This window comes from Lolium perenne, chromosome 4 (assembly GCF_019359855.2).
Source record: "Lolium perenne isolate Kyuss_39 chromosome 4, Kyuss_2.0, whole genome shotgun sequence".
Taxonomy (NCBI): Eukaryota; Viridiplantae; Streptophyta; class Magnoliopsida; order Poales; family Poaceae; genus Lolium; species Lolium perenne.
This window is the reverse complement of record NC_067247.2, coordinates 92,906,098-92,978,186: the sequence shown is the minus strand read 5'-3', so window position 1 is coordinate 92,978,186 and position 72,089 is coordinate 92,906,098. Positions and strand designations below refer to the sequence as shown.

The window sequence follows — 72,089 nt, the reverse complement described above, 5'->3', positions numbered from 1 at the left end:
TAATGCAATTGTCTGGGGCTTTGCAACTTAATATTGGAGGGGTTCGGATGATAACTTTGAAGGTGGACTTTTTAGGCATAGATGCGGTTGGATGGCGGTCTATGTACTTTGTCGTAATGCCCAATTAAATCTCACTATACTCATCATGATATGTATGTGCATGGTCATGCTCTCTTTATTTGTCAATTGCCCAAGCTGTAATTTGTTCACCCAACATCTTTGTTCGTCTTATGGGAGAGACACCTCTAGTGAACTGTGGACCCCGGTCCAATTCTCTTTCTTGAAATACAATCTCTGCAATACTTGTTCTACTGTTTTCGCAAACAATCATCTTCCACACAATACGGTTAATCCTTTGTTACAGCAAGCCGGTGAGATTGACAACCTCAGCTTGTTTCGTTGGGGCAAAGTACTTTGGTTGTGTTGTGCGGGTTCCACGTTGGCGCCAGGAATCCCTGGTGTTGCGCCACTTTTTCATACATCCCACGCCATCAACCTTCAACGTGCTTCTTGGCTCCTCCTGGTTCGATAAACCTTGGTTTCTTTCTGAGGGAAAACTTCTTGCTGTGCGCATCATACCTTCCTCTTGGGGTTCCCAACGAACGTGTGAGTTACACGCCATCAAGCATATTTTTCGGCGCCGTTGCCGGGAGATCAAGACACGCCTGCAAGGGGAGTCTCCACTTCTCAATCTCTTTACTTTGTTTTTGTCTTGCTTAGTTTTATTTACTACTTTGTTTGCTGCACTAAATCAAAATACAAAAAATTAGTTGCTAGTTTTACTTTATTTGCTATCTTGTTTGCTATATCAAAAACACAAAAAAATTAGTTTACTTGCATTTACTTTATCTAGTTTGCTTTATTTACTGTTGCTAAAATGGCCAACGCTGAAAATACTAAGTTGTGTGACTTCACAACCACAAATAATAATGATTTCTTATGCACACCTATTGCTCCACCTGCTACTACAGCAGAATTCTTTGAAATTAAACACCTTTCTTGAATCTTGTTATGCGAGAGCAATTTTCTAGTGTTAGTTACGATGATGCTGCTGCCCATCTTAATAATTTTGTTGAACTATGTGAAATGCAAAAATATAAAGATGTAGATGGTGATATTATTAAACTAAAATTGTTCCCTTTCTCATTAAGAGGAAGAGCTAAAGATTGGTTGCTATCTCGCCTAAGAATAGTATTGATTCATGGACTAAATGCAAGGATGCTTTTATTGGTAGATATTATCCCCTGCTAAAATTATATCTTTGAGGAGTAGCATAATGAATTTTAAACAATTAGATACTGAACATGTTGCTCAAGCTTGGGAAAGAATGAAATCTCTGGTTAAAAATTGCCCAACCCATGGGTGACTACTTGGATGATCATCCAAACCTTCTATGCGAGGACTAAATTTTTCTTCGCGGAATTTATTGGATTCAGCTGCTGGAGGTACCTTTATGTCCATCACTCTTGGTGAAGCAACAAAGCTTCTTGATAATATGATGATCAATTACTCTGAATGGCACACGGAAAGAGCTCCACAAGGTAAGAAGGTAAATTACGTCAAGAAACCTCTTCCTTGAGTGATAAGATTGATGCTATTATGTCTATGCTTGTGAATGATAGGACTAATATTGATCCTAATAATGTTCCATTAGCTTCATTGGTTGCACAAGAAGAACATGTTGATGTGAACTTCATTAAAAATAATAATTTCAACAACAATGCTTAGGAACAATTCTAGTAACAACTATAGGCCATATCCTTATAATAATGGCAACGGCTATGGTAATTCTTATGGGAATTCTTACAACAATAATAGGAATTCACCCCTGGACTTGAAGCCATGCTTAAAGAATTTATTAGTACACAAACTGCTTTTAACAAATCTGTTGAAGAAAAGCTTGGGAAAATTGATATACTTGCTTCTAAAGTCGATAGTCTTGCTGCTGATGTTGATCTTTTGAAATCGAAAGTTATGCCTAATGAGAATCATCATAATAAAATTGTTACTACAGCAAATGCCATCCAAGTTAGAATTAATGAGAATATAAGATTAATGGCTGAACTGCGTGCTAGGTGGGATAGAGAAGAAAATGAAAAACTAGCTAAAGAGAAGAATATAGCTAAAGTTTGGACTATTACCACCACTAGTAATGCTAATGCTACACATGTTGCTGCACCTCCTACTAATACTAATAAAAGAATTGGTGTTAGCAATGTTTCCACTTCTAATGCAAAGCGCGAGAAAGCTTGCTAAAGCTGCTAAAGCTGCGTGATAAAGGCTGTGAAATTTTTTCCAACATTGGGGATGATGATCTCATTGCTTTAGATTATAATGGTTTGAATTTTGATGATTGCCACATCTCTGAAGTTATAAAGTTCTTGCAAAAACTTGCTAAAAGTCCTAATGCTAGTGCTATAAATTTGGCTTTCACGCATCATATTACAAATGCTCTCATAAAAGCTAGAGAAGAGAAACTAGAGCGTGAAGCCTCTATTCCTAAAAAACTAGAGGATGGTTGGCAGCCCATCATTAAGATTAAGATTAAAGATTTTGATTGTAATGCTTTATGTGATCTTGGTGCAAGTATTTCTGTTATGCCTAAGAAAATTTATGATATGCTTGACTTGCCACCGCTGAAAAATTGTTATTTGGATGTTAATCTTGCTGATCATTCTACAAAGAAACCTTTGGGTAAAGTTGATAATGTTCGCATTACCGTTAACAATAACCTTGTTCCCGTTGATTTTGTTGTCTTGGATATTGAATGCAATGCATCTTGTCCCATTATATTGGGAAGACCTTTTCTTGAATCGTTGGTGCTATTATTGATATGAAGGAAGGTAATATAAAATATCAATTTCCTCTCAAGAAAGGTATGGAACACTTCCCTAGAAAGAGAATGAAGTTACCTTTTGATTCTATTATGAGAACAAATTATGATGTTGACACTTCGTCTCTTGATAATACTTGATACACACTTTCTGCGCCTAGCTGAAAGGCGTTAAAGAAAAGCGCTTATGGGAGACAACCCATGTTTTTACCTACAGTACTTTGTTTTTATTTTGTGTCTTGGAAGTTGTTTACTACTGTAGCAACCTCTCCTTATCTTAGTTTTGTGTTTTGTTGTGCCAAGTTAAGCCGTTGATAGAAAAGTAAGTACTAGATTTGGATTACTGCGCAGTTCCAGATTTCTTTGCTGTCACGAATCTGGGTCTACCTCCCTGTAGGTAGGTCAGAAAATTAAGCCAATTTACGTGCATGATCCTCAGATATGTACACAACTTTCATTCAATTTTAGCATTTTCATTTGAGCAAGTATGGTGCCATTTTAAAATTCGTCAATACGAACTGTTCTGTTTTGACAGATTCTGCCTTTTATTTCGCATTGCCTCTTTTGCTGTGTTGGATGAATTTCTTTGATCCACTAATGTCCAGTAGCATTATGCAATGTCCAGAAGTGTTAAGAATGATTGTGTCACCTCTGAATATGTCAATTTATATTGTGCACTAACCCTCTAATGAGTTGTTTCGAGTTTGGTGTGGAGGAAGTTTTCAAGGATCAAGAGAGGAGTATGATGCAACATGATCAAGGAGAGTGAAAGCTCTAAGCTTGGGGATGCCCCGGTGGTTCACCCCTGCATATTCTAAGAAGACTCAAGCGTCTAAGCTTGGGGATGCCCAAGGCATCCCCTTCTTCATCGACAATATTATCAGGTTCCTCCCCTGAAACTATATTTTTATTCCATCACATCTTATGTGCTTTTCTTGGAGCGTCGGTTTGTTTTTGTTTTTGTTTTGTTTGAATAAAATGGATCCTAGCATTCACTTTATGGGAGAGAGACACGCTCCGCTGTAGCATATGGACAAGTATGTCCTTGGTTTCTACTCATAGTATTCATGGCGAAGTTTCTCCTTCGTTAAATTGTTATATGGTTGGAATTGGAAAATGATACATGTAGTAATTGCTATTAATGTCTTGGGTAATGTGATACTTGGCAATTGTTGTGCTCATGTTTAAGCTCTTGCGTCATATGCTTTGCACCCATTAATGAAGAAATACATAGAGCATGCTAAAATTTGGTTTGCATATTTGGTTTCTCTAAGGTCTAGATAATTTCTAGTATTGAGTTTGAACAACAAGGAAGACGGTGTAGAGTCTTATAATGTTTTCAATATGTCTTTTATGTGAGTTTTGCTGCACCGGTTCATCCTTGTGTTTGTTTCAAATAACCTTGCTAGCTTAAACCTTGTATCGAGAGGGAATACTTCTCATGCATCCAAAATACTTGAGCCAACCACTATGCCATTTGTGTCCACCATACCTACCTACTACATGGTATTTCCCGCCATTCCAAAGTAAATTGTTTGAGTGCTACCTTTAAAATTCCATCATTCACCTTTGCAATATATAGCTCATGGGACAAATAGCTTAAAAACTATTGTGGTATTGAATATGTAATTATGCACTTTATCTCTTATTAAGTTGCTTGTTGTGCGATAACCATGTTCACCAGGATGCCATCAACTATTCATTGTTGAATTTCATGTGAGTTGCTATGCATGTCCGTCTTGTCTGAAGTAAGAGAGATCTACCACCTTATGGTTAAGCATGCATATGTTAGAGAAGAACATTGGGCCGCTAACTAAAGCCATGATCCATGGTGGAAGTTTCAGTTTTGGACATATATCCTCAAATCTCAAATGAGAAAATTATTAATTGTTGCTACATGCTTATGCATAAAAGAGGAGTCCATTATCTGTTGTCTATGTTGTCCCGGTATGGATGTCTAAGTTGAAGAATAATCAATAGCGAGAAATCCAATGCGAGCTTTCTCCTTAGACCTTTGTACAGGCGGCATAGAGGTACCCCTTTGTGACACTTGGTTAAAACAGTGCATTGTGATGATCCGGTAGTCCAAGCTAATTAGGACAAGGTGCGGGCACTATTAGTACACTATGCATGAGGCTTGCAACTTATAAGATATAATTTACATGATGCATATGTTTTATTACTACCGTTGACAATATTGTTTCATGTTTTCAAAATCAAAGCTCTAGCACAAATATAGCAATCGATGCTTTTCCTCTATGGAGGACCATTCTTTTACTTTCAATGTTGAGTCAGTTCACCTATTTCTCTCCACCTCAAGAAGCAAACACTTGTGTGAACTATGCATTGATTCCTACATACTTGCTTATTGCACTTATTATACTACTCTATGTTGACAATATCCATGAGATATACATGTTATAAGTTGAAAGCAACCGCTGAAACTTAATCTTCTTTTGTGTTGCTTCAATGCCTTTACTTTGAATTATTGCTTTATGAGTTAACTCTTATGCAAGACTTAATTGATGCTTGTCTTGAAGTGCTATTCATGAAAAGTCTTTGCTTTATGATTCATTTGTTTACTCATGTCATATACATTGTTTTGATCGCTGCATTCACTACATATGCTTTACAAATAGTATGATCAAGATTATGATGGCATGTCACTCCGAGAAATTATACGTGTTATCGTTTTACACCTTCGGGACGAGCAGAACTAAGCTTGGGGATGCTGATACGTCTCCGACGTATCGATAATTTCTTATGTTCCATGCCACATTATTGATGTTATCTACATGTTTTATGCACACTTTATGTCATATTCGTGCATTTTCTGGAACTAACCTATTAACAAGATGCCGAAGTGCCGATTCTTTGTTTTCTGCTGTTTTTGGTTTCAGAAATCCTAGTAAGGAAATATTCTCGGAATTGGACGAAATCAAAGCCCGAGGGGCCTATTTTTCCACGAAGCTTCCGGAAGTCCGAAGACGAAACGAAGAGGGGCCACGAGGCAGCCGAGCATAGGGCGGCGCGGCCCTGCCCTGGCCGCGCGGCCCTATGGTCTGGGCACCTCGCGCCGCCTCTTGACCTACCCTTCCGCCTACTTAAAGCCTCCGTGATTGAAACCCCGGTCACAGAGAGCCACGATACGGAAAACCTTCCGAGAGACGCCGCCAACGCCGATCCCATCTCGGGGGATCCAGAGATCGCCTCCGGCACCTTGCCGGAGAGGGGAATCATCTCCCGGGAGGACTCTACACCGCCATGGTCGCCTCCGGTATGATGTGTGAGTAGTCTACCCCTGGACTATGGGTCCATAGCAGTAGCTAGATGGTTGTCTTCTCCCCGTTGTGCTATCATTGTCGGATCTTGTGAGCTGCCTAACATGATCAAGATCATCTATCTGTAATTCTATATGTTGCGTTTGTTGGGATCCGATGAATAGAGAATACTTGTTATGTTGATTATCAAAGTTATATCTACGTGTTGTTTATGATCTTGCTTGCTTTCCGTTACTAGTAGATGCTCTGGCCAATAGATGCTTGTAACTCCAAGAGGGAGTACTTATGCTCGATAGTGGGTTCATGCCTGCATTGACACACAGGACGGTGTGACAGAAAGTTCTAAGGTTGTGTTGTCTTGTTGCCACTAGGGATAAAACATTGATGCTATGTCTAAGGATGTAGTTGTTGATTACATTACGCACCATACTTAATGCAATTGTCTGTTGCTTTGCAACTTAATCTGGAGGGGTTGGATGATAACCTGAAGGTGGACTTTTTAGGCATAGATGCAGTTGGATGGCGGTCTATGTACTTTGTCGTAATGCCCAATTAAATCTCACTATACTCATCATGATATGTATGTGCATGGTCATGCTCTCTTTATTTGTCAATTGCCCAACTGTAATTTGTTCACCCAACATGCTGTTCGTCTTATGGGAGAGACACCTCTAGTGAACTGTGGACCCCGGTCCAATTCTCTTTACTGAAATACAATCTACTGCAATACTTGTTCTACTGTTTTCTGCAAACAATCATCTTCCACACAATACGGTTAATCCTTTGTTACACAAAGCCGGTGAGATTGACAACCTCACTGTTTCGTTGGGGCAAAGTACTTTGGTTGTGTTGTGCAGGTTCCACGTTGGCGCCGGAATCCCTGGTGTTGCGCCGCACTACATCCCGCCGCCATCAACCTTCAACGTGCTTCTTGGCTCCTCCTGGTTCGATAAACCTTGGTTTCTTTCTGAGGGAAAACTTGCTGCTGTGCGCATCATACCTTCCTCTTGGGGTTCCCAACGAACGTGTGAGTTACACGCCATCAGTACGCTCGTACTCATACCACTCTTAAATCCCCTGCTTAGATTGTCTGAATCAACTTGAGGAGGACAACGACAACCCTGAAGGAGCAGAAGACATCTGCTATGAAGAACCAGACCTCTCCGGAGGTATAGAAGGAGTTGACTACCTCATCGTCTACGGAATCGGGGAAGGTTCCGAAGGAGAACAAGCGTAGACCTATCTAATAGTAGTAGTATCCGAGCAGTACAAACACTTAGTACTTAACTGCTCGTTGAGAATAATGTATAACTTAGTAAAACTTCTATATTGTAAGTTGAGTCGGGTTCACCTCGAACCCAGGAGTAGTCCTCTTAGGAACCAAGAGGAACTCTGAGATGACATGTACATATGGTTTGTAATAATAAATGAATGAGTTATGGACATGCTATGTTTTGTTGTACTACTATGAGGGATGTAATATTTGCGGATTGGTACTCCGTGAATGTTATATCAACGACTGGCATACTACAACATGCAGTGGTATGCAAGGTCACCACAGTATTGCAGCCATGAAGTCATCCAACATGTTAATACCCACAAGAAATAAACCTTTAGAGTCCACTAAAGGTTTTCTTATCGCTGCAGGTTCTCTCTAATAATATCATTCCGTGAACAATAGAAGTACCATACTCCATAGGGCCATTTAAATCAGCCTTGCCGTCGGTACAATTAGGGAAACGAATTTTGGAAGGAGGATCGATTTCTTAGCTGGAGTGGCGCTGGTACAACTCCGCGGACAGGCTTGGGGACATTTGGCAGATTAGAGCATGACCCAGAGATCTGCGTCTTGAGTCAAATTGTCTGGATTTCCTACCCGCGGCGCTTGTAGCAAAGCATGATTTCGGAATCAGGAGCACTGAAGCAAGAATAAAATCTTTGCATATGCCATTGAAGGCGGAAACACATCGGGAGGGATCAACATGGAAGGTCAGGTGGGCCAGGGCATGAGAGGCACCTGGGCGAGACGGGGCGATGCAGGAGAGGTGTCGGGGAGGGAGGTGGTGCCGGATGCCATCCACGAGTTGGGCAGGGCGAGTGCGCCGGGATTGGCCAGGGTGTCTCGCTCGCTCGAGGCATCGTCCTCGAGTTGGACATGGCGGAGGCGTTGGCATCCAGGGCGACGGGTGCTGGGTGGGGTAGCGGCGTGAAAGGTGACACTGCAACAACGTAATCGCCTCGGGTAGGGCGACAGTATAATCGTGTGCAGGATTGTTGGGCTTTGGTCCATTTGGGTGCTAGCGACGAAGGACGGAAGAGGAAGTGCGACGAAACGAACAACGTACCACAAGTATGGTTGACGACGGAACGGGTTCCCCTTTTTAAGTAGTAGAGAAATCTTTATAGCATGCTAATTATGTCTTATTGTACTTTCTCTACTGGTCTTATTGTACTTGCTCTAATGTGGTACCTGCTCTTGAGAATGGCGTTAGTCACCACAACGAAGATACCAGTCCCTCGGGTAAGTTGGACAATAGGTTTTAAATTGTGTCGGTGTAGTAAAATACTACCTTCTTTTTAGTTATTGTCCGCTTTGAGTTTAGTCAAAGTTAAACTTTACAAAAATTTAGCAAAATATATAAGAAAGAATATCAATATCCATAATATAAATACAATTAAAAGTATTACAAAAATATGTGCTTTCTCCGTTTGTCTAGATTTTCATGTATCTACCCTAAACCTATTATTGTTAGATGTTGATGTTTTCTCCTAAATATGAGCTAGAAATAACAATAAATAAAAAAAGATACAAATATATCCATTTCAGGGTAAAATATACCCTTTACTTTAATTATTTAAAATTATTTTATTTGGAATTTGATGATTTACAAAGGTACTATATGTACCTGAACTTTATACTTTCTAAATAAAGAATAAAAAAGTACCTACAATACCTTTTTGAAAGCGTTTTATGTAGTCATGTTGATTAACTTTGTAGAAGTTTGTCCACCCCTACGAACCAGTCTATATTTTGTACAAATTTTACGAATGAAAGCTCTTAGTTTCATATTTCTGTATCCTTTCTTGAACTATGAAACTAATATATTTGAAAAAAATAAGTCTCTTCCCTTTAATTTTGAACTTCAATTTGTTACCCTAGAAAAAAAACCCTAATCCTTTGAATACGTGATATCCCACCTTTTTCATTTCTACAATGTTTATTAGAGCTCGTTTGGTATCCAGGAATTCGGCCCGTAATTGTGGAATTCATTTGGCAATTCCAAGAATAGGTTGTTTGGCTGTCATAGAATCATAGCGTCATTTCATTTGGAAATTCCGACGGGGAATTTTATTTTTTGCCCCACTTTACTTCGCTACTCTATAATTTGCCCTCTTTTATTTTGACCTCACTTTTTTGCCACTTTTTTACTTTGGTAACTTTACTATTTGCCCTTTTGGACTATTTTCGCTTTCTTCTAAGGGATTTAGGAAAAGTTGTAGACCGAAATGTCCCTAGCTGCACATCGGAGTAGAACTAGATCGGACCTGAAACAATTCCATCCCGAGCTTCGCCGCCGCCCTTCCCTCAGCAATCCGAGCTCTGACCACCTCCCTTCCTTAACCTCTCATCTAATCCCCTCTCTCCAACGAACCAGTTCCCTATCCCCAATCCCTTCTCTTGGTGCTCGGCCACGACATGCTGGGGAGGGTGGACTATGGAGTCATACTGGATTCCCTGCTAGTTCGTCGGAGGAGCATCCACTGCTGCCTCGGCGCTTGCGTTGCAGGGGAGTAGAGGGAGTGGCGACCGGCGCTTGGGAGGTGGAGCTTGGCGGCCATGGCGCTGTCGAGGACGGCTGAAGGGACAGTGGGGCGAAGGGGGCGGTGCGCGGCCTCGTCGGCTCCACCGGGCCCTTGCAGCACGACCCGCACGGCGACTCCATTGCGCGCGCGACCGGCAGTGGCGGCCAGTGCAGCGGGGAGGGCAGATGCTGAGGGCGGTTGTTTGAGGTGGAAGAATCGTGTGGGGATTCAGTCCGACGGCCATGTGAAGCTAGAACATGGCCAAAGATGATTTCCTGGGAGAAGCACCCGGTCTCCTCTGAACTGGGGGAGAGACGAACCAGAAGACACGACACGAGCATCCGATTCCATGGCAGGGTGGCCGCGGGGGTAAAGTTGTAATTGCATGCGGGCTCTACCTGTCAGAGGGCAAATAATACACTGCCAAAGTAAAGAGTGGCAAAAAAAATGAGGTAAAAGTAAAAGAGGGCAAATCCTAGAGTAAAATTCCCCCGTCTCCTCCTCATCCGCCTCCCTCGCCGCCGCCTCCTCGATCCCATCTGCCTCGCCGGCCTCGCTACCTCCACCTCGCTCCCTCCGTCTCCCTCCCTCCCTCCACCTCGCTGCATCCATCCCTCCCTCCATTTCTCCTCTTCTCCGGATCAAGATCCAGGCGGCCGCCATCTCGCCATGGAATCTCGTGCGACCGCGTTTTCTCTCCGCCTCCCTGTCGACCTCCAGGTAACCTTCTCTCCCGTCTGATCCCTTCTTCTCGCAATCTCTCCTTTTTTCTCTGATTTTAATATTTTCTTTTAACCTAGCAGCCATGATAACCGGTTCCCAATCGTTGTGCCCCTCAGCTTCTACCGAACTCCAGATCCCCATCTCTGTCAATCAGTGCGAAGCCTTCCCCTGTCCATCTCCAAGGTAGCCTCTCCTCTCAATATTTATTCATGCCACAGTTATATGAGCAGCAGAACTACATGTGACGCTCTTTCTTGGTTCTTGTTCCTTTTTCCTGGAAAAAGCATATTTGGATGCCCATGTGATAGAGAGTCGAGTGTGAACATTGCCCACAAAGTCAAGTATCTACCGCTGCTCCTAAGTCAAGCAACACGGCAGAACGTCAGGATAGGCTACCAGTAGCAAGTAGCAACTGAATAAACATGGTAGAATGTCAGGATAGGATAGGCTAGCAGCAGGAGGTTGATCAGCTCACGAGTAGTGCAAATATGGTCCTTTTGTATCAATTTCAGCACATATGTTCCCACGTGTGTGTATGTACTGGTGTTTAACTTGTTAATCGGTTATTTTTTACTGCTTGTTAATATATTGTTGCTTGTTGTTAAACATGGCCTGAAGTTTGTAGTTTGCTGCAGCACTATATTTCCTAAATGATGGTGCGGCTTAACTTGGTTTATTTTTGCACTCAACTAGTTCCATACTATACTTATTGTAGATGGCTGATCTACCACTAGAGTTATATCATGAGAAGAGGAAGAAAAGGAAGCGGGCAGCAGCTGGGTTCTTTATTACCGTAGTTGCAGTAGCTCAACATATGTATTGTAGGAGAAAGATAGTTGAGCTTGGTGATTTCAGTGAGGAAGAGGCCGAGACTAGAATTAGGAGGCAGATGCTTAGGAATATTTACCTGGGTCCAAATCTATATTGCTATGATACTCCTAAGGTTTACCAAAAGGTCCTTCTTTGACCTATGTGCCATGTTACGTGAAAGGGCTGGACTGAAAGACACCTTTCATGTGACCGTTGAAGAGGCTGTGACCATTGTATTGCTTGTACTTAGCCATGGAATGAAGTTTAGGTTGATTTCGTAGCAGTCTACCTGGAACTTATTTAAACTCTGGAACTTGTTTAAACTCTGGAACTTGTGATGTGGCAGCCTTTGTGATATGCAACTTATTTAAACTCTGAAAATTTTATTTATTAAGTTGATGCATTTATTTTTTATGGACTAGAACTTTGGAACTTGGATGATATGTAGATTATGATCTATGTTTCGGTAAAAAATTATGAGAAATACTTGTTGCAATCACGTGATGCATGTGTTTTTATTTTAGTACATGGAAACTATTTACAAATTCAATATTGAATTCTACTGTCATTTGCAATTCCTGTGGCAACCAAACAAGTGTTTATTTCTGGAATTACAATGTAAATGAAATGAATACATGTATTCATTTCAAAATGCTACAAATGAGTATACAGTTATATTTTCTAAACAAGATGTACATGCTCAAACAAATCAAAACGAGTATACAGTTGCCCAGCAAAGAAAAATGACTGATTCACGCCTCATATGGCATGGATTGGCCACCGAATCAAACATTAAGCAAAAAAAATTATTCTGCAATGGCCGAGTGAGAGAGGGCGAGGCAGGGCATCACCTTTCGCCAGGAGGGGTGTTCTCGGCTACAGCTGGTCGCCTAAAGGAGATCCGGGCAGTGCAGAACCCTAGCAGACGGCGGTGGCCTGGGACGACAGGGAGCGGTGGCTTTGATGGGAGCAGGGGCCCGCGGCCTGCAGGGGAGAGGTCGAGGGCGACCTTCACCCGAACGGATGACAGAAGTGTTCAGTCGCGGGGGAGGTCGACAACGCCGGCGGAGGTCAGGGCCGGAACGGGCGGCGCATGCCTCAACCCTAGTCGCCACTCCGCCTGTAGGCTGCAGCGTGGTCGGAGGCGTGAGACGGCGCAGGAGGTGAATCTGTGCGGAACCGATAAGCGATTTCCAAAAAAATTTCTCCAATCCTCGTATCGGTTCCGCACATATTCACCTCCTGCGCCGTCTCACGCCTCCGACCACGCTGCAGCCTACAGGCGGAGTGGCGACTAGGGTTGAGGCATGCGCCGCTCGTTCCGGCCCTGACCTCCGCCGGCGTTGTCGACCTCCCCCGCGACTGAACACTTCCGTCATCCGTTCGGGTGAAGGTCGCCCTCGACCTCTCCCCTGCAGGCCGCGGGCCCCTGCTCCCATCAAAGCCACCGCTCCCTGTCGTCCCAGGCCACCGCCGTCTGCTAGGGGTCTGCACTGCCCGGATCTCCTTTAGGCGACCAGCTGTAGCCGAGAGCACCCCTCCTGGCGAAAGGTGATGCCCTGCCTCGCCCTCTCTCACTCGGCCATTGCAGAATAATTTTTTTGCTTAATGTTTGATTCGGTGGCCAATCCATGCCATATGAGGCGTGAATCAGTCATTTTTCTTTGCTGCCTTGTTACACGTAGGGCAACTATATACTCGTTTTGATTTGTTTGAGCATGTTCATCTTGTTTAGAAAATATAACTGTATACTCCATGAATCGGTCCATATACTGATGCTATGCAGAAAACAAATCTTGCTTGATTTATGTGATTGAAAATTTCAACCTCATATCATGCAATTATTTAATCGCTCATACTTGACAGCACCATGAAAGATGATAGTGCGGATAAGAACAAAGGGATATGCTAAAGAAACAGTGGTTATTTTGTTATATTTTGTAATATATTGGACCCATTGGATTGGGCCTAAAATTTGTAATTCTACCGTACAATATGATGCTAACTACTTACTAATTAATTTATGTACTTCATGTATTTTCTGGTGAATTTATATAGTAGAAAAATACATTTACACACAAAATTTCATAACCGTATCAAACAAATGGTTCCCTGAAATTCCAGCGCAGTCTTCTCATTCAGGACTCACTTCAGGGCCAGCTTGCAAAACGATTTTATCATCCAGAATCACTTCCACCAGAGAATCAGGAGCTGGAAACAGAAAATCCAGGAGTGGAGCTCTGCCAAACAGGTCCTAAGATTCCTAAATTTTCTACATCCGGATCTATTCCTGCTCTCACCCCCGTCCAGCTCCGAACCCCTCGCACGCGGCACGACCAAATCCTAACCGCCTGATCCCAATGCGCAGGTGAGCTGCCTGCTCCCAATTCCTTTCCCTTGTTTTTTTTCCATTGTGGTCTACTTTGTGCTGCTGATTTGATTGGTTGGGTGAACCATGATCTCAGGGGCCTCAGAAGCAAGGCGTTACTGTGCCGGCTGTGGGTCGCCGTAGCCGTGCTGGTTACCGGCACCATCTGGCTCTGGTCCTCCTCCTCCATTGTCCTCCTCGGTACCTACAGGGTCCAGGTGTGCTCGCCTCTCCCACGCCTGTTTCTATAGTGATTTCGTTTTGCTATATGTTCTGCTTGGCGTTGTAGGGAAGGCCGATAGGAATGTCATCAGAGTTGAAGAGAAATGCCCTAATTTTCTTAGATAAACTTTTGGTGCATCACTTATATTTTCAATTTAAATTCATTTCACCAATAGATTGAGTAATGCTAAATGTATGGAACTGAATTGTATATACACCGCTTGAATTTTCACCAAATTATATCTTATACTGACATCAGTGCTATTACTCAAGGATTTTTTTGTAAATGATTTGTGGAGAACCGCAGATTCAAATGGGTGGAGAGCATCTTCTGCACCACGCACCTATTGGCTTCGTAAGTTTCTCTCTGTATCCTCCCAGAACCACACGTTACTGCTCCAGTCTTATGCCATTCTATGTGATGGCAAAATAAAATCCTGAAATGTGATCTCTCTACCTGCAGCCCCACCAACTGAATCTGAGAGCAATGGGTACGTGCGTGTCCGGTGCAATGGTGGCTTGACCCAACAACGCAGTGCGGTATGATTAATATAAGAAACTTTGTCTCTAAAGTAGCGTATCATGCAAGTTGTTTTACGTATTCATGGCAACATAGCTGACAGATGTATGATTATTGCTGCTTTGATTTTGTAGATATGTAATGCTGTTGTTGTAGCACGAATCATGAATGCTACACTAGTGCTGCCAGAGTTAGACACAAATTCATATTGGCATGATGAGAGGTACATAAGTCTGGATTATTGCATGCAAAGTTACCACAAACTCTGTGTTCTTTATGGTTCCTTCTGTTTGAGCAGTATTTTTCTTCCTACAAAGTAAAAGCAGTGTCCTCCCAAAGTTCACTGCAGAACTTTTCTTGTCAAATATTCTGCAGTTTGCAATGATGGATTTATATAGCTTTGTAATGCTTTTTATGCCTAATGTACATGGTATTACCATAAGATATTGGCATAAGTGTTTTATGTAGTCATGTTGATTAACTTTGTAGAAGTATTTGAGTCCAGGTGATAGTAGATAATTATCACTTCGTAACCATTAACCAGGTTATTGGAAAATACTATACTTCTAGAATGCTGAAAAGGTGTCTATATAAATTAATTTATGAAAATTTGCAGTGTTGGAATTTATTTGGTAAAATTAGTTTGTTGCAGTAGGACTCTAGGAGGAACTTTTACAGTTACAAGAATCTTAAGATGAGTTCATCGTAATAGGATTCTAGCAGGAACCTTTAGAGTTAAATTATAGTGTATGAATCCTTATGTTGGACATTACAGTTTGTCACCTTTTCAGCATCCGGCCTGAAAGTTTGTTCATAGTATACTGGATAATGAATTGTGAGCTAAGTTGTTCTATGTATGGGACCAGTGGTTTTGTAGGTATATATGATGTTCCCCACTTCATCAAGACATTGAAATATGATGTTCGAATTGTTATGAGCCTTCCAAAAATCACTGCAGAGGGAAAGACCAAGAAGCTCAGAGCACATAAGGTGAATATATATTTAGAGCTCAGTAGCACTCTAAATTTAGCTAACTAAAGTCGCCTTTTCTATCTTTGCAAAGTCATTGTTTTTTGTAGAGATTTTATACTTATGGAACACTTTGGTCCTCACAGATGGAACCACCTAGAGATGCACCAGTTACTTGGTACAGAACAACTGCTCTAGAGAAGATAAGGGAGTATGGTGCGATATATTTAACTCCATTTTCACACCGATTGGCTGAAGAAATTGATGAACCAGAGCTCCAGAGATTGAGATGCAGGGTGAATTATCACGCACTACAATTTAAGCCAAATATCAGGAAAACAAGCAGTGATATAGTGAATAAGCTCCGTTCAGAAGGCCATTTCATGTCAATTCATCTTCGGTTTGAGCTGGATATGCTTGCATATGCTGGGTAGGACTTTGATAACCACAGTGTGTGATTGTTTAATTATAAAGTGTATCCGTTGATGGAGAAGCCTATCCCTGGATTTTTTTTTTCTGTAGTAGGTCTAGGAAAGTGCATCCTTGAACTCGTTTGGGACGGGCCAAACATGGCCCTTACGTGGAACTCGTACCATTTGTTCATTCATTTATATCAAATTATTTTCAGTCATTGATGCTGAAATTTTAGAAAACCATTATCTTATTTAACTCATTAATTTTGACTATTGTTGATAACCTATACATTAAAATCTGTTATATGCAGTGGTTATTACTTGCATGTCTTGTCATGTAATTTCGTATTTGTGTTGCTAGACATGAAACCTTACATCCAAAATGAAAACTGCAGGTGCATCGACATATTCACACCTAAAGAACAGGAAATCCTGTTGAAGTATCGGGAAGAACATTTTGCAACAAAGAAACTTGTCCACAGGGAAAGACGGCTCATTGGAAAGTGCCCTTTAACTCCAGAAGAGGTACTGATTCTTCTTAGACATTGTTCCTGATGTTTGTTGAGTGCTAATATATAATCTAATTGTGTGCCATCAGTAAAAGTAAATTACGCTGGATTGGGGTACAAATTTAGGCTCAGTACATAGTTAGGTAATTTGTCATTTTTGTATACATTAATCCAGATTGTGTTTGAACTTACTTGGAATCTTGGATATATATCATCACAGTCTAAGTATGGATGTGCCAAAGTTCATTTTTTTAAGCTTCCAAGTATGCTTTTCTAATGGAGCTTCTGAACTTCCAAAATACGAAACTTAAATAAAAATATTGAATATGGGAGTCGGTGAATGCCTACCTTTTTTGGTCCTCTTGAGCCACAAAACCAAGGCATCAGAGTACTTTGGCCCTCAGATTAAGCCGTACGTTTTTGGCTCACACATGGCAATGGTTAGTTTGAGGTCCACAATAGAACTTGTTTCTTGAAATATTATTTATTTAAAGCACAAAATAAATATATTTATATTGTCTTGCAGGTAGGTCTTGTTATACGTGCTATGGGATTTGATAACACAACACGGATTTACCTTGCTTCTGGAGAACTCTTTGGTGGGGAACGTTTCATGAAGCCATTCAAGGCTATGTTTCCACGTCTAGAAAACCATAGCATGGTTGGAAGTGGAAAGCTGGACAAAGGGCTAGCGGGGTCGGCAGTTGATTACATGGTCTGTCTCCTGTCGGACATTTTTATGCCCACATATGATGGCCCGAGCAACTTTGCAAACAATCTCATGGGTCATCGCCTATACTCTGGTTTCCGAGCCACAATCACACCAAACAGGAAGGCCCTTGCTCCAATATTCATGGACATGGATGAAGGGCATGCATCTGGATATGAGGAGAGGATCAGGCAGGTCATGTTCAGCACCCATTTTGGCGCCCCCCACAGGCGCATCCATCCAGAGTCTTTCTACACAAACTCATGGCCAGAGTGCTTCTGCCAGATGAATGCCAGGAATCAAGCTGACCAGTGCCCACCCAACAATGTACATGATGTCCTTGAAAGTCAGTTCCACTCAACTGGTGAGGTGTCGGTGGCGGCAAGCGCCAAGAGATGATGTGTAGTTAAAAGGCGTCTTCGCTGTAACGTGCATTTTTCCCCCTACTCGGCAACCGTAAGCCGGGCAAAGGATTCTCGTTTTGCCCCTGTCAAACTGGAGACTCGAGCAAGGCGAAAGGCTGAAGAGTGATGTGTGTTTTGGGTGTGTTGAAAGGGACTCAACGAATCTGTACAGTTGAGTTGTGAGGGGTGTTGAATGCTAATTTGACTTGAATACTTGGCAACTTGGTTCGTTTTGCGCAGATTAGCTTTGATCTTAGTTCTTTTGTTGTGTATGATTGTCAACGCCATCTGCAATGATTAGGTGGATGGCAGAGGGATAGCTGCAGTTTTGAGTACATGTAGCTAGTTGTGAGATTTTAGTTTTATTAATAAAACTCTTGTTCGCCTGCGCAAAAAAAAAATAAAAATCTGCACCTACATATTTTGTCTTTTGACGATTTTGTTAAATTGGCAACTTTGTGGGAGGGCGTGTTAACTAGAATCAGAATACTGGAGGTCGTGTTAACTAGTGAGTTCAGAGTGTGAGTTGGTTGGTGGTAAAATATCTTCTAAATTCTGATGAAGCATGATTTCTTCTTATAAATCATCTTCTTTTCATCTTCTGTTTCTGAGTCCAGATGTTTGTTACATTCTCAGATGTGTTAGAAAAACTGTTAGAGCTCGTTTGGTACCCAGATATTCATTTCATTTTGTACCAAATGAAATGAATACAGGAATTCATTTCATTTGTATTTGGATTCCAAAAACGCACACACGTTTGGCTGCCACATGAATTTGCAAATGACTCTAGAATTCAAAATAGAATTGCTACATTATCACATCCACGTGAGCATCAGATGAACTGCAACAAGTTAGATGAACTGCAACAAGTATTTCTCATAACTTTTCGAACTCAAAACATACATTCAGATACTAAATGACTCTGGATTTAAAGATGATCAGATTAAGGCTGCTTTTCTTTTGTTTTCTGTATCTGCACTCACCAGCATGACTTATGATGAAACTGGGAGCAAGGGACAATACCAGACACAATAGAGACGTCTGAGGCAGTGGCGGAGTACAGCTGCTCCCGGAGAGCCCACCGGTGGACAGACCCGCCTTCACGTTTTTTTTTTGCACACAAGGCGGGATCTACGACCCCAGTGGAGCATTTTCATTTAAGCACACGTGGCAGGTACAATTTGCAGGAAGGCCCTTTGTCATCCCTTGCCCTAACAAACCAACTATTTAAAGTAAGGGCCTCACACTTTACACAAAGCACCCTAAAATTACAGAGGAAAACACGATCAAGGACAGTGCCTCTGCCACCGGTCGCCGGCGAGCTCCAGGCGTATCCGCCGAGCTCAGAGAGCTGCAAGCTCGAATACTCTTCACCGGTGAGAAGATCCAGCCGCTGGCAACCACCAGTAGACCGGGGACGCACCACTTGGCCCTCTGGAAGCGTCGAGCACCAGCTGCAGAATCGGAGGGCCTCCGAACGGAGGTTGAGGATGGGCCACCTTGCTGGCCGAGAATCACGGCGACGAGCTTGGTCGCCGTGTGTTGCGCTCGGGGAAGAAACCATGCTCCAGGACTCCAATCCGTCGATCTGCCAAACACAACGCCGACGAGGATATCTTCAACTTCTCGACCACCACGGTGACCAAGAAGAAGAAAATCCGCCCAGATCGAGAGAGATGAAGAAGAGCTTTATTAGAGGGGTCGTGGAAGCGCCGCCGCCATTCGCCTCTGGCTCCCACCATCGGAGCACCGCGCCCAGCCACCACACCACCACACCACCACAGGCCACCGGGAGCAGCTCGAGCTCCATCATGGCCAAGCCCCCAATGGCATAGCGCCAAACTCCACAAGGGTAAAACCTAATACAAGACTAGGTCTGAGGCTAAACCTAACCCTATCTACTCCGGCACCCATCTTTGACCACCTCCGGCTGGCTATTCCAACGGAGAGGCCGCAGATCGGCCCGGCGACGGAGGTCGACCCTCAAGTTCCTGTAGCAGAGGGAGAGAGGAGAAGGGGCCGCCTTCACGTTTGTGTACCACCGTCGCTTGCTTGCCGCCTCGCCGCTGTGGACAAATGATGCAGCAGCAGCCCGGCGATTGAGAGGCTTTAGAGTGGGGGTAGTGGCGTCTTCCTTGCACTCTTCGTTCGGTCGTAATTTTGTAGCATAATTTTCGCAGCATAAATGTGATCGATCCCAACATAATCCAGCAGCATGCCATTTCTAGTTTTCTACAGCGCTACCTTGATATAACGTCAAATTTTTTCTCTGGCATGCTTCCACCTTCTCTCGAAACTTTTCCTTGCATGTTAGCTCCGAGGTAGAGGTTCAGGGAACTACGCCGTAGCCTGCAAGGAAGCATTCCGACTGTACTGTGACCTGTAATGCCCAAAATTAAACGCTGTAGCAAAAAACATTGAGATAAATGAAGCGCAGAAATAGCGGAATGCTCTTTTGCTAAAATTCAGTGTTGCACACATACGTATATATGGGTCAGAGAAAGAATATCAGCCGTTAACATGCTGAATTCTCTACAGTTATTTCAACGGCTTGAATTCTCCAAACCACATGGCAGCAATCAACTGAAGTTCAGAAATAGCATATTAATCTTCTAAAAAATGATCACAAGGTGTCCCTTTAGCACCCTCACTTCAGGAAATTATTTTCCGATGAACTGTCCCATGAATAAAATACATTGCACCTGTATTGAATAAACTACTCCTTACATTCTAAACGCCAATTAGCACTTGAGACTTTAGGAGAAGAGCATGGATTTAAATTAATATACACATGCTAGTTACAATTATGTGCCTGGGATTTTCACATGATAAGACTCTGAAGTAGAAGGACATTATTATAACCATATGTTGCTGAATCTGGGGTTCTGCGTTCTCCACATGATAAGAGCCTGGCATAGCCAAGAATTTGGTATTTCCACAAATGTTCCTGTTTCTGATAAAATGCAGATGTCTACTACCCCGCTATCCTACTTATGGTATTTGGGTTTACCATAATTCTATCTGAATCCTTTGCATCAAAAGTTGGTGCCACCGCTACACTTAAAGAGGCAGGTGTCTAGCACAATACCCAAGAGCATATGAATTACATGTTCTACAAAAGGATATTACTGGATGAGAAGTCGTTTGAAGGAAGAATGCCTCGATGAGGCATTTCAGGAAATACAGGCAAGAGGATGCAGCAACAATAAGCCTGAATCCAATACATTTAGAACAACGGTGGAGAAGCAAGCTGGCACAAGAGGTGATACTAAAATCAATTAGCTGTATATGGTCGGCATGCCTCGCCGTGGTCACCTTGGGGCTTGATCTGCAGCCCCGCCTTACCTCGGCTGCGGGGGCCGAGCTTCTCTTGGTGCGCTGGATCATCGACGGCACACACCTCGGGTTTGACCCCGACAGACGCTTCATTGACTCCCCTTCGATGCCTCGCTTCTGCTCGCGTGAGGCTTACCGTATGCTCTCTCCGGTCCACCCCCGGGACGCATTCGCTTCCGTGTCCTGATCCTTGTGCCTCCCATCAAAGTTGAAGATCTTCGCCTACCTCGTCGACATCGACCGCTTGAGTACCCGCGCCAACCTCTTCTACAAAAGCTGCGCCCCCTCCGATATTTGCACCGCGTGCCCCGCTGTTGAGTCGGGTAGACCATAGACACCTGTTCTTCGCACCTGGCGGCGGATGTTTGGTCCTGTCTGCATGTCCCAATCCCAGTCGGGCGCTTCTCCATTTGGGACCTCCGGCCACCTCTCCCTGTGCCCGACGCTACTTGGCACATGGGGGTCGCGACGATCCTCTGGTCCATATGGAAGAGCCGCAACGGTCTCTTCTTGAATGGAAGGTCCTCCACCTCGAGGTCCACGCTGCAGAAGGCCCTCCACCTTGCACTCTGGCGGTGGCACCTCCCGACCGCCACCCGGGCGGCGTTGGATGTGTTACGGTCTTACATTCTGGCTAGAGCCTTGTGATGCCTGTATTTCTCTCTCTCCCCGCCCCCATGTACCTCTTCTACCTTATACATATAGACCGGCTGCTTAGCTCTATATGATGTTTCAGTTAGTAGCATTGCGATTTTTTTTTCGATACGGGGTAGTAGCATTGCGATAGCATCATTTAAATCTCATATGTAAATCAAATTCAACTTCAGCTATCAGTTGAACTTTGAAAGCACCAAGTGGTTCCCAGTGGTGCGATAGTTTTTGTAGTAGTTACTACCATATGCATATGCCCAAAAGGATTCTGAAAACCCAAATGGTGCCCAATTTCTCTCTTTCCAGAACCAGCACATCTCTATGTTCCATTTAATCATCACTTTTGTATCAAGTCATAGACAAAGATTTATACTTACATGTAACTCTCCAGTTATAATCACTATAGTGGTGTACAGCAGGAGATAGTGTGAAAGTAGTAGAAACCTCTGAAGTTTTAAATTGTTTTCTTAGATGAAGTTTATAATTCAGGTAACTACAAACGGATGAAATTTTCAATGCAGTACAAACACCTAACTAATCATTAAATTATCATCCACCAATCTCCATCGGCTTCTAATACCGCAAAATAGAGATAATATAGGTATGCGGCTGTTGACTGCCAAAACCCACCGGCGGGCAGCGACGGTCAACACAGGTAGAGCCGGGAAGAGCCTAGAGCTGCGGCTGGCTGAGACCCCTCCGAGCGACGGCCCGCAATGCTCTTCTGGTCACACGTCCGATGCGAAGTGCAAGGGCGTGCCACCTGACCTATACCTAGTCAGGAAGGTGATGGGGATGCCTCGCTTAATTTCCTGCATGGCATACACGTAAACATTAAATACGAGCCTCGATCGGCTCTCAGGTTATCCTGTGAATCGGCTCAAAGAGCCGATCCACCCATGATTCGTACGGGGTGCACGAATATATGGTGATCCTGCTTGATCAAGATAAAGCTAATGAGATCTACGACGATTTAGGGTTTTCACCGCATAATCGGATCATCCTACTCCAGGTTGGGCCTCGCGGCCACGCACGGTGATCGTAAGCCGATCCTAAACAAGGCCTAAAAACCAACATGAAGTTGATCCTCGGAACATCCTGTTTAGGACTTGCGAACGACACCCTACGCGCCGCTGGATCCTCCCCCCCTTTGTAAGACCTAACTATTGCAGATATTAAACTAATCCTTGTAGAACAAGGAGCAATCGTAACGGATCAGATCTACCAAATAATGATCAAGCGGGGTGCCGCCCCCACACCTAAGATAGGTGTGAGGGCGGCTAGATATGCAAGGGTTGCACTACGTAAGCATGTTATACGAAGAACTATGCTAACCCTAACACATCTATGATAACTACGTTGCTCGCCATCAAAGACGCTTCAGTACGAGCAACGCATGAACAACGTGGAGCTTGTGCTTTGCCTAGATCGCAAGATGCGATCTAGGCAGCATGTCGCTACGATAGAAACCCTCGAGACGAAGGAGTTGGCGATGCGCCGAGATTGGTTTGTTTTGGTTGAACGTGAGTTGTTGTTTATTCCATAAACCCTAGATACATATTTATAGTCCAGGGGACTTTCTAACGTGGGAATATCCCCACCGTGTACGAGACAAACTCTAACTTTTAATCTACGATACAATCTACTATAATTAAAGATACACGGGCAAACTAGCCCAAATTCTCCGTGCAAGGCCGCTTCAGAGATCTTCCACGTGTAATCTTCCAAGCCCATCTCTCTAACGGCCCACCTCCTGATTTGACCAAAATCTGGTGATAACACATGCCCCCCTGGTTTTGGAAATAACTTTTCCAAAATCATTATGCTTTCCTTCGTCGGGTCATGTCATGGCAGAGCAGCTGTTGCGATATCCGTTATCATTATGCCCCGTCTTCTCAGCTTCTCTGCAAAATTCGATAGCTCTGGCGTCATCTCCTGGGAAACTATAATGACATTAAATTTCCACCAGGCTCCTCATTATTTAACTGTGCCGATCGATTAGCTTTCTTCATCCCCTTCCTCTGTTCCAGCCATCGGCACCCAAAAAAAACCCCCTTCTCCTTCAGCCATGTCTTCCTCTTCCTCCTCCTTCTCAAACCTCTTCCCCCAATCCTCGCCGAAGAAGAAGAACGAGGACAACCTTCACTCCAAGGTGAACCCCCTCCCCGACACTGAGAAGACAGAAGGAGAAGTAGCGAAGGCCAAGGCCTTCCCCTCCGCCAAGCTCCCGCCGAAGAAGCGCTCCCGCATGTGGGCGGATAGCGAGGATGAAGACGACGATGAAGAAGGAGAAGAGGAGGAGGAAGATGAATCTTCCTCTTCCGCCGGGTACCCGCCAACCAAGCGCTTCCGCTCCTGGGCGGACAGCGAGGATGATGATGATGACGAGGAGGAAGAGGCTCCGGCCACGGGCTGGGGTAGCAGCGACGAGGAGCTCCCTGGGAGCAGCGCCGACGACATCGACGGCGGTGACGACGAGGACAGCGACGACTAGTAGAATAAGACTAGTAGTAGCAGTGCACTAGGCACTAGATCCCTCTTTTGAGAGCCATCGGCTCTTTCTTGTAAAGCCGCTCCTCTGAATTAATGAAATTGTTTTTTTGATTCATCCTTCAATTACTCCAATTTCATTCCTTCCGCCTGTCATGCCAAGACCGATAGCAACGCATCGGATTTCTTTTCTTTTGGACGCCCATGAAGCCGGATTCTCATGTCGATTAGCTCGTAGGCCAAGAACTTCTCAATTTCAGGCTGCGATTTGGTATCTGACCACAATTTTTCGCAATCCCTTAGCCGATGACTACTCATCGGCTATTTTGAGAATCTAGTCCCTTTCCTCCTCTTGCAGCGACAGGACGACGGCCCCCTATCCCGATTCAGAGGAGGTCACAATGCAGGGCCAGTCGATGCGACTCCACTCGGCTTTCCAAAACAGAGCAGCCACCAGGCCAGCTGCCCCCCGAGTCTCAGTCGAGGCGAGAATCGGTAATGGATCAGCCGAATGTGCCGCCTATGCAGAGTTAGCCGATTTCAACAAAATCGGCTCCCCAAAGCAGAGAACCTTCAGGGTGAGCTGCCCCCCGAGCTTCTTCAGTCTACTTTTCGCGCCTTGCGGAGTCGGATCGGCTCCTTTCCTGCACTGACCGTCGATGCCGATGTGAACTTTGAGCATATAACCAGCCGGTCTTGGTCTTGTGTGACTGTACTAGAGTCGATGGCTGAGCATCGGCTAAATTTTTTTTTTATTTGACCGATTTTTCTTAATCGGCCCCCAATGTTCCACTGCACGCATGTCTGCACGTGTTTATCTGCACATGTTTATCTGACTATATGCCCCCCGAGCCGAATCTGCGGATGACCGCGGATATCGGCTTTTATGGTTAGCCAGGGCACTGTACTTGCACGTCGGCTCCGCAAGGATTCGTGCTGACTTTCATTCGCCGACGTGGCCGTTGCCCAGTAGATCGATGCTGAACACAAGCAGAACATGTGGTGAAGATAATTTTGGCCGATTGCTGGAATCGGCCTCCATATCCATTGGAGCGCTAACTGAAGGTTCTGTAATGCTCCTTCATAATTTTTGGGGCCGATCACAAGGACCAGCCTCGCCCCGTTTGCTCATCGGTTTGTTCTTGCTACTCGGCCAGGCTGGTGGATAAAACCAGCCCAACCTCTGACTTGATGCGCCTGCTGTCGTCCACCTTGAGTGCATCGTAGAATCGTGGAGCACTAAGCTCCGTCGGAAGGACGAGCACCATGTTTGCACCAGCCGATGTTTCATCATCGGCTTTCTTTTGCTTGGGACGCCACTCCATTCTCCGTGGACGACCCTCTTCATCCAGGGTTCGCTGAACCTTTGCAGCCAGATCAGGCCGTGCCTTCCTTAGCGTATGCAGGTATAACCTTTCGGCTTCCTCCAGGCCGCGCAACCGCTGAACCCTGCGTTTTTGTGAACGGCTGAGTCCGTCAGGGCACCACCTTGGACGGTGGTACCTGTCTTCTTCTTCTGGTCCCTCGTCTTCGGAATCCTCAAGATCTGCCCACCGAGGGGACTCAGCACGTTTGCTCTGTGGCGGGAGAGGCCCTAAGCGCTCGAACACAGACACGTTGGCTGCCTCCTTCTTCTTCTTGTTGCATTCTGGGCAATTGCCGATTGTGGGCAATCGGCTCATTCCTGAATCCCAGCAGTGTCTGAAGAAAGGGCAGTCCCAGTGTCTGGCGTTGTCATCTTGCTCCCTTGACCTGCCCATGGCACGGCGCTCGTGCTCCTCCTCATCGCGATCATGCCGACGATGTCTTCTGGCTTCTCTAGCCAGACGATCTCCTTCATCATCATAGTTGGACCGTCGGCGTTGGTCATACTGATTCACATATTTGTTGAGGAGGTGATCAGAGAGAGGTCGTTGATATCTTATGTTCTTCACTTCTCCCTCTGTGACGTAGCGCTTGCCATCATGATGGAGCCGATCGCGTGGAGCGGCCTCCTCTGTGTCCTTGCTATGAGAGCAGCTGCCCTCATCTCCATCTTTGCCAGAGTGGTTCCCAGGTCCTACCATGTTGATGCTGAACATGGGACCTGGTGGCAACCCTCAGGGTAGGTGACTTCTACCATGTTAACGGCGGGGAAGGGCTGGGTGTCGACCTTCATGGCGTCTTGGTTGAAAATTAGACGCCCCTTCTCTATCGCCGCTTGGATGTGCCGACGCCACACCTGCGGTCGTTGGTGGCATGGGAGAGCGAGTTGTGCCATTTGCGGTGCGGCTTTCCGTTCAGCTCTTGCGCCGTGGGGAACTTGAGACCTTCGGGAATCGTCAACTGTTTCTCCTTGAGCAGGAGGTCGAAGATTTGTTCGATCTTGGTCACGTCAAAATCAAATCCACAGGCGGCCTTGGTGGCTTTACCCATTTGCGGGACACGGGGTTCCTCCCCGAGTCCACTCAGCCATCGCTACTTCTTGGTCTCCCGCAGAACTTCGTCTTCTTCTCGCATCGACCGGGACTACTGCACGCTTGAACTTGTCTTGGTACGAGGTCCGGGTGGCGCTGTTCATATGCGATAGTTTCGAACCATGTGCGCCGACGAGGATAATCTGCTTGGGAGGCCATGTCCTTGAGCTGTGTTGCAAGGCCAGCTACGCCAACTCGATTGCTTCCTTTTTCGGTTATACGAACCGAATAACATCGGTTCCTAAGATTCCTGAAGCGCTTGATTTACTGTGTCCCCGTTTCTCCGCGCTTCGACGTAGTTGTGCTAGATCGGCAATGCTAGACTCGGAAGCTTCGAATGGTATTGCATATGGAACTGTTCTTCCAATTGCTTCCAAGACCGGATGGAGTTTCTTGGCAAAGAGGTGTACCATCCGAAAGCCGATCCCGTGAGGAATTTGTGAAAAGAGCCTCACGCGTAGCTGATCCGACGACTCTTTGAAGCCGGTCCTAGTTGCGCCAAATATCGGCCGACGTGCTCGATGGAGCTGGAGCCATCTGATCCACTGAATTTGGAGAAGTCAGGGAGCCGATATTTAGGTGGCAGCGGGATCATCTCGTACTCGTCGGGGTACGGCTTGGAATAGCCGATTGCCCTTCTCTTCGGCACCATGCCGAACTGGTCTCTCGGTATGGTGCGATCTGATCCGTCATTGTCTTTGTTGCGGGAGTTGCACTACGAAGATTCGCCGGGGTGGCGTACTTAGCCAGCCATGTTTGCTTTTCCAGCTACGAGCCAAGCTGCAGGAGCTGGGCTCTGGAGTTTCGTCGGGGTGGCGTACTTAGTTAGCCACGTACGCTTCTCAAGCTCTGTCGCTGACGTTCCTCCTGTTTTCGCCGGAGTCCCTGATGTTGTGGCCTGGTTTGAGAGTGCCCAGTTGCCACCATCTGGCACATACGTGCACGCGTATCCTTGAGGGATCTCCTTAGGCGCCTCAGCCAAGAACTGGTAGTCACTAGGGTCACCACCGATCTTGTAGACGACGAATGCCGGTGTAGCCGGCACTTCAGCTGGTGCTGCCAACGCATATGGCAGCGGTGGACGGGACTGGAGTGGCAACTCTCCTTGATGCGTCCCGAGAGCTGGTCCTGACGGCGAGTACTGGTGGCTCATGATCTCCTGGATCACGCGCAGAGCGACACGCTCCAACACGTTGACCAGGTTTTCAGAGTGGCGGTGTAGCGAGTGAGCCACCAAGTAGTTGATGTAGGATAACGTTGCATAGAAAACAAAAATTTTCCTACCGCGAACACGCAATCCAAGCCAAGATGCAATCTAGAAGACGGTAGCAACGAGGGGGTATCGAGTCTCACCCTTGAAGAGATTCCAAAGCCTACAAGAGGAGGCTCTTGTTGCTGCGGTAGACGATCACTTGCCGCTTGCAAAAGCGCGTAGAAGATCTTGATCACGATCGGTTCCGGCGCCACGAACGGGCAGCACCTCCGTACTCGGTCACACGTTCGGTTGTTGATGAAGACGACGTCCACCTCCCCGTTCCAGCGGGCAGCGGAAGTAGTAGCTCCTCTTGAATCCGACAGCACGACGGCGTGGTGTCGGTGGCGGTGTAGAAGTCCGGCGGAGCTTCGCTAAGCTATGCGGGCAATATGGAGTGGAGGAGCAAAGCTAGGGTTTGGGAGGGGGTGGCCGGCCACTCAAGGGGGGCGGCCAAGCTATGGTCTTGGGGTTGCCGGCCCCCTCCCTTGGCCCCTCATTATATAGGTGGATCCCAAGTGTTGGTGTCCAAGTCTTCGAATAAGACCCGAAACCAAAACCTTCCATAGGAGGGGGAAACCTAGCCCAACTAGGACTCCCACCCAAAGGTGGGATTCCCACCTCCCATGTGGGGGGTGGCCGGCCCCCTATGGTGGAGTCCACTTGGGACTCCACCCCCACTAGGGCTGGCCGGCCATGGAGGTGGAGTCCCTTGTGGACTCCACCTTCCTTGGTGGTTTCTTCCGGACTTTTCTAGAACCTTCTAGAACCTTCCATAGAACCTTCCGCGACATTTTATTTCACATAAAATGACATCCTATATATGAATCTTATTCTCCGGACCATTCCGGAACTCCTCGTGATGTCCGGGATCTCATCCGGGACTCCGAACAAATATTCGAACTCCATTCCATAATTCAAGTGCTACCATTTCAACATCCAACTTTAAGTGTGTCACCCTACGGTTCGAGAACTATGCGGACATGGTTGAGTACTCACTCCGACCAATAACCAATAGCGGGATACGGAGATCCATAATGGCTCCCACATATTCAACGATGACTTTAGTGATCGAATGAACCATACACATATATTACCAATTCCCTTTGTCTCGCGATATTTTACTTGTCCGAGGTTTGATCTTCGGTATCACTCTATACCTTGTTCAACCTCGTCTCCTGACAAGTACTCTTTACTCGTACCGTGGTATGTGGTCTCTTATGAACTCATTCATATGCTTGCAAGACATTAGATGACATTCCACCGAGAGGGCCCAGAGTATATCTATCCGTCATCGGGATGGACAAATCCCACTGTTGATCCATATGCCTCAACTCATACTTTCCGGATACTTAATCCCACCTTTATAGCCACCCATTTACGCAGTGGTGTTTGGTGTAATCAAAGTACCTTTCCGGTATAAGTGATTTACATGATCTCATGGTCATAAGGACTAGGTAACTATGTATCGAAAGCTTATAGCAAATAACTTAATGACGAGATCTTATGCTACGCTTAATTGGGTGTGTCCATTATATCATTCACACAATGACATAACCTTGTTATTAATAACATCCAATGTTCATGATTATGAAACTAATCATCTATTAATCAACAAGCTAGTTTAAGAGGCATACTAGGGACTTCTTGTTTGTCTACATATCACACATGTACTAATGTTTCGGTTAATACAATTCTAGCATGATATATAAACATTTATCATAAACATAAAGATATAAATAATAACCACTTTATTATTGCCTCTAGGGCATATCTCCTTCAGTCTCCCACTTGCACTAGAGTCAATAATCTAGATTACATTGTAAAATACCTAACACCCATGGCATTCTGGTGTTGGTCATGCTTTGCCCTAGGGAGAGCTTTAGTCAACGGATCTGCTACATTCAGATCAGTGTGTACTTTGCAAATCTTTACTTCTCCATCTTCGATGTACTCGCGAATCGAGTGGTAACGCAGCTTGATATGCTTCAGCCTCTTGTGTGACCTTGGCTCTTGTGCATTGGCGATGGCACCCATGTTATCACAAGTAAATGATTAATGGGTCCAATGCACTAGGAACCACACCGAGCTCTACAATGAACCTCTTCATCCATACCGCTTCGATGAAGCCTCTGAAGCCGCTATGTACTCGATTCTGTTGAAGACTTCGCCACCGTGCAATTGCTTCGAGCTTGCCCAGCTTACTGCAGCACCATTCAATATAAACACGTACCCAGATTGTGACTTAGAGTCATCAGGATCAGTGTTCCAACTTGCATCGGTGTAACCGTTTACAACGAGCTCTTGGTCACCTCCGTAACAAAGAAACATATCCTTAGTTCTTTTCAAGTACTTCAGGATATTCTTGACCGCTGTCCAGTGTTCCATTCCTGGATCACTTTGATATCTGCTAGTCAAACTAACAGCATGTGCTATATCCGGTCTAGTACATAGCATGGCATACATGATAGATCCTATCGCCGAGGCATAGGGGATGTTACACATCCTTTCTCTTTCTTCTGCCGTAGCCGGTCCTTGAGTTTTACTCAATACCTTGCCTGGTAACATAGGTAAGAACCCTTTCTTACTTTCGTCCATTCTAAACTTCTTTAGAATCTTGTCCAGATATGTACTCTGTGATAGCCCTATTAGGCGTCTTGATCTATCTCTATAAATCTTGATGCCTAATATATACGATGCTTCACCAAGGTCTTTCATTGAAAAACTATTATTCAAATAACCCTTAACATCGCTTAATAGTTCTATATCATTCCCGATCAATAATATGTCATCTACATATAATATCGGGAATGCTACGAGCTCCCACTCACTTTCTTGTAAATACGAGGCCTCTCCATGACCTTTGTATAAACCCGAAGTCTTTGATCACCTTATCAAAGCGTCGGTTCCAACTTCTTGATGCTTGCTTCAGTCCATAGATTGAACGCTGAAGTTTGCATACTTTGTCAGCATTTTTAGGATCGACAAAACCTTTGGGTTGTACCATATACAACTCTTCCTCAATGTCTCCATTAAGGAACGCCGTTTTGACATCCATCTGCCAAATCTCATAATCGAAAAATGCAGCTATTGCTAACAAAATCCTCACAGATTTTAGCTTCGCTACAGGTGAGAATGTCTCATCGTAGTCAACTCCTTGAATTTGTCGGAAACCCTTTGCGACAAGTCGAGCTTTATAGACAGTAATATTACCATCAGCATCTGTTTTTCTCTTGAAGATCCATTTATTCTCGACAGCCTTACGGCTATCAGGTAAGTCTACCAAAGTCCATACTTTGTTATCATACATGGATCCCATTTCGGATTTCATGGCTTCTTGCCATTTGTTGGAATCTGGGCTCATCATCGTCTCTTCATACGTCGCAGGGTCCTCATCATTATTATCCACAATCATGACATTTAGACAAGGATCATACCAATCAGGAGTGGCACGTTCCCTTGTCGATCTGCGAGGTTCAGTAGTTTCCTCGTTCGAAGTTTCATGATCATTATCATTAGCTTCCTCTGTTGCCGGTGTAGGCGATGCAGTACAACTTCCGATCGCGCTACTCTGATCAACGAGTATAGATTCATCAATCTCATCGAGTTCTACTTTTCTTCCAGTCACTTCTTTAGTGAGAAATTCTTTCTCAAGAAAGGTTCCGTTCTTAGCAACAAAGATTTTGCCTTCGGATCTGTGATAGAAAGTGTACCCTATAGTTTCCTTAGGGTATCCTATGAAGACGCATTTCTCCGCTTTGGGTTCTAGCTTATCCGGTTGTAACTTCTTTACATAGGCTTCGCAACCCCAAACTTTCAGGAACGACAGCTTAGGTTTCTTATTAAACCATAATTCATACGGTGTCGTTTCTACGGATTTTGATGGTGCTCTATTTAAAGTGAATGCGGCTATCTCTAATGCATAACTCCAAAATGATAACGGCAAATCAGTAAGAGACATCATACTACGAACCATATCTAAGAGAGTTCGATTACGACGTTCGGACACACCATTTCGTTGAGGTGTTCCCGGCGGTGTCAATTGTGAAAGTATTCCGCATTTCTTTAAATGCATGCCAAACTCATAACTCAGATATTCACCTCCACGATCAGATCGTAGAAATTTGATCTTCTTGTTTCGTTGATTTTCTACTTCACTTTGAAATTCCTTAAACTTCTCGAAAGTTTCGGATTTATGTTTCATGAAATAGATATACCCATATCTACTCAGATCATCTGTGAAGGTTAGAACATAACGATAACCACCGCGCGATGCTACGCTCATTGGTCCACATACATCTGTATGTATGATTTCCAATAAGTCAGTAGCTCGCTCCATCATACCAAAAAATGGAGTCTTTGTCATTTTACCCATTAGACATGCTTCGCATCTATCAAGTGACTCAAAGTCAAGTGATTCAAGTAATCCATCAAGATGGAGTTTCTTCATGCGTTTCACTCCAATATGACCAAGGCAGCGGTGCCACATATAAGTAGAATTATCATTAAGTTTAATTCGCTTAGCATCAATGTTATGTATATGCGTATCACTACTATCGAGATCTAATAGAAATAAGCCATTCTTTTGTGGTGCTCGACCATAAAAGATATTATTCATAAAAATAGAACAACCATTATTCTCAGACTTGAATGAATAACCGTCTTGCATTAAACAAGATCCAGATATAATGTTCATGCTCAACGCAGGTACATAATAGCAATTATTTAGGCTTAAAACTAATCCCGAAGGTAGATGTAGAGGAAGTGTGCCGACTGCGATCACATTGACCTTGGATCCGTTTCCAACGCGCATCGTCACTTCATCTTTCAGCAGTTGTCGTTTATTCTTTAGTTCCTGTTTCGAGTTACAAATATGAGCAACCGAACCAGTATCAAATACCCAGGTACTAGAACGAGAACCAGTGAAATGAACATCTATAACATGTATATCAAATATACCTTCTTTCTTCTTCTTGACAAGGCCGCTCTTCAGATCAGCCAGATACTTGGGGCAATTACGCTTCCAGTGTCCCTTCTCCTTGCAGTAATAGCACTCAGCATCAGGCTTAGGGCCGTTCTTAGGTTTCATAGGAGGCGTGGCAGCTTTCTTGCCACCCTTCTTGAATTTTCCCTTAGACTTGCCCTGTTTCTTGAAACCGGTGGTCTTGTTGACCATCAACACTTGGTGCTCTTTCTTGATCTCAATCTCAGCAGCTTTTAGCATGCCAAAAAGTTCAGGTAACTCCTTGTTCATGTTACGCATATTGTAGTTCATCACAAAGTTCTTGTAACTTGGTGGCGGTGATTGAAGGACACGATTAATCCCGATCTGTTAGGAATCACTATTCCCAAGTCCACGAGTTTCTTCGCATGCCCGGTCATGGCGAGCATGTGCTCACTAACGGAGCTGCCTTCTTCCATCATACAGTGAAGAAATGTTTCGATGCTTCATAGCATTCCACGGCCGCATGAGTCTCGAATATAGCTTTCAGCTCATTCATCAACTCATGAGGATCATGGTGCTCAAAACGTTTTTGAAGATCGGATTCCAGATCGCACAGATGGCACATCGAACTTGAGAGTACCGAGTTTTCCGAGTCGCGTAAACAGCTTTTACTTCATCGGATTCATCTTCTGCAGGAGGGTCACCTAGCGGTGCATCAAGCACAAATTGCAGATTTCCGCCAGAGAGGAAGATCCTCACATGACGGAACCAGTCGGTGAAGTTGCTACCGTTGCTCTTAAGTTTCTCTTTTTCTAGGAACTGATTAAAATTGATTGGGGACGCCATCTCTACAACATATATTTGCAATAGTTTAGACTAAGTTTATGACAAATTGAGTTCAAATTTTAATTCAACATAATTAAAAACCTAAGTGAACTCCCACTCAAAACAATATCCCTCGCATTGTCTTAGTGATCACACGAACCAAATCCACCGCACCTAAACCCGATCATCACGAGAAAAGGTGTGATTTCAATGGCGAACACTCAAAGTGTTCATCATATCAACCATATGATTCATGCTCTACCTTTCGGTATCACGTGTTCCGAGACCATGTCTGTACATGCTAGGCTCGTCAAGGCCACCTTAGTATCCGCATGTGCAAAACTGTCTTGCACCCGTCATATGTACTTATTGAATCTATCACACCCGATCATCACGAGGTGCTTCGAAACGACAAGACTTGGCAACGGTGCTACTAAGGATGAACACTTTATTATCTTGAGATTTTAGTGAGGGATCATCTTATAATGCTACCGTCGCGATCTAAGCAAAATAAGATGCATAAAAAGGATTAACATCACATGCAGTTCATATGTGATATGATATGGCCCTTTTGTTCTTGCGCCTTTGATCTTCATCTCCAAAGCACGGATATGATCTCCATCATCTTCGGGCATGATCTCCATCATCGTCGGCGTAGCGTCAAGGTCAATGGCGCCGTCTTCATGATTGTCCTCCATGTAGCAACTATTACAACTACTTTGAAATACTACTCAACATGAAATTTAAAGACAACCATAAGGCTCTGCCGGTTGCCACAATACAATAATGATCATCTCATACATATTCATCATCACATTATGGCCATATCACATCACCAAACCCTGCAAAAACAAGTTAGACGTCTCTAATTTGGTTTGCATATTTTACGTGGTTTAGGGTTTTCGAGAGAGATCTAATCTACCTACGAACATGAACCACAACGTTGATACTAATGTTTTCAATAGAAGAGTAAATTGAATCTTTACTATAGTAGGAGAGACAGGACACCCGCAAAGCCTCTTATGCAATACAAGTTGCATGTCGAACGAGGAACAAGTCTCATGAACGCGGTCATGTAAAGTTAGTCCGAGCCGCTTCATCCCACTATGCCATAAAGATGCAAAGTACTCAAACTAAAGATAACAAGAGCATCAACGCCCACAAACCATTGTGTTCTACTCGTGCAACCATCTATGCATAGACACGGCTCTGATACCACTGTAGGATAACGTTGCATAGAAAACAAAAATTTTCGTACCGCGAACACGCAATCCAAGCCAAGATGCAATCTAGAAGACGGTAGCAACGAGGGGGTATCGAGTCTCACCCTTGAAGAGATTCCAAAGCCTACAAGAGGAGGCTCTTGTTGCTGCGGTAGACGATCACTTGCCGCTTGCAAAGCGCGTAGAAGATCTTGATCACGATCGGTTCGGCGCCACGAACGGGCAGCACCTCCGTACTCGGTCACACGTTCGGTTGTTGATGAAGACGACGTCCACCTCCCCGTTCCAGCGGGCAGCGGAAGTAGTAGCTCCTCTTGAATCCGACAGCACGACGGCGTGGTGTCGGTGGCGGTGTAGAAGTCCGGCGGAGCTTCGCTAAGCTATGCGGGCAATATGGAGTGGAGGAGCAAAGCTAGGGTTTGGGAGGGGGTGGCCGGCCACTCAAGGGGGGCGGCCAAGCTATGGTCTTGGGGTTGCCGGCCCCCTCCCTTGGCCCCTCATTATATAGGTGGATCCCAAGTGTTGGTGTCCAAGTCTTCGAATAAGACCCGAAACCAAAACCTTCCATAGGAGGGGGAAACCTAGCCCAACTAGGACTCCCACCCAAAGGTGGGATTCCCACCTCCCATGTGGGGGGTGGCCGGCCCCCTATGGTGGAGTCCACTTGGGACTCCACCCCCACTAGGGCTGGCCGGCCATGGAGGTAGAGTCCCTTGTGGACTCCACCTTCCTTGGTGGTTTCTTCCGGACTTTTCTAGAACCTTCTAGAACCTTCCATAGAACCTTCCGCGACATTTTATTTCACATAAAATGACATCCTATATATGAATCTTATTCTCCGGACCATTCCGGAACTCCTCGTGATGTCCGGGATCTCATCCGGGACTCCGAACAAATATTCGAACTCCATTCCATAATTCAAGTGCTACCATTTCAACATCCAACTTTAAGTGTGTCACCCTACGGTTCGAGAACTATGCGGACATGGTTGAGTACTCACTCCGACCAATAACCAATAGCGGGATCTGGAGATCCATAATGGCTCCCACATATTCAACGATGACTTTAGTGATCGAATGAACCATACACATATATTACCAATTCCCTTTGTCTCGCGATATTTTACTTGTCCGAGGTTTGATCTTCGGTATCACTCTATACCTTGTTCAACCTCGTCTCCTGACAAGTACTCTTTACTCGTACCGTGGTATGTGGTCTCTTATGAACTCATTCATATGCTTGCAAGACATTAGACGACATTCCACCGAGAGGGCCCAGAGTATATCTATCCGTCATCGGGATGGACAAATCCCACTGTTGATCCATATGCCTCAACTCATACTTTCCGGATACTTAATCCCACCTTTATAGCCACCCATTTACGCAGTGGTGTTTGGTGTAATCAAAGTACCTTTCCGGTATAAGTGATTTACATGATCTCATGGTCATAAGGACTAGGTAACTATGTATCGAAAGCTTATAGCAAATAACTTAATGACGAGATCTTATGCTACGCTTAATTGGGTGTGTCCATTATATCATTCACACAATGACATAACCTTGTTATTAATAACATCCAATGTTCATGATTATGAAACTAATCATCTATTAATCAACAAGCTAGTTTAAGAGGCATACTAGGGACTTCTTGTTTGTCTACATATCACACATGTACTAATGTTTCGGTTAATACAATTCTAGCATGATATATAAACATTTATCATAAACATAAAGATATAAATAATAACCACTTTATTATTGCCTCTAGGGCATATCTCCTTCAGTTGATCTCCTGCCGCAGGCCCCTGGTGCGTTCCTCCGACGGGGCAGAGAGGTCTATCCCATCGAGTGCACCTTGCGGTGAGAATCCCTTCCATCTGATGCCATGGGAACGGGTTCTCTGAAAAGAGCCGATGAGGTCGGCTTCGAGGGTGACCTTGATCTCGTCATATCTCTTCTTGAGCTCGTCAGGCAGCTCCTCGTAGGTGACTGGCGTGCCGTCCGCCATCTCAGATGTAGATGGCGATGTGGTTGATGTAGACGATTGTCCCACCGGGCGTGCCAGAATGTGTTGACTGCCAAAACCCACCGGCGGGCAGCGACGGTCAACACAGGTAGAGCCGGGAAGAGCCTAGAGCTGCGGCTGGCTGAGACCCCTCCGAGCGACGGCCCGCAATGCTCTTCTGGTCACACGTCCGATGCGAAGTGCAAGGGCGTGCCACCTGACCTATACCTGGTCAGGAAGGTGATGGGGATGCCTCGCTTAATTTCCTGCATGGCATACACGTAAACATTAAATACGAGACTCGATCGGCTCTCAGGTTATCCTGTGAATCGGCTCAAAGAGCCGATCCACCCATGATTCGTACGGGGTGCACGAATATATGGTGATCCTGCTTGATCAAGATAAAGCTAATGAGATCTACGACGATTTAGGGTTTTCACCGCATAATCGGATCATCCTACTCCAGGTTGGGCCTCGCGGCCACGCACGGTGATCGTAAGCCGATCCTAAACAAGGCCTAAAAACCAACATGAAGTTGATCCTCGGAACATCCTGTTTAGGACTTGCGAACGACACCCTACGCGCCGCTGGATCCTCCCCCCCTTTGTAAGGCCTAACTATTGCAGATATTAAACTAATCCTTGTAGAACAAGGAGCAATCGTAACGGATCAGATCTACCAAATAATGATCAAGCGGGGTGCCGCCCCCACACCTAAGATAGGTGTGAGGGCGGCTAGATATGCAAGGGTTGCACTACGTAAGCATGTTATACGAAGAACTATGCTAACCCTAACACATCTATGATAACTACGTTGCTCGCCATCAAAGACGCTTCAGTACGAGCAACGCATGAACAACGTGGAGCTTGTGCTGCCTAGATCGCAAGATGCGATCTAGGCAGCATGTCGCTTACCTGATAGAAACCCTCGAGACGAAGGAGTTGGCGATGCGCCGAGATTGGTTTGTTTGGGTTGAACGTGAGTTGTTGTTTATTCCATAAACCCTAGATACATATTTATAGTCCAAGGGACTTTCTAACGTGGGAATATCCCCACCGTGTACGAGACAAACTCTAACTTTTAATCTACGATACAATCTACTATAATTAAAGATACACGGGCAAACTAGCCCAAATTCTCCGTGCAAGGCCGCTTCAGAGATCTTCCACGTGTAATCTTCCAAGCCCATCTCTCTAACGGCCCACCTCCTGATTTGACCAAAATCTGGTGATAACAGCGGCTAAATTAAATGCAAGAATAAAAAAGTGTTCAGATAATCAAAGGGCAAAATAACAGAACGCTCTTTTGCTAAAATTTTCTGTTCCACTAACTATTAGTCTATTACTACAGTGTCGCAGACATGCATATATACATGCCAGAGAAAGAATAACATGTGTTTACATGCTGAATTCTCAATAGTCACTTCAAGTACCTGGATTCTCCTAAACACATGGCACCATTCAAGTGAAGTGCAGAAATAGCATACTTATACAAAATGATCACAAAATGTACCTTTAGAACCCTAACTTCAGGACATTAAATTTTTGTGAACTGCTATATGAATAAAAGGCATGGCACCTATATTTAACATACATTCTAAACATCAATTAACACTTGACACTCCGTTTTAAGTTTATAGTAATTGTTTTTGACGATGGTAGATAATGCCATGCGCTAAATCCTAAATAAGAGGTCACTTAGCGATATATTCATGGAGTGCTAGATTCGTGGGTGCTTTTTTATGTTGGTAACGGTGGATGTATGATATTGATGGAAAATTTTGGTGGGCTTCTTGATTTCAGAGTTCTATTAGGTTTCTGGTTTAATCGAAAGACATGTTGGCATCTACTGAGAAAATTCGATTTATTTCGATGAATGCCTTAGTGGATTGTTATTGCTGTTGGTGGTATTGGGCCATTGGAACAAGTAACTAATGATCATCTCTTGGGAGGAGGTTTGGACTATTGTTTTGGTTATTTTAGCAAGCACAACACATGTCTATAGTTTAGTTAATAATGTTTAGCCCACAATATCATAAGAGGGGTATTAAATCCTCTTGCTTCACTTTCGTCATGCAACATCTAAACAATACTCTTTTTTTTTACTATTTTGTATATAGGAAATACATTGATATAGAGCTGTAATGGTCACATATATGAAACAATCTTCATGGCAAAAGACCTAAAACAATGAACATGAATTATTGGTGCCTCAAAAAGGCTGAATTACCTAATGGAAATATAAATAGCATGAACACTTAATGGATGTGACTAGCATCTAGTGATGCCCTCCGTACAATGCATGGATATCCTCATCTTGCCTACTACGAGAATCCTCTGGCGGTGCATTGAACCATCCATTAGTTTCCATGGAAGAGTGGCCTACATTGGTACCATTATAGCCCATGCAAGCCTCCACCCCTTGGAATCCATTGTGGTATACATTATTTGAGAGAGGATAGCCCCATGGGTCACAACCAAAAAGGCCATCAATTGCAAAATTATTGACACCGGAGTTGACCGATAATGCAGAGTCCTCCAGATTATGCTTGAAGGTCATGTTATGACTCACGTAGTTCTGTTGTGGTTGCACCGTGTTGCAAGGACTTGGGTGGCACGGAAGGTGTCGATCTTGCCGTGGAGGTAGCTTGTGTATCAGATGAGGAACCGGTTGTAGCAGGGAAGTCAATTGTTGTGGCGAAGCTGATGGTGCAGTATGGAGAATTTTTGGTACCTTCACCGTATGAAGTGGAGACAATGTTTGTTCTGGTGGTGATGATAGTGGAACTGAAAGCAACTGTTGTTGCGAAGGATGATGAGACCACGGCGACTGTTTTGACAAACAAGTAGCCTGCATGTGATCATATGATAGTCCAGCTGGTGGTAGCATGTTCCTTGTCATGCTTTGGCGGCTAATTTGGGCCTGATGGCCATGATGCAATGGAGTCAACTGATTTTGGTAGTCCTCCTGGACCCGCGAGAGGTCATTGAAGAGTGTATGGAGATCTTCCAGATCAAGATCTTCATCCTTCAAGAAGATAAGGTTTGCTGCAATACCTGGGTTCTCATCTTGCTTCTTCTTCATACGCTCGATGTAGATTTGCTTTGTTTTATCCTTGGTTGTGTTCTCCATGTCCAACCGAGCCACTTCACTTTGCACTTGTGCAATCTTCGCTTCTTTCACCTTGTCGATGTATGGAGCTGTTCCTGATAAGTAAGCATCAACAAGGGGCTTCGCTGATGGTGTACCAAACGAGTGAATCTTTCCATTGTCCGTCTCTAGTACGACAGAAACCCTAGCGCCAGTGAGGGCAGAGAGGTCAGCGGCACCTTTAAATAAGCCAAAACGTCTCTTGTAGAAAGTGACGTCACGCTCTTTGTCATTTGCGATGTGAACAACACCCGACCGCCTCTCTCTTCTTGGCATACTAACCTGGATAACTTGAAAGAAACTTATTACTACAAGTATGTAGCACAAGGATCTAGAAAAGGCTAAAGATTTACGGGTATTATTGTCTAACGACATACTTTTGTGTGAGATATGAGGAGAGATATACTCCCCTTATATAGAAGGAAAGTTGTTTTGAATAGAAATATCATAGGTATAAATTGATTAGAAAATTATATACGACCGTTACTATACGATCGAGTAGACGCATATCCTGTAAATCTTTGGTAAGTATTAACATACACCATTTATAAACATTCCGGTTCATAGATATTTAATTATTAGCTAATTATCCCATGAGTAAATTAACATCCTATTTTTTTGGAACCATTTAAAGCAGTACTATGTTATTGTTATCACGTCACATCTTATCTACTACAGTAGAAACATTCAAGCTTTAACAAGGTGTTGAATCCAAGAAACTACTATTTAATTCCATAACACAGCAGTGGTCAGAATATTTTGGTTTTAATTGCATATCCAAATATTTGAATCATGGCATTGATTGCATCAAAATCCTGTACTCCATGTCATACCATTTTTCTAGAAGCCATACCATTTTTCTTTTCATAATATGGTACTCCCTCCATACCGGATGAAAAGACAAATTTCCGATTTGAAGAGGAACCATTTTGTTAGGAAAATACCGCAATTAAATCCCGCAATTAAGTGGGGCTGGCCTCGTAAATTTACTCACGTCCTTTTCTTTTATTCGCATATAATATCTCCAAACCTTTGCATGTGGTGTGAATGGTGTCCTGCATGCGCTCAATCTTTTGCATGCAGGGAAGGAGTGACTCGCGCTTGGACCGCGACGGGGACGGTTCGGCTCCTAATCTTAATTATCGGATTGATTAATAGAGCTATTTGGAGCCATGGTCCCGCTGCCATTGAAAATTTGCCTTTTAATCCGGTATGGAGAGAGTAGTGAGTCGAAAACTCGGAAGTGAGCGCGAGCTTGGGTGCTCCTTTTATCCAATCCTAATCAAGCCTTTCATTTCTTTAGCTGACGTCAAATGGAGGTCCGTATAAAATTCTGTAAAACGTGATGGCCAATACGGAGCCTGACCATCCCAACCACACAGGTCGTATGCATCTTGGCAATGCAGGTCCAATTCTGGTCAGTCAAAGCTGTGCGCAGTACGGGTGTCAGGACCCGGGAGAGAGCGCGTAGTGGACCTGTACCACCATGGATGAAGCTCCTTCTTGTGTACCACCAATATAGCTAGGGTTAAGAAAATTTTGGGGAATCCCCCCTCCAACAATGGGAAGGCACCGGATCTCGATTCTCTCTGGCGCACCGGATCGGCGGATCCCGGTTCACCGGCAATGAAGCACTGGTGCCCAGCATCCCAATCACCTAGACCAGCGACGGCGCGACGGCGCCGCGCTATGGCTGTGGGAACATAGACGCAAAGCCCGGGAGTCGGCCATCGTCCTTTGCAGCCCAAGTATCTGAGTATGTATTTTACTTCTATTAATTCTTCTATTATCCATTTGGGTGGTCTTATTTGGTTCTCCCCATTGGTCAAATTTCCCCAATTAGTTTCATATCAGTGTCATTTGGGAAATTGAATAGTACGAGCACAAAATTGATGCGTGAGTGAAGCTATACTGGTGAAATTTTATCACTGATTGGTACTGTCATTTTTGTGTGAACTTGGTACAGCGGTGCAGTAGGAATATGTAGTATGAATATATCTGGTCAGGTCTAGCAGTGTTCCTGTGCTATCTGAACCAAATGTCTCGTATTAAATATGAAGGCATTTGTTATCTTCATGTACACTTTTGTTTGATTGAACAATTGTGTTGAATTGTGCATTTTACCTGAGAAAATTTACAAGATGTATTCAAATAGTTTCATTCAGGCTTCAACTGTCTCATATTAATTTAATGAATTTTTTGGGAGCTTCTGAAAATAGAATGCAACATTCAGATCAGGAGTTGGAGCTTCAGTAACTTAGTTCGTACTGTGCAAACGAGACATGATCTTGGTTGGTACAGGAAAGGTAGAGAATGAATGAAAATTTCCGAACTCTCCTACCATGGCCGGATCTAACAGCTCCACCACCCTGAACGGTTCTTCGATCAGGTGGCATGTGCACCACACCCCATCCTTCCCCACCGTAATTTGTTACCGCTGCGGCCACCGTCCGCTCACCACCTCACGTGCGTTGATTAACGACATTTTTGCTGCTGTCACTTTTCAAATTTGCCGATAAAAGTATGTTTAGGTGGCAGATTGTGATTAATGCCGCTAACAATTCTCTAATCACTGGCAATTTAAAGAAGTGCCACTAATGTTTGGATATATGCAGGCAGTATCCAAAAGTGCTGCTCATGTTTGGATATACGCACACAGTATTAGAAGTGCCGCTAAAGTTCAGATGATTAGCGGCAGTGCAAAAGTGCCGCTAAAGTTCAACCGATTTTGGAACTGCCACACGTTATAACAGCCGCATCTTCCCGTAATATCCTAACACTCACCCTTTTTGTTGGTGCCGTAATTCTGTCAGGCTTAAACCCAACAACTTTCTTGCATTCTACTACTAGACATGGCAGCTATGTTTTTGATATCTACTCTGGTATCCATATAGTTGAGCTTCCAAGCAGAACTTAGTATCCTATTGGGCTTTGAAATCATGAGCTTCCAAGCATATTCTTCTTTACTAATATCATTTCTTTTGAACTGTGCATATCTTAGTATCTCATTTCATTGTAAAGTGAAGCTTGTGTATCTGCACTCTTTGCTTCTGATGTAGAATAATGCAAGTTAGTAGCCTTTTTTTTAATGTTACTTGTCCTCACCTAAAACGTATATACAAATTTGTTGTTTGTTAGTATTAGTATTGGTTAGTATCGTATTAGTATCGGTTAGTTGTGACTTGTGAGCCTTGTAAAAATATCCATTATTTTCATATATCTGGAGCTTTCCATGTGTCCAAGGACTAGCTTCTCGTTCCACCCTAATGGAATATTTCTTTGTTAAGCAATGATGCTCATGACCTGAAGAAAACAAATAATGGTATTCTTCTTGTGCCTGGTATAAGAAACCACAATACCTTTTGTTTAGCATTGACACCTGCCTGAATGTGTGTTGTACGCGTACCTGATCTGCTCACTTGGTGCTACCTCCTGCGACATGTCGCAGCATCTCATCAAGACATTTGATGCTACTTCTTTTAGATTCGATTGGTTGCTTAGTACCCATTTGTGATGGAAATTTGAGAACTATTTCTTTTATGCTGCAAATAGATTAGTATTGTTTGATTCAGTTCCAGCTGAATTCTTCCACACTCTCAACATTCCAAAGTTATCTGCCTTATTTATATGTTTGATCGTAATACTAAGTTTGATTTTTGAACATGTTTCCAATCACCTAATAATTATCCAATGCAAACATTCCGAAGTGCATTTTCTCTTGCATAATCAGGTGTATGATGCATATCGGTATTACAGAATGGCAGGCTGCAAAAAAAAATTGATGCCCATTACAGGCTGCAAAAAAAAATTGTCGCTTTATTTGTCTCACTATTTCCTTGGAAATAATGCCATGACAATTATATTCCTGATCACATTTCATATTGAACTCTTTTTCAGTGATGAGTCTGGTATTTGCGCATCTTTATTTTTGAAAAGTTTGGCGGTCAAGACATGGAATTAGCAGTCTGCAAGGTATTAACCAAACATTTATTTCATATTTATCGATTCTTTTTATGTTTTAAGAAGCATGATTAAACATTTAGGTGCCAATCTTACGTATTTTGCTATGGGCCACCACAACATTGCTGAAACTAATTTACTTACAACATCTCACAGGAAAATATTAATAATCGCCGACAAATGATACTACACGAAGTAATGATGCTGCAAGGGAACTCATCCAGTTTGGTCAAAGATCACCTGCACGCTGCTAACATCGATGAACTTGCCATGTCTGATTAGGGCAATTATTAAATCGTTTTCTTGATCCCTTCACAATGTGTTTGTTTCTTCTGAACTGCTATATGCAAACTCCAGATTATCTAGGGCACGTAATCAGTTTTACCAGTCAACTGGTACTGCAGACAATTTTATTTCTTGAGTTCGAAGGCCCAGAGTACACCATGGAGCATGATTTCTGCCTCTTAATCAACAAAATCTAATCAGATACTACTATTCAGATGGTGTGCCATGGTCGGACGAAGCACTGTACACCCACGGCCCATGATTTGCCATCCACTCAATTCAACTGTGCGGTACAGGTCGGACCTGATGACGAACGCACTGGAATTTATTTCGGGTACTACTCCCCAACTAGAATTATTTAATTAGGTACGCTAGCCATCGAAGCCTGTACTAGTATTGTAATTTCCAGTCCCTGTATCTCAATAGAAAAATAGCTGCATTAAATGCACATGGGTTAACCTGAGCCACACATTTATCGTGTGCACCCAAGCCAGGCGTAATTCGTCCGCTCTCTGAGTCGAAAACTCGGAAGTGAGCGCGAGCTTGGGTGCTCCTTTTATCCAATCCTAATCAAGCCTTTCATTTCTTTAGCTGACGTCAAATGGAGGTCCGTATAAAATTCTGTAAAACGTGATGGCCAATACGGAGCCTGACCATCCCAACCACACAGGTCGTATGCATCTTGGCAATGCAGGTCCAATTCTGGTCAGTCAAAGCTGTGCGCAGATGCGGGTGTCAGGACCCGGGAGAGAGCGCGTAGTGGACCTGTACCACCATGGATGAAGCTCCTTCTTGTGTACCACCAATATAGCTAGGGTTAAGAAAATTTTGGGGAATCCCCCCTCCAACAATGGGAAGGCACCGGATCTCGATTCTCTCTGGCGCACCGGATCGGCGGATCCCGGTTCACCGGCAATGAAGCACTGGTGCCCAGCATCCCAATCACCTAGACCAGCGACGGCGCGACGGCGCCGCGCTATGGCTGTGGGAACATAGACGCAAAGCCCGGGAGTCGGCCATCGTCCTTTGCAGCCCAAGTATCTGAGTATGTATTTTACTTCTATTAATTCTTCTATTATCCATTTGGGTGGTCTTATTTGGTTCTCCCCATTGGTCAAATTTCCCCAATTAGTTTCATATCAGTGTCATTTGGGAAATTGAATAGTACGAGCACAAAATTGATGCGTGAGTGAAGCTATACTGGTGAAATTTTATCACTGATTGGTACTGTCATTTTTGTGTGAACTTGGTACAGCGGTGCAGTAGGAATATGTAGTATGAATATATCTGGTCAGGTCTAGCAGTGTTCCTGTGCTATCTGAACCAAATGTCTCGTATTAAATATGAAGGCATTTGTTATCTTCATGTACACTTTTGTTTGATTGAACAATTGTGTTGAATTGTGCATTTTACCTGAGAAAATTTACAAGATGTATTCAAATAGTTTCATTCAGGCTTCAACTGTCTCATATTAATTTAATGAATTTTTTGGGAGCTTCTGAAAATAGAATGCAACATTCAGATCAGGAGTTGGAGCTTCAGTAACTTAGTTCGTACTGTGCAAACGAGACATGATCTTGGTTGGTACAGGAAAGGTAGAGAATGAATGAAAATTTCCGAACTCTCCTACCATGGCCGGATCTAACAGCTCCACCACCCTGAACGGTTCTTCGATCAGGTGGCATGTGCACCACACCCCATCCTTCCCCACCGTAATTTGTTACCGCTGCGGCCACCGTCCGCTCACCACCTCACGTGCGTTGATTAACGACATTTTTGCTGCTGTCACTTTTCAAATTTGCCGATAAAAGTATGTTTAGGTGGCAGATTGTGATTAATGCCGCTAACAATTCTCTAATCACTGGCAATTTAAAGAAGTGCCACTAATGTTTGGATATATGCAGGCAGTATCCAAAAGTGCTGCTCATGTTTGGATATACGCACACAGTATTAGAAGTGCCGCTAAAGTTCAGATGATTAGCGGCAGTGCAAAAGTGCCGCTAAAGTTCAACCGATTTTGGAACTGCCACACGTTATAACAGCCGCATCTTCCCGTAATATCCTAACACTCACCCTTTTTGTTGGTGCCGTAATTCTGTCAGGCTTAAACCCAACAACTTTCTTGCATTCTACTACTAGACATGGCAGCTATGTTTTTGATATCTACTCTGGTATCCATATAGTTGAGCTTCCAAGCAGAACTTAGTATCCTATTGGGCTTTGAAATCATGAGCTTCCAAGCATATTCTTCTTTACTAATATCATTTCTTTTGAACTGTGCATATCTTAGTATCTCATTTCATTGTAAAGTGAAGCTTGTGTATCTGCACTCTTTGCTTCTGATGTAGAATAATGCAAGTTAGTAGCCTTTTTTTTAATGTTACTTGTCCTCACCTAAAACGTATATACAAATTTGTTGTTTGTTAGTATTAGTATTGGTTAGTATCGTATTAGTATCGGTTAGTTGTGACTTGTGAGCCTTGTAAAAATATCCATTATTTTCATATATCTGGAGCTTTCCATGTGTCCAAGGACTAGCTTCTCGTTCCACCCTAATGGAATATTTCTTTGTTAAGCAATGATGCTCATGACCTGAAGAAAACAAATAATGGTATTCTTCTTGTGCCTGGTATAAGAAACCACAATACCTTTTGTTTAGCATTGACACCTGCCTGAATGTGTGTTGTACGCGTACCTGATCTGCTCACTTGGTGCTACCTCCTGCGACATGTCGCAGCATCTCATCAAGACATTTGATGCTACTTCTTTTAGATTCGATTGGTTGCTTAGTACCCATTTGTGATGGAAATTTGAGAACTATTTCTTTTATGCTGCAAATAGATTAGTATTGTTTGATTCAGTTCCAGCTGAATTCTTCCACACTCTCAACATTCCAAAGTTATCTGCCTTATTTATATGTTTGATCGTAATACTAAGTTTGATTTTTGAACATGTTTCCAATCACCTAATAATTATCCAATGCAAACATTCCGAAGTGCATTTTCTCTTGCATAATCAGGTGTATGATGCATATCGGTATTACAGAATGGCAGGCTGCAAAAAAAAATTGATGCCCATTACAGGCTGCAAAAAAAAAATTGTCGCTTTATTTGTCTCACTATTTCCTTGGAAATAATGCCATGACAATTATATTCCTGATCACATTTCATATTGAACTCTTTTTCAGTGATGAGTCTGGTATTTGCGCATCTTTATTTTTGAAAAGTTTGGCGGTCAAGACATGGAATTAGCAGTCTGCAAGGTATTAACCAAACATTTATTTCATATTTATCGATTCTTTTTATGTTTTAAGAAGCATGATTAAACATTTAGGTGCCAATCTTACGTATTTTGCTATGGGCCACCACAACATTGCTGAAACTAATTTACTTACAACATCTCACAGGAAAATATTAATAATCGCCGACAAATGATACTACACGAAGTAATGATGCTGCAAGGGAACTCATCCAGTTTGGTCAAAGATCACCTGCACGCTGCTAACATCGATGAACTTGCCATGTCTGATTAGGGCAATTATTAAATCGTTTTCTTGATCCCTTCACAATGTGTTTGTTTCTTCTGAACTGCTATATGCAAACTCCAGATTATCTAGGGCACGTAATCAGTTTTACCAGTCAACTGGTACTGCAGACAATTTTATTTCTTGAGTTCGAAGGCCCAGAGTACACCATGGAGCATGATTTCTGCCTCTTAATCAACAAAATCTAATCAGATACTACTATTCAGATGGTGTGCCATGGTCGGACGAAGCACTGTACACCCACGGCCCATGATTTGCCATCCACTCAATTCAACTGTGCGGTACAGGTCGGACCTGATGACGAACGCACTGGAATTTATTTCGGGTACTACTCCCCAACTAGAATTATTTAATTAGGTACGCTAGCCATCGAAGCCTGTACTAGTATTGTAATTTCCAGTCCCTGTATCTCAATAGAAAAATAGCTGCATTAAATGCACATGGGTTAACCTGAGCCACACATTTATCGTGTGCACCCAAGCCCGGGCGTAATTCGTCCGCTCTCTGAGTCGAAAACTCGGAAGTGAGCGCGAGCTTGGGTGCTCCTTTTATCCAATCCTAATCAAGCCTTTCATTTCTTTAGCTGACGTCAAATGGAGGTCCGTATAAAATTCTGTAAAACGTGATGGCCAATACGGAGCCTGACCATCCCAACCACACAGGTCGTATGCATCTTGGCAATGCAGGTCCAATTCTGGTCAGTCAAAGCTGTGCGCAGTACGGGTGTCAGGACCCGGGAGAGAGCGCGTAGTGGACCTGTACCACCATGGATGAAGCTCCTTCTTGTGTACCACCAATATAGCTAGGGTTAAGAAAATTTTGGGGAATCCCCCCTCCAACAATGGGAAGGCACCGGATCTCGATTCTCTCTGGCGCACCGGATCGGCGGATCCCGGTTCACCGGCAATGAAGCACTGGTGCCCAGCATCCCAATCACCTAGACCAGCGACGGCGCGACGGCGCCGCGCTATGGCTGTGGGAACATAGACGCAAAGCCCGGGAGTCGGCCATCGTCCTTTGCAGCCCAAGTATCTGAGTATGTATTTTACTTCTATTAATTCTTCTATTATCCATTTGGGTGGTCTTATTTGGTTCTCCCCATTGGTCAAATTTCCCCAATTAGTTTCATATCAGTGTCATTTGGGAAATTGAATAGTACGAGCACAAAATTGATGCGTGAGTGAAGCTATACTGGTGAAATTTTATCACTGATTGGTACTGTCATTTTTGTGTGAACTTGGTACAGCGGTGCAGTAGGAATATGTAGTATGAATATATCTGGTCAGGTCTAGCAGTGTTCCTGTGCTATCTGAACCAAATGTCTCGTATTAAATATGAAGGCATTTGTTATCTTCATGTACACTTTTGTTTGATTGAACAATTGTGTTGAATTGTGCATTTTACCTGAGAAAATTTACAAGATGTATTCAAATAGTTTCATTCAGGCTTCAACTGTCTCATATTAATTTAATGAATTTTTTGGGAGCTTCTGAAAATAGAATGCAACATTCAGATCAGGAGTTGGAGCTTCAGTAACTTAGTTCGTACTGTGCAAACGAGACATGATCTTGGTTGGTACAGGAAAGGTAGAGAATGAATGAAAATTTCCGAACTCTCCTACCATGGCCGGATCTAACAGCTCCACCACCCTGAACGGTTCTTCGATCAGGTGGCATGTGCACCACACCCCATCCTTCCCCACCGTAATTTGTTACCGCTGCGGCCACCGTCCGCTCACCACCTCACGTGCGTTGATTAACGACATTTTTGCTGCTGTCACTTTTCAAATTTGCCGATAAAAGTATGTTTAGGTGGCAGATTGTGATTAATGCCGCTAACAATTCTCTAATCACTGGCAATTTAAAGAAGTGCCACTAATGTTTGGATATATGCAGGCAGTATCCAAAAGTGCTGCTCATGTTTGGATATACGCACACAGTATTAGAAGTGCCGCTAAAGTTCAGATGATTAGCGGCAGTGCAAAAGTGCCGCTAAAGTTCAACCGATTTTGGAACTGCCACACGTTATAACAGCCGCATCTTCCCGTAATATCCTAACACTCACCCTTTTTGTTGGTGCCGTAATTCTGTCAGGCTTAAACCCAACAACTTTCTTGCATTCTACTACTAGACATGGCAGCTATGTTTTTGATATCTACTCTGGTATCCATATAGTTGAGCTTCCAAGCAGAACTTAGTATCCTATTGGGCTTTGAAATCATGAGCTTCCAAGCATATTCTTCTTTACTAATATCATTTCTTTTGAACTGTGCATATCTTAGTATCTCATTTCATTGTAAAGTGAAGCTTGTGTATCTGCACTCTTTGCTTCTGATGTAGAATAATGCAAGTTAGTAGCCTTTTTTTTAATGTTACTTGTCCTCACCTAAAACGTATATACAAATTTGTTGTTTGTTAGTATTAGTATTGGTTAGTATCGTATTAGTATCGGTTAGTTGTGACTTGTGAGCCTTGTAAAAATATCCATTATTTTCATATATCTGGAGCTTTCCATGTGTCCAAGGACTAGCTTCTCGTTCCACCCTAATGGAATATTTCTTTGTTAAGCAATGATGCTCATGACCTGAAGAAAACAAATAATGGTATTCTTCTTGTGCCTGGTATAAGAAACCACAATACCTTTTGTTTAGCATTGACACCTGCCTGAATGTGTGTTGTACGCGTACCTGATCTGCTCACTTGGTGCTACCTCCTGCGACATGTCGCAGCATCTCATCAAGACATTTGATGCTACTTCTTTTAGATTCGATTGGTTGCTTAGTACCCATTTGTGATGGAAATTTGAGAACTATTTCTTTTATGCTGCAAATAGATTAGTATTGTTTGATTCAGTTCCAGCTGAATTCTTCCACACTCTCAACATTCCAAAGTTATCTGCCTTATTTATATGTTTGATCGTAATACTAAGTTTGATTTTTGAACATGTTTCCAATCACCTAATAATTATCCAATGCAAACATTCCGAAGTGCATTTTCTCTTGCATAATCAGGTGTATGATGCATATCGGTATTACAGAATGGCAGGCTGCAAAAAAAAATTGATGCCCATTACAGGCTGCAAAAAAAAAATTGTCGCTTTATTTGTCTCACTATTTCCTTGGAAATAATGCCATGACAATTATATTCCTGATCACATTTCATATTGAACTCTTTTTCAGTGATGAGTCTGGTATTTGCGCATCTTTATTTTTGAAAAGTTTGGCGGTCAAGACATGGAATTAGCAGTCTGCAAGGTATTAACCAAACATTTATTTCATATTTATCGATTCTTTTTATGTTTTAAGAAGCATGATTAAACATTTAGGTGCCAATCTTACGTATTTTGCTATGGGCCACCACAACATTGCTGAAACTAATTTACTTACAACATCTCACAGGAAAATATTAATAATCGCCGACAAATGATACTACACGAAGTAATGATGCTGCAAGGGAACTCATCCAGTTACTTTACTTGAGCTTTTTTCTTTCTTTGGTAGCAAGCTCAGCATGAGTAATATTATCCGTGTCCATAAGGCAGCATATGTGCACACTGCATCTGGATGGAAACATCCGAGAAGCTACTGTAGCTCCCACAACTGGAGCTGTGGGGAGGTCTCTCTATCAGCGGGCAGGCGGCGGAGGAACCCTCTAGCCCATGATAACAAAACAAACCGTTTTATTTATTTATTTTGACTAAGCAGTGGCTTTTGCTGTATTTTAATATCATTCCACGAGGATCTTCTGCACGTCTATGTGGTGTGATAAAACGTCTGATTGATGTGTTCCATGTGCTGTCAGTGTACATATACATTAGATTAAGTTTAAGGCACTGTTTACTTCTAGTGTATTCTAAGAGTATTCAAGCAGATTGTAGGGGATTATTAAGAAGGTTTTGGATGGCCTAATCCGCTTGATGTGGTCCATGTGCTGTCAGTGTACAAGTGTACATTAGATTAAGCTTAAGGTCTTGTTTACTTCTAGGGCATTGAAAGTGTATTTGAGGCTTGTTTGGTTAATCCCCAAACCAAGTGAACTGAAGAGTATTGGAGTTGATTTGGGGAAATTTTAACTTGCAAGGTATTGAATATCCCTTAACCTCCTTGAATCCACTTCAAATCTCATCTAACCGAACAAGGTCTTAAGCATACTGTGATAGAATATGTATTAGTGTTATGCATGTATACGTGTTAGGGCTTGTGTATATACCTAACACATTGTATTTGTACTGTAACACCTGGTCTATATATAAAGGAAAGGACACGCCGGCCACGATTGTGCTGTGCAACCCTAAACACTTTTTCCCTAAATTCTGTTATGGTATCAGAGCCTAAACGCTCCTAGACCTAACCCTTCCGCCGCCGCAGTCGTCTCCCGCCGCCATCGCCGTCGTGATCCTCCCACGCCGTCGCGATGCTTCCGGCCTCCCCCGCTGCGGCTTCGTCTTCGCCCGCGGCTGCAACAACCAGCGCCGCCGTCACCAGCATGGTCTCCACCGCGCCACTGCCAGTCGATCCGACTTTCACCGCGCCTCTGCCAGGCGATCCGATCTCCACCGCGCCACTTGGAACGGTCCCCTTCGCACCGCCGTCGGTCTACACTGGATCGATCGTCGCGGTGTCTGCTGATGTTAACTCGGGTCTACCCGTGCTCCCGCCCGGAATCCCTGCCATGCCTGCGGGATATCTGCCAGGGTTCCAACTCCCGTTTGCGGGAACTCCGGGCGTCGTCTCCATCGCCTCAGCCATCACTATAAGGCTGACGAGCGAGAATTACATGACCTGGAGAGCTCAGGTTGCTCCCCTTCTGTGCAGCCACCTTCTCATGGGGTACGTCGATGGCTCCATCATCTGCCCGGCTGCTCACACCGTCGTTGATCATGGCGGCGTCATGATTCCGCAGCAAAACCCTCTACATCAACGTTGGGTGCAGCAAGATCAAGCCATACTGTCTGCGTTCGTCTCTTCAATGACGGAAAGTGTCGTGGGTATGGTCATGTTTGCCACCACGGCGCGCGATGCGTGGGAGACGCTCGCCGGTGCTTTTGCTGCGACCTCAATCGCACGTTCCTCCAGCATCCGCCAGCAGATGGCTGAGCTCAAGAAGAGGGACTCCACCATGAATGTCTATTTTCACAAGATGAAGGCCCTGGCTGATGAGCTGACTAGCATTGGTCAACCTCTTCGTGATACCGAGATTATCTCATATGTTCTCGCTGGTCTCGGCAAGGAATATGACGCATTGTATGAAGTTGTGAACGCCAGGACCGAGCCCATGCCACTCCGTGATCTCTACGCGCAGCTCTGCGCCACGGAGCACCGCAAGTCCACTCAGCGCGAGGAAACGGGACATCACTACCCGGTGGCTCACTTTGCCCCGGCTCAGAACTTGTACAGCCCCATGGAGAATGCTACTACCTATGGCGCTCCACGAGGATATCGTCCTCAGCAGTACCGCCCGGATGGTCGCCCACAGCAGCAACAGCAGTCCACTCATGGACAGCCAAGGCCCTCCGCTAACTCTCCACAAGGCAAGTCTGGTCGGGCGCCGGTAGTCTGTCAGCTCTGCGGTGTTCCTCGCCACACGGCTGCGCGGTGTTATAAACGCTTCAACCGTGACTTCCTTGGAGTGGGCAACGACGGCAGAGACACTGAACGGCAGCTTTCTATGGCAGCAAATGCCGTTGCATATGGCACTCATGGAGGACAGCAGATGACCATGGACCCGGCATGGTACGCTGATTCTGGGGCTACTCACCATATTACTCATGATCTCGACAAGCTCACTACCAAGGAGTCCTACCACGGCAATGAGCAAGTCCACACGGCAAATGGAGCAGGTATGCGTATACATAATATTGGTCATGCTGTTTTACCTACTCCATCTTCTAAGCCACTTGAGTTAAATCATGTCCTTCATGTTCCACGTGCTCGCCATAATCTTCTATCTATGAGTAAACTTTCACATGATAATAATGTTTTTATTGAACTTCATCCTCATGATCTTTTTGTAAAGGATCGGGACACGAGGGCACCCATTCTTAGAGGTCGTTGCCATGGTGGTCTTTACGAGATCAAGCCTCCTATCATCAAGCAAGCACTCAGCAGTGTCAAGGTGTCACGTGATATGTGGCACAGTCGCCTAGGTCATCCAGCTTTGCAAGTCGTCCAGCATGTTCTTCATAGTCATGATTTACCTTCTATAGTAGAGTCAAATAAGAATAAGAGAGTTTGTGATGCTTGTCAACAAGGGAAGAGTCACCAGTTGTCTTTTTCTTTGTCCACACGTGTAACAAAGTTTCCTTTAGAGATCATTTATTCAGATGTATGGGGCCCTGCCCAAACCTCTGTTAGTGGACATCGTTTTTATGTCAGTTTTGTTGATGCTTATAGTCGCTTTACTTGGCTCTATCTTCTTAAACACAAATCTGATGTCTATGATGTTTTCCTTCAGTTTCAGAAACATGTTGAACGCTTGCTAAATCGTAAGATTATTCATGTCCAAACAGATTAGGGTGGAGAGTATGAAAAACTCCATCCATTCTTTCATAACCTAGGCATCTCTCATCGAGTTTCATGTCCTCATACTCATCAACAAAATGGCACTGCTGAACGTAAACACCGACATATTGTTGAGACTGGCCTTACCTTGCTTGCACACTCGTCTGTTCCATTACATTATTGGAATGATGCTTTCTCTACAGCCCGTTTCTTGATCAATAGGCTTCCTAGTCGCACTATCGACATGAAAACCCCCCTTGAGCGTCTTCTCAATGAAACGCCTGACTACACCTTCTTTAAGGTGTTTGGGTGTGCATGTTGGCCTCATCTTCGCCCTTATAATAATCACAAACTCGAGTTTCGCTCTAAAAAGTGTGTCTTTCTTGGGTATAGTTCGTTACACAAAGGATACAAATGTCTCCATGTTCCTTCCAACCGAGTCTATATCTCTCGGGATGTCATCTTTGACGAGACTGTCTTTCCGTTTGTCAACTTGCCAAATTCCTCCACATTACCACCTATCACGGAGTCCTCCTTACTTACAGCTGACCAATTTATGGATACTTCATATGCCCCGCCTTTGCTTGCTAACCATGGTGCAGGTACAGGCCGAGGTGCGCGATTGGAAGTTCTCACTCCTGACGCTGATCGCATGGAGGAATCCATTGTGGTGCACGTCGATCCGTCCGTGCAGCAGCCCCCGCTGCATGGCTCGCAGCTGCATGGCGCGCCCTCGGGCTTGCTGCCCATGCATGATGGCGCCGCGTCTGCGTCCGGCTCCGCTATCGGCTCGGCTTCCTCGGGCTTCGTGCCGTGTCCATCTCCGGAAGCTGCAGACGAACCCGCATCTCCACTGGCCTCGAGTCCCGCATCTCACCATGATGATTCTTCGCCTGAGACGGACATAGTGGCAGGCTCCAGCCCTGTTTCTCCTGCCACCAGCGCGCCTGCTGATTCGCCTGTGGCTGCTCCCTCGTCCGTGCCATCGACAGCTCCTGCGTCTGTCCCTGCAGCAGTACCGCCCGCAGCTCTGTCTCCTCCTATGACTCATCGGTGCAGAGGCATCGTTCAGCCCAAAGTCAGGACTGATGGCACTGTAGCCTGGAGCAGTATCTTGGCAGCACGTGAAGCAGCTAAAGACACTACCAAACCCTCTGATTTTCGTACTGCACTTCAGATTCCTCATTGGCGCTCGGCTATGGAAACGGAGTTCTCCGCACTACAACAGAATGGCACCTGGAATCTTGTGCCTCCCGTTCCTGGAGTAAATTTGATTGATTCCAAGTGGGTGTTCAAGGTGAAACTGCGTGCTGATGGTTCTGTTGAGCGCTACAAGGCCCGGTTAGTTGCTAAAGGGTTCAAACAGCGGTATGGTCTTGACTATGAGGAAACATTTAGTCCTGTTGTTAAGCCTGCGACCATCAGATTGTTGCTCTCTATGGCTCTCTCTCGGCGATGGCATCTTCGCCAGTTGGATGTTCAAAATGCCTTTCTCAATGGCTTTCTGGATGAGCAGGTATATATGAGACAGCCTCCTGATTTTGCTGATCCTGATAAACCTGGTCATTTCTGTCATCTTATTAAGTCGCTCTATGGCTTGAAGCAAGCTCCTCGTGCTTGGCATGCTCGTCTCAGTTCTGTGCTTGGATCTCTGGGATTCTCACCCTCTGCCACTGACACCTCGCTGTTTATACTTCGGCGGTCTGATATCACTCTTTTTCTGCTGATCTATGTTGATGATATCATTGTCATTAGTTCCACAGCGGCAACTATTCCCAGGTTGATTGCTCAGCTACGGTCAGAATTCTCTGTTAAGGATCTGGGTGTCTTACATTACTTTCTTGGCATTGAGGTGCACTCTCCTTCACCTGGCAGTCTTCACCTTCGACAACGCAAGTATGCTCTTGAACTTCTTGCGCGTGCTGGTATGCTGAAGTGTAGTCCTGTCACTACTCCTATGGCATCTTCTGAGCGGTTATGCAGTACTGATGGTGATATCCTTTCCTCTGATGAGGCTACTCAGTACCGCAGTCTTGTTGGTGGACTTCAGTATCTTACAGTGACCAGACCAGATTTGTCCTTTGTTGTGAACAAGGTCTGTCAGTATCTTCACGAGCCTCGCACTCCTCATATGACTGCTGTCAAACGTATTCTTTGGTATGTGCGCTTTACCATTGACAGTGGTCTGCTGTTTCGGTCCTCTTCCTCTACCTTGCTCTCAGCATTCTCTGATGCAGACTGGGCTGATAGTATGGATGATTGGCGATCCACGGGGGGATATGCTATATTCTATGGTGGCAATCTGATCGCCTGGAGTGCTCGTAAGCAATCTACAGTATCTAGATCGAGTACTGAGTCTGAGTATAAGGCCCTTGGTGATGCAACTGCGGAGCTTGTTTGGGTTCAGTCTTTGTTACGGGAGCTTGGTATATATCAAGCGCGACCTCCAGTGTTATGGTGTGACAACATTGGAGCGACTTACCTGTCATTGAACCCGGTTTTTCATGCACGGACGAAGCACATCGAGGTTGATTTTCACTTTGTCCGCGAGCGTGTTGCTAAGAAACAGCTTCAGATTCGGTTCATCTCCTCTAAAGACCAAGTTGCAGACATATTCACCAAACCCCTCCCATTACCTTTATTTGATCGTTGTAGACACAATCTCAATCTAGTTTCACCAGTTGAGATTGAGGGAGGGTGATAGAATATGTATTAGTGTTATGCATGTATACGTGTTAGGGCTTGTGTATATACCTAACACATTGTATTTGTACTGTAACACCTGGTCTATATATAAAGGAAAGGACACGCCGGCCACGATTGTGCTGTGCAACCCTAAACACTTTTTCCCTAAATTCTGTTATACTGGAGGGGATTATCTGCGATCCTGAAAAATCCTTGATACAAAGAAGGCTTTGGATGGCCTAATCCCGCGATACCCCCCCCCCCCCCCCCCCCACCCCTTCCTTCCTAAAAACCCTCTCATTTTGATTGTATCCCAAAAAAACGGATGGCCTAACCTCAAGATATAACATCATACTAGTGTATTGAGGTGGAAGTGTACTTGAGGGGATTAGGTATAATGCAAGGATTCATCAAATCCACTCACATCCCAAAACTCTAGGTGTGAAAATAGAGGTAAACAATGCCTAAGGCCTACGCACTAGACGAGTTACAATAATAACCGTGTGTTGTGTGTCCTGTGATTGCCATTAGTCCTAGCCTCCCAGACTATCTTCCTAAATCATGGTCTTGTTTTCTACGTACATACATACTCTACGGGCAGAGGCCTAGGTAGGTTTAGCCGGACGAGTGTTGAAAAAATATTTGAAGCCAATTCAGATCATCGTTGAGAAAATCAAAGCTGAAGCAAACCAATGGTCCCTGGTCGTTGCTTTCTGCCGGCGCCATAACTTGCTAGAGAGTTCTCGCCTTTTAACTATAGTGTTTTCCTACTATATCGAAGTGTTTCCTGTTTTTGTAACATATAGGTCGTGCCTGGTGACCCGCACTTTTGGCTCTCATCTACGCTGCCCCGTGATATCCCCACGTTCATTATTAGCTTTGCGATCTGTGAACAAGGTAAGGGTACGAATTAAAAATGCAGAAGTAAATTAGAATACCTCCTGTGAGACATAAATACACATCTGACACACAGTTAATTAGTGATATGTTGCGTCATTGGTACAACCTGGTACAGCTAGATTTCGTGGCCTGGGGAATTAATATGACATGAACCAGTGAATGATTTCATAAATTAATTACAACCAAAAAATTGGTACTCTACACGAATTTTACCATTCCTTTTTTCTTCTCTTTCCCATCTCATGCAACAACCAAAAACGTCATACGATCTTGAAATATATTTCTGATATCCACAGAGTTCGTATACTGATCCAGTAATTAATATCTGTTATTAACAGATAATTTTTATATGGTACAGAATTTCTTACATGATTTACACACACATAGTAACATTTTTTTTAAATTCAGAACAAGCTACGCATAGAAATTTGGATCTGGAGCATTTGTTGTTGAGATTCCCCTTGAAAAAAAAACTGGTTGAGCAAGAATCCCCTTGAATAATTTTACATCATATATTAGGGTCAACTTTATATCATGAACATATTAATTTTTGCATATTATTTTAGTTGGACAGAACAATATAATGAAGAGAAAATACCATGTCATCTTGTGCATGTATAAATTTTGCATATTATGAAAGAACCATAACAGAAAAATTTAGTGATCCAAGATCCATGAACACAACAGTAACCAAGAAAGAAAATAGCAGATTCTAAAAGCCATTGGAACGAACATAGAATTAGATCGGAGACTTGAGGGAAGAAAAGAAAATTTCGGATCAGCAATCTCAACATATCAAAACAAAAAAAATAACCTAGATATAGCGTCAAGATGGAGGTGTCAAGGCTGTGCATGTCACAGGGATGAAGATGAAGACGTGCCCCATGTACTTCGCGGCAGCAAAGCATCGATCTGGGCCGCAATCAAGTCAAGGACATGACGCAGGGGGTGGAGATTAAAGTTGAAGCTGTTGCGGAGATGAACATATGAGTATACAGATTTGGAGCTGGGGAGGGGAAGAAGAGTGACCAACTGGCCTTTCCGGTGAATAAATGCGGACCAGATCATTACGTCACACTGTGGGGCCCTGTCTTTAATTAGACGATTTGATACTGTTGTAATACAAATTTTTCCTGTAATATACATAAATAACGAACGGCTCAGGATGGTGAGCGGAGGGTGGGATTTGGGGTGGGGGCAGACGCAGGTTCTCCTACGCATTTTCGTCGTGCCTGGTTGCTTGTTTATCTCTCCTTCCTGGACATGCAGGATATGGTGACGCCAGTGCGAGTGTTTTTTCTCCATCTTGAAGTTGTTTTTGCAGAAGAATGCCTACTAGTTGTAGGTGTTTATTTCATATATGTTTGGATGGTTTTGTCCCATTGTTGTTTATTCTACGTACTTTGTTTATTGATGTTTTAGCCTCGATGGCTTGCATCATCTTTAGTATTACCATGTGTGCATCCCCAAATTATGTAATACCTTTAAAAAAAAATAAAGTTCAATCGGAGGAAGGTCCATGATACGCGTACAGCACGCGTCCGTTGGGAACCCCAAGAGGAAGGTGTGATGCGTACAGCGGCAAGTTTTCTCTCAGTAAGAAACCAAGGTTTATCGAACCAGTAGGAGCCAAGAAGCACGTTGAAGGTTGATGGCGGCGAAGTGTAGTGCGGCGCAACACCAGGGATTCCGGCGCCAACGTGGAACCTGCACAACACAACCAAATTACTTTGCCCCAACGTGACAGTGCGGTTGTCAATCTCACCGGCTTGCTGTAACAAAGGATTAGATGTATAGTGTGGATGATGATGTTTGCAGAAAACAGTAGAACGAGAATTGCAGTAAATTGTATTCGATGTAAAGAATGGACCGGGGTCCACAGTTCACTAGTGGTGTCTCTCCCATAAGATAAATAGCATGTTGGGTGAATAAATTACAGTTGGGCAATTGACAAATAAAGAGGGCATGACCATGCACATACATGTTATAATGAGTAGTGTGAGATTTAATTGGGCATTACGACAAAGTACATAGACCGCTATCCAGCATGCATCTATGACTAAAAAGTCCACCTTCAGGTTATCATCCGAACCCCCTCCTGTATTAAGTTGCAAACAACAGACAATTGCATTAAGTATGGTGCGTAATGTAATCAACAAATACATCCTTAGACATAGCATTGATGTTTTATCCCTAGTGGCAACAGCACATCCACAACCTTAGAACTTTCGGTCACTGTCCCAGATTTAATGGAGGCATAAACCCACTATCGAGCATAAATACTCCCTCTTGGAGTTACAAGTAACGACTTGACCAGAGCCTCTACTAATAACGGAGAGCATGCAAGATCATAAACAACACATAGATGATAGATTGATAATCAACATAGCATAGTATTCCATATTCATCGGATCCCAACAAACGCAACATGTAGCATTACAAATAGATGATCTTGATCATGTTAGGCAGCTCACAAGATCGACAATGATAGCACAATTAGGAGAAGACGACCATCTAGCTACTGCTATGGACCCATAGTCCAGGGGTGAACTACTCACACATCACTCCGGAGGCGACCATGGCGGTGAAGAGTCCTCCGGGAAATGATTCCCCTCTCCGGCAGGGTGCCGGAGGCGATCTCCTGAATCCTCCGAGATGGGATTGGCGGCGGCAGCGTCTCTGGAAGGTTTTCCGTATCGTGGCTCTCGGTACTGGAGTTATTATCGACGAAGGCTTCTTATAGTCAGAGAGGTAGGTTTAGGGGCGACGCGAGGGGCCCACACGCCAGGGCCACGCGACCAGGGGCTGGGCCGCGCCACCCTGTTGTGTGGCCGCCTCGTCGCCCCACTTCGTTTCCCTTTCGGACTTCTGGAAGCTTCGTGGAAAAATAAGATCCTGGGCGTTGATTTCGTCCAATTCCGAGAATATTTCCTTACTAGGATTTCTGAAACAAAAAACAGCAGAAAATAGCAACTGGCTCTTCGGCATCTTGTTAATAGGTTAGTGCCGGAAAATGCATAATAATGACATAAAGTGTGTATAAAACATGTGAGTATCATCATAAAAGAAGCATGGAACATAAGAAATTATCGATACGTTGGAGACGTATCAGCGTCCCCAAGCTTAGTTCCTACTCGTCCCGAGTAGGTAAACGATAACAAAGATAATTTCTGAAGTGACATGTGATACGTCCAATTTGCATCACTATTTTATATCATAATTTGCTGTTATTCATTGATATATTTCATGTTTGGACATAATACTTATGTTATTTCATCTATTTTGCATGTTTCATGATTATTGGAGGATCGAGCACCGGAGCCAGGATTCTGCTGGAAAAAGCACCGTCAGAATGCAATATTTCTGAAGATCAACTGTGGAAGGAAATTATACCAAAAATCCTATTTTTCCAGATGACGAAGGAAGCCAGAAGGGGGAGCCGAGGGGACCCAAGGTGGGCCCAGACCACAGGGCGGCGCGGCCCATGGCCTGGCCGCGCCACCTGGTGAGGAGGGGGCCCCACAGCCCCTCTCGCCTCCTTTTCTTCGCGAAATCCTTCGTCCCGAAGACCTAAGCCACAGAGGGTACCTCGCGAAGAGTTACAGCCGCCTCTGCGGGGCGGAGAACACCAGAGAGAAAAGAGCTCTCCGGCGGCTGAGATCCGCCGGGGAAATTCCCTCCCGGAGGGGGAAATCGACGCCATCGTCACCGTCATCGAGCTGGACATCATCTCCATCACCATCACCATCATCTCCACCATCATCACCGCCGTCTCCACCGCTGCACATCGTCACCGCCGTAGCAATTTGGGTTTGATCTTGATTGTTTGATAGGGGAAACTCTCCCGGTATTGATTTCTACTTGTTGTTGATGCTATTGAGTGAAACCGTTGAACCAAGGTTTATGTTCAGATTGTTATTCATCATCATATCACCTCTGATCATGTTCCATATGATGTCTCGTGAGTAGTTCGTTTAGTTCTTGAGGACATGGGTGAAGTCTAAATGTTAGTAGTGAACCATGGTTGAGTAATATTCAATGTTATGATATTTAAGTTGTGGTGTTATTCTTCTAGTGGTGTCATGTGAACGTCGACTACATGACACTTCACCTTCATGGGCCTAGGGGAATGCATCTTGTATTCGTTTGCTAATTGCGGGGTTGCCGGAGTGACAGAAACCTAAACCCCCGTTGGTATATCGATGCAGGAGGGATAGCAGGATCTCAGAGTTTAAGGCTGTGGTTAGATTTATTCTTAATTACTTTCTTATAGTTGCGGATGCTTGCAAGGGGTATAATCACAAGTTTGTATTAGTCCTAGGAAGGGCGGTACATTAGCATAGGTTCACCCACACAACACTTATCAAAACAATGAAGATTAATTAGCCGTATGTAGCGAAAGCACTAGACTAAAATCCCGTGTGTCCTCAGGAACGTTTGGTCATTATAAGTAAACAAACTGGCTTGTCCTTTGTGCTAAAAAGGATTGGGCCACTCGCTGCAATTGTTACTCTCGCACTTTACTTATTCGTACTTTATTCATCTGTTACATTAAAACCCCCTGAATACTTGTCTGTGAGCATTTACAGTGAATCCTTCATCGAAACTGCTTGTCAACACCTTCTGCTCCTCGTTGGGATCGACATTCTTACTTATCGAAGATACTACGATACACCCCCTATACTTGTGGGTCATCAAGACTATTTTCTGGCGCCGTTGCCGGGGAGTGAAGCGCTATTGGTAAGTGGAATTGGTAAGGGAAATTTCTACTGTTTGTGCTAATTTTATTTCTGCCTGCTGCCATAATTCATTATGGAGAGATCTTCTCTTGAATGTTTATTTGGGAAATCTACTACTACTGCAAAGGTAGTGGATAAGGCGCCAGGTGAGGAAGAGATACCATACAAAATACCTATGAAAATTATTGAACGTGTAGTGGATAACCGTTATACAGGGGATGGAACTGTTCACCCTGGAGATCATTTACTGTTCTTACATGAATTATGCGGTTTATTCAAGTGTGCAGGTATTGCTATGGATGAAGTGAGGAAGAAACTATTCTCTATATCGCTGTCTGGTAAAGCGGCGCATTGGTATAAATTACTGGATAATGGGGATTCTCTTGAATGGAATGATATTGTGCCCCGGTTTTATTCTAAGTTCTATCCTCCAAGTGAAATTCATAAGGATCGGAACCGCATATATAATTTTTGGCCTCATGATGGAGAGAGTATTGCCCAAGCGTGGGGGAGATTGAAGTCTTTAATGCTCAAATGCCCCATTCATGAGCTTCCTGGTAATGTTATTATTGATAATTTCTATGCAAGACTTTCTTTTGAAGACAAGACCTTGCTGGATACTTCTTGTTCTGGATCATTCACGCGCAATAAGGAAGAGTTTAAAAGGGACCTTCTTAATCGGATCCAGGAAAATACTGAAGGATGGGAAATCGACAAAGAAAGAGAATCAGGTATAAATTATGATTACAAATGCATTGAAGCTTTTATGGATACTGATAAATTTCGTAATATGAGTGCTACTTATGGTCTTGATTCTCAAGTTGCTGCCAATCTTTATAAAGCTTTTGCCTCTCATTATGAATTGCCTAAGAAGAATTTTGATAAGTATCATGAACCGTATAAAGATAAAATTGATTCATCTATTAATAAATGCGTTGTAGTTGAAACTGTTGATCATGTTATTCCTGAAGCTTATATTGAAAAAACTCCTTTCCCTGCTAAAATGAAGGAGTACTCTGTTATAAATAGTGCGGTTCATAAAAGTGAAAAGAAACCCATAGAACCTGAAGAACAAATAAAAGTTGAACCTGTTGTTGCAATAATTAAAGATCTTGTGACTGAAAATGTGGAGGATGGTCATATTATTTTCTGTGAAGATGCTTCTAATATTGTTTCACATCCTAATAAACCCAAACAAGTTAGTGTTCCTATGCTATCTGTTAGAATTGGTGATCATTGCTATTATGGTTTATGTGATATTGGTGCAAGTGTTAGTGCTATTCCTTATGAGCTTTACACGGAGATTATGTACGAAATTGATTCTTGTGAACTTGAAGATATTGATGTGGTTATTCAGCTGGCTAATAGAGAAACTATTTCTCCAATTGGTATTGTTCGAGATGTGGAAGTTCTATGTGGTAAGATTAAATATCCTGCCGACTTTTTGGTACTTGGTTCTGCTGCTAGTGATTATTGTCCTATCATTTTTGGTAGACCTTTTCTAAATACTTGTGGAGCTATTATAGATTGCAAGAAAGAGAAAATTTTGACTAAATTTGCTGGTGAATCTTATGAGTTTAACTTCTCTAAATTTACCAAAACTCCTTATAAAGCTGATTTGCCTAATGATGATTTTAAATTTGAAAAGTGTGCATCCATTGTTCTTGTTCCTAATAATCCTTTGCAGCAACATTTGGAGAATAGCGAAAGTGAAGTTTTTAGGAAAGAAAGAGATGAGCTTGAGGAAATTTTTCTTCGCCAACCTATTCTTAAGCATGATTTACCGGTGGAAGATCTGGGTACAACACCGCCACCAAAGGAAGATCCTGTTTTTGATTTAAAACCTTTGCATGATAATCTTAAATATGCTCATATTGATGATAAGAAAATATATCCTGTTATTATTAGTTCTAAGCTTACAGAGTTTGAAGAAGAAAGGCTATTGGAAATATTGAAGAAACACCGAGGTGCTATTGGCTACACTCTTGATGACTTGAAGGGGATTTCTCCCTCTATTTGCCAACACGCCATTAATATGGAAGATGATGCGAAGCCTGTTGTTGAACCTCAGCGTCGTCTAATTCCTAAGATGAAGGATGTGGTAAGAAATGAGGTATTACGACTTCTTGAAGCTGGTATTATATATCCTATTGCTGATAGTAGATGGGTTAGTCCTGTGCATTGTGTTCCTAAGAAAGGAGGAATGACTGTTGTGCCTAATGATAATGATGAGCTCATACCTCAAAGAGTAGTTGTAGGTTATAGAATGTGCATTGATTTTCGTAAAGTTAATAAAGTTACCAAGAAAGATCATTATCCTTTGCCTTTTATTGATCAAATGTTAGAAAGGTTATCCAAAAATACTCATTTTTAATTTCTTGATGGTTATTCTGGGTTTTCACAAATTGCTGTTAAAACTAAGGATCAAGAGAAAACCACTTTCACTTGTCCCTATGGAACCTATGCTTATAGACGTATGCCTTTTGGTTTATGTAATGCTCCTGCTACTTTTCAAAGATGCATGTCTGCTATTTTTCATGGCTTTTGCGAGAGTATTGTAGAGGTATTCATGGATGATTTTTCTGTCTATGGGAATTCTTTTGATAATTGTTTGCGGAACCTTGATAAAGTTTTGCAGAGATGTGAAGAAACTAACCTTGTTCTTAATTGGGAGAAATGCCACTTTATGGTTAATGAAGGAATTGTATTGGGACATAAAATTTCCGAGAGAGGTATTGAAGTTGATAGAGCTAAAGTTGAAGCAATAGAGAAGATGCCCTATCCTAGGGATGTTAAAGGTATTCATAGTGTTCTTGGTCATGCTGGGTTTTATAGGAGGTTTATTAAAGACTTCTCTAAGATTTCAAAGCCTCTTACTAATCTTCTTCAAAAAGATGTACCTTTTGTTTTTGATGATGATTGTAAGGAAGCTTTTGAAGCTCTAAAGAAAGCCTTAACAACTGCTCCTATAGTTGAACCTCCTGATTGGAACTTACCATTCGAAATTATGTGTGATGCTAGTGATTTTGCTGTAGGCGCTGTTCTTGGACAGCGAGTAAATAAAAAATTGAATGTTATTCATTATGCTAGTAAAACTCTTGATGCTTCTCAAAGAAATTATGCTACTACTGAAAAAGAATTGTTAGCTGTAGTCTTTGCTTGTGATAAGTTTAGATCTTATATTGTTGATTCAAAAGTTACTATTCATACTGATCATGCTGCAATCAGATACCTTATGCAAAAGAAAGATGCTAAGCCAAGGCTTATTAGATGGGTACTTTTGTTGCAAGAATTTGATTTACATATTGTAGATAGGAAAGGTGCTGATAATCCTGTTGCTGATAATTTGTCTAGATTGGAAAATATTGCTTATGATCCTGTTCCTGTTAATGATAGTTTTCCAAATGAACAATTGGCTGTAATAAAGGTGAGCTTGCGAGACAGTCCTTGGTATGCTGATTATGCTAACTTTATTGTTTCCAAGTACTTGCCTCCGACCTTTTCAGCTCAGCAAAGGAGGAAATTCTTTTATGACTTGAGGCATTATTTCTGGGATGACCCACACTTATATAAAGAAGGAGTGGACGGTATTCTGCGAAGATGTGTTCCCGAATATGAACAGCAGGAGATATTGAGTAAATGTCATGGGAGTGCTTATGGAGGACATCACGCTGGAGATAGAACCGCGCAAAAGGTTCTACAATCAGGTTTTTATTGGCCAACTCTCTTCAAAGATGCAAGAAAGTTTATTTTATCTTGTGATGAATGCCAAAGGGTTGGTAATATCTCCAGACGCAATGAAATGCCTATGAATTATACTCTTGTTATTGAACCGTTCGACTGTTGGGGATTTGACTTCATGGGACCTTTTCCCTCTTCAGAAGGTAACACTCATATACTTGTTGCTGTTGATTATGTTACTAAATGGGTGGAAGCCATACCTACAAAAAGTGCTGATGGCGAGACCTCTTTAAGAATGCTTTTAGATATTATTTTTCCTCGATTTGGAGTTCCTAGATATATTATGACTGATGGAGGTTCTCATTTTATTCATGGTGGTTTTAGAAAAAATCTTGCTAAATATGGCATTAATCATAGAATTGCTTCTGCTTATCATCCTCAAACTAGTGGGCAAGTAGAACTATCAAATAGAGAAATTAAATCTATCTTGCAAAAGACCGTTAATAAAACTACAAAGAATTGGGCTAGTAAATTGAAGGAAGCATTATGGGCTTATAGAACTGCTTATAAAAACCCCATGGGAATGTCACCTTATAAAATGGTTTATGGGAAAGCTTGTCATTTACCCTTAGAACTAGAGCACAAAGCTTATTGGGCTGTTAGAGAATTAAATAAAGATCCTAAACTAGCTGGTAATAAGAGGTTGCTGCAATTGAGTTCTCTAGATGAATGGAGAAGTGAAGCTTATGAAAATGCTAAACTCTTTAAAGAGAAAGTTAAAAAATGGCATGATAGAAGGATTATCAAAAGAGAATTTAATATTGGGGATAAAGTCCTATTGTATCGGTCTCGTCTCAGATTCTTTGCAGGGAAATTACTCTCGAAATGGGAAGGACCATATGTTGTTGAGGAGGTGTATCGTTCAGGAGCAATAAAAATTAGCTCTCTCCAAGGCAATGTCACACAAGTGGTGAATGGACAAAGACTCAAGCATTATATCTCAGGTGATTCTTATAATGTTGATGTTGATATTATTCGAGTGGAAACACCGGAGGCTTTCATCAAAGGACAAATTGACAGTCCGCCAGAACTCGACTTTGAATAGGTAACAGTACTGGTAATAAAAAGTCCGCAATTTACTTTCCGAACAATGTTTTTGCTGTTTTTGGAAAATATGAAAAATTACGAGATCGAAACGGAGTGGAAGAGACGCACGAGGGGGCGCCCCCATAGGCCGGCGCGGGCCCTAGCCTGGCCGCGCCGCCCTATGAGGAGGCTGCCTCGTCGCCTCTTTCCGACTTTGGTTCGACCTGGTACTTTCCGTTTGTCGTAAAAATTTATTCTATATAATCCCCCGGACCCCTGGAGGTCCATATATCGTTTTCTCGACGTGTTTTGTTTCTAGCTGTTTCTGCCAGGATCCGTTTTCAATCTAGAAGCACCATGGTCTCCAACAACAAGGACAAGGAGCCTTCGGAGGAAGGTATCCAATACCCCGAGTTGAAGGAAGAAGTCAAGGAGGATGATGAGGAAGTCGAAGAAGTTCCGCGAGTACGCCCGCGCACCACCATTGCAAGCATCGGAGTAGTGTCAAACCCGTTCAACACCAAGAAGAGTGCACGGATTAGCACCGGAGGAGGAGTTCCACGTCATTACCTAGCTCCAAAGACATCTTCTTCAGGCACTTACCATCCCTTCCGCAATCTAATCTACAATAATCAAATTGAAAGGACTCCCAAGGCAGCATTGCCTAGCAATTGGGATATAGATCGTTCTAACACTGCAGGAAGGACGAAGCCTGAAGCTGAAGGGTGGGGAAATAACTCCAAGAATTGGGACTCGCCGTCGGACATACTTCTTAATCGCATCGAGCACAATTCGGAGATGATCCGCAACCTCATGTACAAGATTGATGAGCTTCAGGAGCTTGTGGAGAAGCTTGTTGGGAATTCATCACCATCATCGCCGAAGGAGTAATTTATCATCGGTATTGGCATCCCCTTGGTTTGTTCCAAGCTTGGGGGAGTGCCGCGGTATCACATCATCACTACCTTTTACTTTTTACTATCAAGTAGTGTCATATCATGAGTAGGGAAGTTATCATATAAGATGGGTTGCAGTATGGAAGTATCTCTCCTTTAGTTGGTTATCTATGTATCCCTTGGTGTGAGTTATCGTTATGAAATATTAATGAGAAGTCTTATCATTTACATATTGCACACCTTATTTTAGTTTGCAATTCTATTATATGATTGATCTTGATTTTAGTATTGGTACCACTTTGGGAGCATCGAATAAATCTATTTGGTTTTGGCAAACTTAGCATTGGTCAATAGCAACAACACTTTGAGGTTTAAGTAGAAAAGAAATATACATATAGTTGTTTCATTGTCTTCCTTTCTTGTTAGTTCATAGCTTATTATTCTGAAGTTAAAATTGTTTGTGCTTGCAAGAAAGATGCATGATTATGTCTATCACATGTATATTTGTTTGTTTCCCTCAACTCTTATGCTTGCTAATTAACCTTGCTAGCCAAAGACCTGTACTGAGAGGGAATGCTTCTCGTACGTCCAAACCTGAACCCAAACCTATGCCATTTGTGTCCACCATATCTACCTACTACATGGTATTTTCTGCCATTCCAAGTAAATACTTCATGTGCTACCTTTAAACAATTCAAAATTTATTACTCCTTATTTGTGTTAATGTTTTATAGCTCATGAGGAAGTATGTGGTGTTTTATCTTTCAGTCTTGTTAAGCAGCTTCCACTAATGGACTAGTGGCTTCATCCACTTATCCTATAGTTTTGCAAAAAGAGCTGGCAACGGGGTTCCAGCCCCAATTAATCAACTTTCATTAATAATTCTCTTCACATGTTTTGCTCTGATTCATCAGTAAGCAACTTAATTTTGCAATAGACACTCCTCCATGGTATGAGATTGTTGGAAGGCACCCGAGGATTCGGTTAGCCATGGCTTGTGTAAGCAAAGGTTGGGGGGAGTGTCATCCTTAAATAAACTAAAGTACATGTGTAAACAAAAGAGAAGAGGGATGATCTACCTTGCTGGTAGAGATAACGTCCTTCATGGGAGCCGCTCTTTGGAGGTCTGTTTGGCAAGGGGGTTAGAGTACCCGCTACCAGTCGTTGACAACAACAAACACCTCTCAAAACTTTACTTTTATTCTCTTTATATGATTTCAAAACTGAAAAAGCTCTAGCACATGATTTAATCCCTACTTCCCTCTGCGAAGGGCCTGTCTTTTACTTTATGTTGAGTCAGTAAACCTATTTCCCTCCATCTCAAGCAAGCATTTGAGTTGTTGTGATCAAACCATTATATTGTGATTTACTTCATCATGTCTTTTACTCTTCCTTGTTTAGTACAAGTTTTATCTGAATGAATATAGCTTTGCAAGTTATCAATGATCATGAGGAGACTATTATGATTGAGTATGCAAGTTGTGCCATATAAACTTTAACATGAGAGCGCTGCTCAATAGATAAGTATAACCTGTTAATTGTTCTCTGACCAAGAACGAAGTTTGCCATCACCAACTATGATTTCTTATGCACCTTTATTTGTGATTACCTTATACTTGTTTCAAGTTGAGTTATATGAGGAAGTTGTTTACTAGAATGTCTTGTGTGAATGAATATGATGCTTCTTGTCCGTATTTTATTTATCGACTCTTCACTCCATAAACATGTGGTCCTGTTTACCGAGTTCAGTTTCGCTTGGGGGGAGTTGATACGTCCAATTTGAATCACTATTTTATATCATAATTTGCTGTTATTCATTGATATATTTCATGTTTGGACATAATACTTATGTTATTTCATCTATTTTGCATGTTTCATGATTATTGGAGGATCGAGCACCGGAGCCAGGATTCTGCTGGAAAAAGCACCGTCAGAATGCGATATTTCGGAAGATCAACTGTGGAAGGAAATTATACCAAAAATCCTATTTTTCCAGATGACGAAGGAAGCCAGAAGGGGGAGCCGAGGGGACCCAAGGTGGGCCCAGACCACAGGGCGGCACGGCCCATGGCCTGGCCGCGCCACCTGGTGAGGAGGGGGCCCCATAGCCCCTCTCGCCTCCTTTTCTTCGCGAAATCCTTCGTCCCGAAGACCTAAGCCACAGAGGGTACCTCGCGAAGAGTTACAGCCGCCTCTGCGGGGCAGAGAACACTAGAGAGAAAAGAGCTCTCCGGCGGCTGAGATCCGCCGGGGAAATTCCCTCCCGGAGGGGGAAATCGACGCCATCGTCACTGTCATCGAGCTGGACATCATCTCCATCACCATCACCATCATCTCCACCATCATCACCGCCGTCTCCACCGCTGCACATCGTCACCGCCGTAGCAATTTGGGTTTGATCTTGATTGTTTGATAGGGGAAACTCTCCCGGTATTGATTTCTACTTGTTGTTGATGCTATTGAGTGAAACCGTTGAACCAAGGTTTATGTTCAGATTGTTATTCATCATCATATCACCTCTGATCATGTTCCATATGATGTCTCGTGAGTAGTTCGTTTAGTTCTTGAGGACATGGGTGAAGTCTAAATGTTAGTAGTGAACCATGGTTGAGTAATATTCAATGTTATGATATTTAAGTTGTGGTGTTATTCTTCTAGTGGTGTCATGTGAACGTCGACTACATGACACTTCACCTTCATGGGCCTAGGGGAATGCATCCTGTATTCGTTTGCTAATTGCGGGGTTGCCAGAGTGACAGAAACCTAAACCCCCGTTGGTATATCGATGCAGGAGGGATAGCAGGATCTCAGAGTTTAAGGCTGTGGTTAGATTTATTCTTAATTACTTTCTTGTAGTTGCGGATGCTTGCAAGGGGTATAATCACAAGTTTGTATTAGTCCTAGGAAGGGCGGTACATTAGCATAGGTTCACCCACACAACACTTATTAAAACAATGAAGATTAATTAGCCGTATGTAGCGAAAGCACTAGACTAAAATCCCGTGTGTCCTCAGGAACGTTTGGTCATTATAAGTAAACAAACCGGCTTGTCCTTTGTGCTAAAAAGGATTGGGCCACTCGCTGCAATTGTTACTCTCGCACTTTACTTATTCGTACTTTATTCATCTGTTACATTAAAACCCCCTGAATACTTGTCTGTGAGCATTTACAGTGAATCCTTCATCGAAACTGCTTGTCAACACCTTCTGCTCCTCGTTGGGATCGACATTCTTACTTATCGAAGATACTACGATACACCCCCTATACTTGTGGGTCATCAACATGCTATCATAATCTTGATCAATACTATTGTAAGCACATGTAATGAATGCAGCGATTCGAAGCAATGGTAAATACAATGAGTAAACAATTGAATCATATAGCAAAGACTTTTCATGAATAGTACTTTCAAGACAAGCATCAATAAGTCTTGCATAAGAGTTAACTCATAAAGCAATAAATTCAAAGTAAAGGTATTGAAGCAACACAAAGGAAGATTAAATTTCAGCGGTTGCTTTCAACTTGTAACATGTATATCTCATGGATAGTTGTCAACATAAAGTAATATAATAAGTGCAATATGCAAGTATGTAGGAATCAATGCATAGTTAACACAAGTGTTTGCTTCTAAGACAGAAGGAAATAGGTAAACTGACTCAACATAAAAGTAGAAGAATGGCCCTCCGCAGAGGGAAGCATTGCTTGCTATATTTGTGCTAGAGCTTTTATTTTGAAAACAAGAAACAATTTTGTCAACGGTAAATGCTCACAATAAAGCATATGTATTATGTAAATTATATCCTACAAGTTGCAAGCCTCATGCATATATTACCAATAGTGCCCGCACCTTGTCCTAATTAGCTCGGATTTACATGGATTATCATCGCAATACATATGTTTTAACCAAGTATCACAA

General features: G+C 43.4%; 3 protein-coding genes and 3 long non-coding RNA genes across 19 annotated transcripts; 5 read left to right on the top strand and 1 right to left on the bottom strand.

Moving 5' to 3' along the window:
- Positions 1 to 10,365: 10,365 nt before the first annotated feature.
- On the top strand, positions 10,366 to 17,821 carry LOC127293330 (O-fucosyltransferase 1). 14 transcript variants are annotated; one of them, XM_051322921.2, is made up of 11 exons: positions 10,366 to 10,638; positions 10,758 to 10,824; positions 13,652 to 13,819; positions 13,917 to 14,037; positions 14,315 to 14,396; positions 14,505 to 14,581; positions 14,696 to 14,784; positions 15,428 to 15,551; positions 15,677 to 15,960; positions 16,339 to 16,468; positions 16,979 to 17,821. In XM_051322921.2, exons 3-11 carry the CDS (start codon positions 13,812 to 13,814, stop codon positions 17,558 to 17,560), a joined length of 1,497 nt encoding a protein of 498 aa, XP_051178881.1. In that variant the 5' UTR covers positions 10,366 to 10,638; positions 10,758 to 10,824; positions 13,652 to 13,811; the 3' UTR covers positions 17,561 to 17,821. The 14 variants fall into 14 exon arrangements, with proteins under 14 accessions (XP_051178881.1, XP_051178880.1, XP_051178874.1 ...); XM_051322920.2 differs by having other exon boundaries at positions 13,606 to 13,819; XM_051322914.2 differs by having other exon boundaries at positions 13,581 to 13,819.
- A 21,204-nt stretch (positions 17,822 to 39,025) lies between these two features.
- On the bottom strand, positions 39,026 to 40,785 carry LOC127347004 (uncharacterized). Its single transcript, XM_051373239.1, has 2 exons — positions 40,732 to 40,785; positions 39,026 to 40,180 (listed from the first exon to the last, which is right to left on the bottom strand). The coding sequence occupies exons 1-2, from the start codon at positions 40,783 to 40,785 to the stop codon at positions 39,026 to 39,028; spliced, it is 1,209 nt and encodes a 402-aa protein (XP_051229199.1).
- A 466-nt stretch (positions 40,786 to 41,251) lies between these two features.
- Positions 41,252 to 44,299, top strand: LOC127293328 (uncharacterized). Its single transcript, XR_007845697.2, has 3 exons — positions 41,252 to 41,654; positions 43,796 to 43,870; positions 44,015 to 44,299. It is a non-coding gene; the product is annotated as an uncharacterized lncRNA (long non-coding RNA).
- Positions 44,300 to 44,878: 579 nt separating this feature from the next.
- On the top strand, positions 44,879 to 47,834 carry LOC127293327 (uncharacterized). Its single transcript, XR_007845696.2, has 3 exons — positions 44,879 to 45,188; positions 47,331 to 47,405; positions 47,550 to 47,834. It is a non-coding gene; the product is annotated as an uncharacterized lncRNA (long non-coding RNA).
- A 478-nt stretch (positions 47,835 to 48,312) lies between these two features.
- LOC127293329 (uncharacterized) lies at positions 48,313 to 51,154 on the top strand. The gene is made up of 3 exons (XR_007845698.2): positions 48,313 to 48,723; positions 50,866 to 50,940; positions 51,085 to 51,154. It is a non-coding gene; the product is annotated as an uncharacterized lncRNA (long non-coding RNA).
- A 945-nt stretch (positions 51,155 to 52,099) lies between these two features.
- Positions 52,100 to 56,887, top strand: LOC139839031 (uncharacterized). Its single transcript, XM_071829077.1, has 2 exons — positions 52,100 to 53,525; positions 54,789 to 56,887. Exons 1-2 carry the CDS (start codon positions 52,100 to 52,102, stop codon positions 56,885 to 56,887), a joined length of 3,525 nt encoding a protein of 1,174 aa, XP_071685178.1.
- Positions 56,888 to 72,089: the final 15,202 nt, after the last annotated feature.

Coding starts and splice junctions, on each gene's coding strand:
- LOC139839031 (XM_071829077.1), top strand. CDS start 52,100: ATGCTTCCGGCCTCCCCCGCTGCGGCTTCGTCTTCGCCCGCGGCTGCA. Junction 53,526..54,788: donor CCACACGGCAAATGGAGCAG/GTATGCGTATAC, acceptor ACCATGGTGCAG/GTACAGGCCGAGGTGCGCGA.
- LOC127347004 (XM_051373239.1), bottom strand. CDS start 40,785: ATGGAGGGAGTACCATATTATGAAAAGAAAAATGGTATGGCTTCTAGA. Junction 40,181..40,731: donor GTATGGCTTCTAGAAAAATG/GTATGACATGGA, acceptor CAAGTTATCCAG/GTTAGTATGCCAAGAAGAGA.
- LOC127293330 (XM_051322921.2), top strand. Junction 14,397..14,504: donor ACCACGCACCTATTGGCTTC/GTAAGTTTCTCT, acceptor CTCTACCTGCAG/CCCCACCAACTGAATCTGAG. Junction 15,552..15,676: donor AGAAGCTCAGAGCACATAAG/GTGAATATATAT, acceptor TGGTCCTCACAG/ATGGAACCACCTAGAGATGC.